The following is a 72,089-nucleotide window of genomic DNA, read 5'->3' on the forward strand; positions in this document are numbered from 1 at the left end:
AAATTTAATTTACAAATAACTAATGTTAGGAATAAATAATACCACTTAAAAACATTTCTATTTCACTTACTTTTACTATTATATCTACTAAAGAAAACAAATATTAGAACATTTCGCTGAAAGAAAGCGAGAAGATATCTATCGTTATCTTCTAAGTGCTTTAAAGATTATATATATTTCCAAACCAGCTAAGATTTCACATGTGCCTACTGCAATTACTGTTTCCAATTACTTTCTATTCCAATTACACTCACTAACTCTACATATCGTAATTTACAAGCGCAGTATTCTGTAGTTGGTTGCTTCTATGAAATTCATATTTTTACGTCGTAACAAATTAAGACGTGAAATTTTAATGCATTCAATATTAAAAGTTTCATTGGTACTTGATTAGATATTCAAGGCGAATAAGCGAGTCACCAAAAGCGTCTAGTAGTATATACAAGTAAAATGCGCTGAATTTAAATATGTATGCAAAGCTATACAGAATATTTGATTGTATATCTGTGTTATGAAGGATAATTAAAATATTTTCAGACTTAACTTTAAAAATACGTCAAAGACATAATTTTAAAAAATGTGTTAAAATGCAAAAGAGGGAGAAAGAGAGACTCTGAAAACGAATTATGTGAAAGAACAGACAATAAATTAAGTAACACAGTGTTTAGCACATGAACAACAATTCACAATGCCAGAAAGCAATTACTTGAATAACAACTATATAAATTGTAGTACGTACATGACGTATACGAAATCTTAAATTAAGGATTCGAAAATAGCTTGTAATCTAAAGCAATACACATTTCGCATTTTATTATTTATTCAGCAATGTATATTGTACTAATCGTAATATTGTTACAAAATTTTTCTACTACAAATACCGTCAATCAATCGTAATAACGCAGCGCATTTAATCGCTAGTTCAGCAGTTTGCTTGCTGTCTAATTTTCTAATTCCTTTTACTTGTGGGCTACTCCAACTATTTTCACATACCACTTCCTACACACTTGAGAGTGCCTGTTTTTATAGTTATGGGAGGCGGGGCTAGAATCTTCCAGACCAATCAGAGTGTATCTCGGTTCCTACTGGATGGTTAGTGAAAATTCTCGAACTTTCCAGTTTTATCCGTCCATTTAGTCGCCAAACTCGCCAAATTCGTCGCCAAGTCACCAAATGGTCGCCAAGCTCTGAGGTCAATGACGCGGCACCCGCTCAGCATGCACATGATAGATCTTACAACGGCCAAACTCGCCAAATCCGTCGCCAAGTCGCCAAATGGTTGCCAAGCTCTGAGGTCATTGACGCGGCACCCGCTCAGCACGCACAGGACAGATCTTACAACGGTTTTATCCACAATGACACTATTCGTGCCGGGTAGCAAAATTACAGATTTGTAACAATATACAGGTTATTAAAGTTAAAGCTGTCCTATTCAGAAAGCTCTAGAGCCAATTCTATGACTACCAACAAAATATTATTTCATCAGCAGGTAATATAGGTAATTTAATCTGTGAAGAAATAAAAGAAAATAGTTAGAATTATTGGTTATTTATTAGCCCCTAAACAAAGTCAATTTTTCCAGATCGTTTTTATTACTGAATAATTCATTTTATCTTTTTAATTATATTAAAAATACTGAAATATTTCATCTATTCACATTATTGTAGAGCTGCGTGAAGTTAATGATGTCACAGCTTCGAAATCTTTAAATGCATTTCATGTCAGCGTGTCTGTGATTCGTTTGATATCGAACAAGTTTATTTTTACCGAAAAACATTAAGATTCGTAGTTGTGTAAAAAAGATTAATATTGGAAGAAAAGATTCTGCTCGTAAAAACTGAAAATGACACCAACACAGCTACAATTCTTCAAGAATTTTGGAGACAAAAAGATTTTAAACATTGACCAACGTCTGATAGTGGCATTCACAAAATGTTTAAAATGAACTAGTGAATTTTGTTTCAGTAATAAAAACAATTTGGAAAATAACACTTTAGATATAGCGCAACGCCATCTGTTGATAAAAATACTAGTGATTTTTTTCATTTAACACATAGTATGTCACTTGTATTACATGTTCTTGAAATTATGTTTATTGGTAACCATAGAACCGACTCTAGAGCCTACTGAAAAAGTTGAACTTTACTAATAAAACTCTGCATATTCAATTAAATATGTATTACATACTTTATATGTTGTTTAAATTTTAAACAGAATCTACGCCATGTTGATGTTACTAGTTGTGAATACATTAAAAGAATAATTCGTCTCATGATTATTACAGAATTCTACACTATCTTTTGTTTAAATCTGTAGCTAATTTTAAAAATTGCTAAGGGAAAATTATCCCTCTTCTATAGCACAATGTAAGAAACATTGTAATTACATCATTTCTCTTTCTTTTTTAATCATTTTAAAAAATAGAATAATCTTTTGTAAAAAATTCTTACGCAAAAAAAAAAAAAACCTTATTCAATTTTAAAAAGAATTATTCGTTCATATTCGGATAGTGAATTTATATTTTAGCTTCATATTTGTAATGATGTTATTTTGTAGTAAATTTTTCCTTCGGTTATTGATGCTTTAGAATTAAAAAATTTCTATTATTATGTAGGCCCGATTGCAAAGCAATATTTTGATATTTTAAAAACTTAATAAAGAGTTAATCGATTAGTTTGTAAATTTTGATTCCATATGAATAATTCATTGCTAATGAATTTGCTAATGATTTAACCACTTAACTGTTTTATTTTCTTTACTATCTAATAAGATGACACCTTCTATTTTGGGAATATTTTCTTGTTCTGATTCAAATAGAAATCCATTGAATACTTGACTTATCTATGCATTCAAAGTAATTTTAATATTGAATTATAATCGTTATGAATGGTTTATTTTTTGCTTACAACTATCAAAATTCAATAAATCGATGCATGTATGGCAAACGGACAAAACAGTTAGGCGGTTAGCTTTATTCTAAATTTCATTGTATTCAAAATAAAGAATTTTGAAATCTACTAAAAATTAAGTATTAGAAAATTTTTTGATCGAAAGTCAAAATGTCAAAACAAAACCTTAACAAATGGCACTTTAAAGAAATAAAACTGCATTGACTAAAAAGAAAAAAAAATTCGCAATATTCATTAAAAATATAAAAGCATTATAAATGATTTTATAATTCCATTTTGATTAGAATATTTTTATCAGCATGACACATTTTTTCGACTTTGTTGAGAATATATTTAATGCAAAAAAAAAACTCTACTTTTTAATACACTAACAATGTATTGTTTTATTTTTTAAATGTTACTTCTTTTTTTATTATTTAAAAGTAAAGAAGATATGCGCTTTTCAATTTTTTTATTATTATTATTATTCAAAACTAAAGCAGACAGTATAAATATTTTTTTTTTTTTTTTGTAAAATATGAAACTGTAATCAAGCAAATTGTTATTTTTCCAGACTAAACCGAACTTTAACATTAAACAAATCTAACACAAAAATATGAAACCATGTTTTTTTCCTTCTAAATCATCGTGTACGTGAGCATAAATACATAATTTTACAGATCATGATATTTCTAACGCAACTTTTCATTGCACTTTGACAAAAACAAATATTTTTGAATGCTTTAAAAGCAATATCCAAAAATACTTCTAGCGAATATTAGAGCCAAATCTCCAATATTTTATGCTCTGCGTGGGATGTGAAATAAAAATCAGTCGCTATGCTCCTTTGAGCATAAGAGTTTAGATAGGTTTCTCTATAATTTGCACAATCCACAGTATGGAAATTTAGAACCATCCGCTTCCTACAATTTCCCTCTGAAAAACATATCAAGAAATTGCAAATGTCTTCTTTATGCATATATAGTTTCCTTTATTTAGGATAAAGAGAGTCTTCCAAGAATACATTTTAAAATCAACCTCTTTCGTATCCATTCGTTGCATTTTTTTCAGGCTTGTAAATCGAAGGCGGAAATTTTATGATTTTGCACAAATTTTGTTTTCTAACACAGCATGGAAACAGTTCAACTTCAAAATGGAAAAATCCTTTGAAAATCTATCTTTTTTTTTTTTTTTTTTTTTTTTTTTTATTGTTATGTAATTTGTTTTTGAAAGCTATTGCAGAGATATATTTTATTCTGTTCCGATTTTTGAACAACAAAGCTTTGCATTTGAAGAGGTAGATACTAAATTGCATAATAGATAAATATTCCAGTTGTTGTTCATATTAAAGAAAAACGTAAATAAATTTTTCCGTACAATATTTTTTTTTCAGTTACAGATTACAAGCGAAAAAGAGATTGATATTTTTCTAATGCAGTTGAATATTTCAAGTATATGTAATTATTATTTACAATAAAACCTCCTAAATGTAATTATTGAACTTATTTATAAGGGTCGCCCATTGAAAATTAAACAAATTGAATGAAAAGAATATCTTTATTGGAAATCTAAAGAAATTGCTATGGGCGTTGTATCGCAGGTCCATCTTTGCTGTTGAAAGATGGTGTTTGATTTTTGTGGAAGTACTGCACAATTTCTTTCACTTCGTCGTCAGAATGGAAACGTATCACCTGTAATGGCCCAAAGATGTGGAAGTCACAGGGTGATAAATACGGATTGGAGGATGGATGTTCCAACACTGCCTAACGGAATTATTTTTAAGATCGTCTGAGTTTCACAGGGGAATTGTGGGCGGGATTGCTATGAATAAGGATAACTTGTGTGAGGAGGTCTGGCCGTTTGCTTTTGATTGTTCTCCGTAGTTTCGTCAGAGTACTGCAGAATTTAAAGTGTTCCTTCGGGACAGGAAATCATTCAAGAGTAGTTAGTCCATGGCAATCGAAGAATCAGAAACCGTATTACCGCACGTTGTTCCGATCTGGACGCATCCATGTATAGTACGACTTTACTTTCGATCAATTTCCTCTATTATGAACAGCTTTCACTGCTGAACGCTGTATGCAGTGCACACTTCCTACCACCCTTTATATCCCTGCTTGTTGACGCTGTTATAGCTGCAGTTATTCTGATGCAATCTCAAGAATACACTTTTCATTTGAGCAACCCTTATACAATAAAAGAGGTTCCAATGTGGATATTGGTTATATCCAATTCCATTTAAATCGGTGAGATATATTTTCATGTCCCTGAATCCTCCAAATTACCAGGCATTAAAACGATGTTATTTTAATTATATGACATATGTTTTCTTAACTATACGCATGAACTTTTCTAATGGAAACATTTCCTTAAAATTATAACGTTATTAAAAGCGTAAATATGCGATTCATCTATCTTTTAAACTCCGGGACATTGTAATTTCCTTTTCTTATTCGTCTCGTAAACTGTACAGATATTAAACAGAATTTGTCACGCCAGAAGAAAGCCTTACATGGCATTGGCGTACAATAGATAAGAAATATTAACTATTGGCCTAAAATGAGCATTTTTACCGAATCTATCCTTCTTGGCGAGTTATTTGGCGATTAATCCCTGGCGCGCGGTTAATACTACCCAAAAGTCGAATTTGTGTTTCAGACAAATTTTTCTCAACCGATTGAAACAAAAATTACACTAGTAGTCACAAAATCCTATACCTAATTTGGCATATTAATTAATTGCGTATTATTAAGTTTGCGTATTTCTGAAAGTAAAGACCAACATATATTCAACCCATAGTTGGATTTGGCTCAAAATTTGACGTCTACATTATAGATGTTAAATCTGTGTACTGAATTTTAATCTATTTAGGTTTCTTCGTTTTATAATTATCATGTTAACTTATATTCGAATAGCTGGACAGACGGACTTCCTCCAAGCAAAATTTTAATTGAAATTTGATAGTGATCTACATGCCAAATTTCAATCGTCTAGTTCCGAGAGTTTCGAGCTATCTTTGTCACAGACAGACAGAGGGGCATTTTGTAAAAATGTATTTTTCGAACTCAAAGAGATCTAAACTTGGAGATACGTCAAAATCTCGAGTACGAATTTTTTATGATTCTTACACTTTCTCTATACTACGTATTCGTGAAAGTAAAAATGTCTCTTTTTGGTGGCGATTGAGAAACCTTAAAGTATTGAAAAATATATTCATAGGTAATTGAGACAAAATAATAACTGTAAATTTAATTTTCGCCACTTTTATTTAAAAATCTACCATTTCTGATATTATAACCTTCTTGCCGACTTATTAACTGCATTTAATGACAATTATCTCTCAATTATCTCTACGTGTAACATGATGGAGCCGCGGTGGCCTGGTGGTAAGGTCCCGGCTTCGGAACTGGAGGGTTTCAGGTTTGAGACCCGATTCCACCGAAGAATCGTCGTGTAAGGGGGTCTGTTGCACGTTAAATCCGTCATGACCAAACGTCCTCCCGCTGGTGTGGTGCGGAGAGGGGGTACCAGTTCAGGTGTCGTCCTCGTCGTCTGACCGTGGTTCAATATTATGAGGTCAGTCCCAAAATAGCCCTAGTGTTGCTTTAAAATGGACCTTAGTATAACTGAACTGATATTTATAATTTCTCCAAAAATTTATCTTTAACCAACAAATTTTGGTTGATATTAAAACCGTGCCATTTTAATAGCTTTACACCTGGTTTATTTATCCTAACGCATATTTCTGTAATAGAATAAAACCAATTAACATAAAGTCTTTTAACTGTAACTTCACGCAATCGTCTTTTTGGATTCACCATAACTGTACGGTGAATCCATCTTCCACATGAGCATATTCCTTCGCAATGTATTAATTTTGCCTTCTTATCCTTCAAGTGAACTTCGCAGATAGAAATAGAGTCTTCCTTCCTTCGCCTTCAACAAAGAAAGTAAATCACACAATTAAATATTCGATGAAACAATAAAAAAAGGTTTGAATTTCTTTGCAACAATAAACGGTATAATCAAAAATTATACAAAAAAATTAAAAATTACCAGATATTTAAGACGAAATGGAAAAATCTTACAAATCAAGCGCAACGTGATGCATAAGCCTAAAATGCAACGCTCTATAGAGTGAACCGTCTGAAATAAAGATTCCAAATTTCGCCCGTAGTTACTTCTTAGGTTGTAGGTTCCCCCAAATAAAGATTATTGTATTTCCAACGCATATCTACTTCGATTAAAGGGCGAAAAGATTGAAATGAATAAAGAGTTTATAGAAATTTAATTTGAATTTAAATAATTAAAAATAAATAGAAATGTTAACAATATATTCAGTAATTTCGGAGCATATAATGACACAAACATCATATTTATTTATAATATTTTATTAAAAAATAGCTTTTTAGTAATAGCAGTTTTATTATCATGCAATTTTTTCTCTAAATTTATCAGATTTTTTAAAGTTAATTTTAAACACAATTTGTAGCATTGTTTTTTTTATCCCTATATAGGCTTTCAATTATTTTTTTTTTTTAATTTTCGCTCACCTGCTTGCTGCTTTTTCTTAAGTTAAAATTAAGATAATGAAAGGAATTATTTTCTTTAAATTTTAGTTCAAAGTAAAATTCCTAAAATTCAATTGAGCAGAATGCAGAAATTGGTGTAATCCAAGAAAACGAAGCCGAAACAGAAGAATCTATCTAAAATATTGAAACATGTTTTAGACAAGTGGGAGAAGGGGGGGGGGATAGTTAAAACTTTAAACTAAATTAATCAAACAGCAACATAATTACTTTGCAAGAATTTGACTTTCCAGTATCCATTTTAAAATAAAAAACATTAATTCAAAAAAATATTTCCAGTTCATTTCTTAATTAAATACGCTTTCGATTTTTTTTTCAGTGAATGGTAAATATTAATGAGGTTTTATTTAATTTTTAAATAATTTCATGTAACTTTCTATTTTATTATATTAAAACTTAGTTGTTTGTCAGTCAATTATTTTAATTAAATTTTATTCCATTAATCTGTTTAATTGCGATGAACTGTAGAAATATTTGATTTCAGAATTTCTTTTTATTCAATACAGCTCTTTCGATTCAATTTTTAAGATTTCTAGTAATTAATGATACATTAAAAACTGAAGAACACTATTAGAACAAAAGATCATCCAGATTAATAAAAGTGTATTTTTGAAAACAATTTTGTACTTAATTTAATAACGATTCAATTTATGTTGCCTTTTGATTCTAAGAAAAAATACAAGGTCTTTTATCCAGTTTCTTTGAAAAAAAATTTTGCACATCAAATGATAATTTGAAGCAGAGCAAATAATTACTGAAAAAAATATATAATTGTTTTAAAATGAACGATTTCTTCTATTTTTTGTTAGAAACGTTTGCAAAATGTCAGAATAACCTTCAATTATGGATAAATTAAATTTTTTTTATTCATTTCATACTTTTAATGGCGTCGATTTACATGACCTTGTAGTCACCTAGTAAACACAGATAAGTTTACCATATATATTTCAGCATTTGCATTAATTCTTTTACGTTTCTAGAAATTAGTTTATGTTTCCAGGTATCATTTGGCAATTTAATTATTTACGTCTTGGTTTCACCACATTCTTCAGAAAAAAAACTATATTTAGCTTACCTAGGGATTCAATTCCAGAAACTATTGCATTTATATTTTTCTTTGTTGTTATTAATGTTTAATATTGGTTGACATTTTTTTTTATTTATTATTGACGCCATGTTTATAAATATCAAATTCGCTCGGTATATTTGATCCGGTCAGCGCAAGCTTAAATTGATTTGATTTTATCGAAAAAACTGATTATGTGTATTAATATTTTATTCATGATAAAAATTCAAACATTTTTAGAGAAATAATAATGAATCGAAATAGAATGAATGAAATCTTTAAAAATTTGGTGTGAGATATAGAAGTGTATAGTAATTAATGAAAAGTCACAACATTTTAATAACTTTATCACTTTCGCGTATATACATGAAAAAGTATTATAATCAACAAAAATTCGGCCTCGAAATTTTCACAAATTTCGGCTTTTCAAATCTTCCTGAATCAGATGAAGACATTTTTGGAACTATATCTATCTTCCTGTGAACATGATATTTTAAAAATGCATTGAGCTAAAATGATGAAATTTGGAATTCGAATATCAAAGCAAATCTTTAGATTCCTATGAAAATGTGGACTAAATCTATGCGCATGTGGGCACGATAAAAACGAGCTATATAGACGAAGTTTGGTAAAAAATTTATCAACAGAATGGTAGTTCTTTATTTTGAAACAAATCTGTTTAAAGGGAAACCATTTTTTAGGTTGTATATTCACGTACAAGTGGCCGTGATAATTCAAAAACACACTGACTTAGAGGAATAAAGTGTGTTATAATCATTTTTAAACAAAAAAATTGTACATCTGTGTCAATTGTAGATATCCAAGATGCATACTAGGATTTCTTCATTATTTTGTGGAGCCCAAAATGCGCCAGGTTGCCTAACTATACTACAAGTTGAAATCTGTGAGGGCGCACTCAGGTTTGCGAAATGCTGTAACCTTCACGGATTTCCCAGCTTCTTCCCTGTATAATAAGTTCAGAGGCTGCAGTAAGATCGTGGGGAGACCCCCTACCCTGGGAGGGTTAAAGTTAATCTGGAAGAATAAAAGTTTTTAAATGTAATCATAGTAAAAAAGAAGTGTTATGTTGCATTTGTGATGCGGGTACTAAAAGGCCATTGATAAGGAATCTTGGTTGACATATTATCTGAGTGATAAGAATAATTGCGGTTATTGGAAAAATAGTTCTAAAGTTTAATTTCTACACTCTTTTGTGCCTTTTAATGATTTATTTCTAAAAGTAGCTGTTATAGTCTAACAGCTTAATTTACACACCTTAGTTTTGCTTTGAATCCTGTGTTTAATCATTATCTCAAGCTTTCTATAAATCTTTGTAGTGATTTGCTAAAGTGTTGTTCATGGATTCAATTCAAGGGATCTTCCATGTCACATGACTAGAATAATTGTGCATGTCATTTGTAACACAGTCTATAGCTATCTAATTCTAGGAAATAATAGTAATCTGTGTTGGTACATTATGTTGTAAGATACGTAGGTCCCACGGGGAAGGGGGGGGCACCTCGCAATTGAGGATGAGAAGCTTCCGGGATGATGGTTGCTTCTCGCCACCCCGTGGCTACAAAAAAAAGGTGGGGGTCTTGCTCCTCCCATCAATGACGGGACGTACTTCCTGAAGGAAGGGTTGTACCGCGGCCGGTGATACAGGCGCCTCAATCTCAGGAGACACCCGAGCACAAGTCGAATCTGATTGGTTCGTTTGATCACATGACTTCAAACTATACGTCTTGGGAAATCTTCTGTTGGCTATTTATCTTTCCTTTTGGCAATTAGATGCGTACTTTGGCGAAATTAATTTGGGAATAGATATCAGTACTGGAGTAGTTTGTTTTGTAATTCAGTTGATTAAAATTTTACACTCACATATGTTTTATAATGAAGCTTATATAGAAGAAATCAGGGACTGCTACATGTTTCTAAGTGTGCTCTTATTTCTATATTTGAAAAGAAAATATTATGAACTGTTATTATATAGGTTTATCAGGCTCATAAATGTTGTTTAGGTTTCTAAATGTCGTCTTTGAATAAAAATGAAATGAACAGATCTACAAAACTCGATCCATTTTAACATATGTGTTCGGAACTTAAGGCAATAACTTCATAGGGAGAAGCTGATTCAGGAAAAGAAAATATTATGAACAGTTTTTTTTTTATATAAAATGCATTTAAAATAACTGCGTTTTTTATAAAATTCAGGGCCGCATAACGCACATTTGAATTCCATGTTTACTGCTTATCCTTGCAATACGGAACAATGCTTACCGCTTCACAGATAATAATTGGCTACTATAAAATTGGCGGAGAACGAATTTGGCGGTTTTCAATTCACTGATCAAACGAACCAATCAGATTCGACTTGTGCTCGAGTGTCTCCTGAGATTGAGGCGCCTGTGCCGGTGATGGCCTTTAGATCTCAACCAAAGTTGCCGTCACGATAGTCCGGACATTCAAGTTTTTCTGTGTGCCTTCCGGCGGGACGGAGTAGTCAGTTTGTGACTAAGATACGTAGCATCAAAATTAAACCTGGTTGATGTATTTAATGTACAACATGAGGGATTCATACATTTCGTTTCTGAAATCACTTTTAAAATATTACATATAATCTGAAATCCAAACTTTTAATTTAAGAAATTATTTCTTTTTTACAATCATAAAAAGTAACAAAAAATAAAATAAATTATCCAGATATATTTTGCTGTTGTTTCTCTACTGTATTAGAAGGGAAAAAATAGCAAACCATAATGATTTTCAGAATGCTTCTATGGATTCTGTGCAAAGAAAAACGAGAACAGTATGCATTTCTTGGAGGATTCACATTAACGTAAAGATTTCCGATGGAATTTCTTTTCATCCAGGGAAAAAAAAATGAATAGCTTACATTTAGCTCTGTTAGGGACATAAAACACAATCAACCAGAGTAAAGAAACACAATAAGTTCCTTTCCTGATTTCGTTTTCTAAGATAATAAATAAATTCAGCTGTCTTGCATTGCCACTTTTTCCACCATTTGCAGCCCACTTCTCTGAAGAATTCATTTATCAGCTGCATTCTGCAGCTCAAATAAATAAACATTTTCCTTGTAACAAGAAATAAAGGAAAACTTATGGTCGAATGAGAGTTAAATGATGCAACGTCACGGAAGTAGGCGTGATCAGTGACTGACGTCACTGTATAATTCATCTAATTCATGTCATGTGACATATAAAACGTGGGCCGATGCTGAAATATGGCGATGCATTTTAGAATACTTTTTTTATTAAAGATGTTTTTTACAAACAGTGTTACGTCAGTGGTAAGTGGGCGAGGAAATGAAAATACAAATATTTAGAAGTCTTGGGGTGAATGCATATAATAAATGAAATTCCTTACTCTGAATATTTACTTTTTGTGTAAGACCAATTTTAAAGCCATTTGTGAAAGCTATATCAAGCTAAAAATAAAACTTCAGAATCCAGAAAGAATCTTCTAAATAAAGTGCTTTTTTAGATTCAAAGGAAATAAAAAGCCATTAAAGCGAAGATGAATCGTTTGAAGTGTCGATGAGTTACTGCGAAGCAATGGTTTTAAAGACAAAAATAATAATATTTTGCCAAAAATAGCTCCTAAAGGTTTTTTTTTAATTCCACTGCATTTTTCTAAAGGGAAAGAGGAGCACTATCATGAACTGTATGTGAAATGATGCTACTGTGCAATTAGGAACCAATAGCCATTTTATTTTTTCCGAATTCTGAATCGAAAACTATAGCTAAATCTGAAATATTTGCAGTTTAAAATAAAATCAACTGCAATCCAATGCACACTGAACTTCTGTGAAACAGTTATATCTAATACAACTAGATTTTCTGAATTTGAATAAGAAAATCTGGTTAATCGTCAGATAATTATTCAAAAAAAGTGCTCTGCAATCAAATTACGCAATGAATAAACTGGTATCATAAAAGAAATAATTTTTTGAGTTCGAAATAATGTTTAAAAAAATCAATTTTACGCATTAACACTTTCGAGAGTTAGCAATAGAAAATGCAAAATCTAGTTTAATTTTTAAATAATTATTTTTTTTTAATTCCTTCTAAGTGCACATATTTTATCCTTTGAAGTATGTTTGCACCACATTTGCAACTCTAAAACATACGAACAAAGTGATAACCGACATAATGCTACTTACACTTTCTCGTTCTAATGTCATTGTGATTCTTTATGATCGGTTATCCTAATCGACAGACAGACACACATGCGATTCTTTCATTACAAAAGATTTGTATTAGACGGAATATCAAAACGGCAATAAAAAAAATTCCATTTTTAACAAATCAAAGATATCGTAAATATTTAATAATTTAAAATATATTTTGTAAAACTATTTTAGGCGATACTTTTTAAGCAAGAATATTGAAAATTCTTTTATTGCAAATATACTTTTACTTAGATATACAGAATATTCTTTTATAATAAACTCTCTTTTATAAAACAGAAAATACTCTTATTGTCGACAATTCTATCTTAAAATTTAGTATTCTTAATTTTTAATAATAATAAAATAAAATTTAATAATAAAAATAAAATAATAATAATAAAAATAATAATAATAATTTTAATAATAATAAAATAAAATTTAATAATAAAATTTAGTATTCTATCTTAAAGTTTAGTATTGTCGACAATTTTATCTTTGGACAATTCTATCAAAATTTTTGGTTTTGGCCTCCTTAACTAGATAAAAAGATGTGTCCCTCTTTTTTATTATCTTATAATTTTAATCTTTTTGAAATTACACAATGAATTAAGCCTTAATTAGTTATATTAAATTCAATAAAACTTTCATGAAAACAAAAAAAAATTATTTTCGAAAAATGTATTGTGCTAAAAGTAATTATATAAAATGAGATTTATAAGAATACGTATTAATAATTTTATTAGATTTTAATTTTTTTTAAATATTTTTTTTTATTTTGATGTGTTGAGCTCTGGAAAAATTTAAATAATTATATACTCCTTTTTCACCAAAAAAATCACAATAATGACAGTAAGTTTAGTGTAATTTAAAAGTATACGAAAACCAATACGAAAATAAATTGACGATAAATATTAACATCAAAACAAGCTTTACATTTTTTTCTTGTAGAAGCAATACTGGATGCAAGAAATGGATAGTGAAAAAAGCCATTTGAAAAAAGAGTGGTAAAGAAAGTTGTATTTACACCCCTTGTCATTACACTCCAGTCTCTTGTTTGATTATTGTGATATTTTGTTGCTGTTGTTATTGTTCTTATGTTGCTTATACGTGACCTAATAAAGATTTTAAGCTCACAATACACTTTTGCAAATTATGGAAAGAATCATATGCATTGAAATTTTTTTGCAATGGCGGCTCAACAAAAATTGACTCTTAAACTTCTGCTCTGAATCAATGCCAATCCCTTGATGTGGAACTAATTGATATATGTCAATGACACGACATTTTCCACAAAAAGAAGCAGCAAACAAGAAAGATTTACATTCAGTGACTTCCAATCCATTCAGTAAGTCCATACAAACGCAGAAACTGCACATTAACAAGTAATTGTCCAGTCCGAGACAAGAAATTGCTATCATCAGCTGTCTCAGCGCATGCGCAATCTTCTTTTTGAACATGCATGATCTTACTGGAATTTTATGATTGACTGAAAGTAATCCCACCTTTAGTACTGATTCTGATACTGAAACTTCTCTTCATTTTATTCAGCAGGAATGCTTCGTAAGAGATAAAATTAACTGTCTTCAAGGGAAAATATAAAGTAGATCAAAATGATAGCTAAATGAATTAAAAACATAAAAAGACCCTAAAACAATCTGAAATTGAAACTATGCTTGATTTTAATCTAAATAACTACGATTTCATTCTTTATAGCTCTCTTTTGGGTGGGGGACCATTTTGGGAGCAATTAGCTCAGTCGGCTAAAAGTCTGTTTGCATTTTTATCATAATGATTGTTAGTTGACACTATTTACAGAAAAAAAAAAAAAAAAAAAAGCCTAAAAACATTTCCATGCTGAATTTTATTGTTTGCATTTTTCATGAAACTTTTTTTTTACATCTTTCTAAATAAAGTTTACAAATTCTTAAAATTATATCAAAATAATACAAAATACTGGATACTTCTATTACATGTGCAATAGAAGTATGCAAGTAAGACATGAAAGTTAAATATTTTAAACATATAAACTTCTTTATTTTATGAATTAAAAGCTACGCTGTGACAGCCGCCTTCATATTTAAATAGAATATCCGGCATTTTTAAAAGTGAATGAATTCAACATTTTAATGAATGATTAAAATATAATGCATAAACCTTTATACATCAAATTGGGAAAAATTAATTAAAATAATAAAATAAAGAAATAAATTTGATATAACCGAAAAGTTTTTATTTCTTTTGTTCTGCTTTGCTTTAAGTGGTGTTAAAATTGAGTAAATACTATAAAATTTCGATTAGTTTAAAATTAATTAAAAACGTAATAAAATTTGTGAAAAATTGTATGTGCGAATCTACTACTAGAAAAATAATTAGTAAGTAATCTAATAAATTATTAGATTGCTTGGATCAAATGATCTGCTTTAAAGAGCGTTTTGATACATTTTTATACTAAACACCTCAAATTAACAGTTTAGAAGCATTATCATTGATACATGTAACTGTCGAATGTCATTTGTAATGCTGGACGGAATTTTAAAATACCTTCGCCAATGATAAATTCTCTCTTTTTTATTTTTACATCCAGCAACTCATACTTTTTTTTTTTTGTATGTGTGTGCAAATAAAACTAAGCATGAATAAAAATTAGTTCTGAGATGGCAGATTTCAAGTTTTGTTTATATTTTCTTATATTGAATTGTAGCGAAGGTCAACTAGCTAAGTTCTGTAATTTTTATTATTTTATATTATGCTGATTCGTTGGATTCTCACTTCACTAGATAAACGGAAATTATTTCAATTATTAAAATGTTACAAAAAATTGCAACAAGGGCTAATGAACTGAGATCTGATGATTTATAATATTTTCAATGCTTTCTTTCGTCATTTTTTAATTTATATGCATTGCCATTTTTTTTTTTCTATTAGTGGTTCACTATTTGTTTCAAATCGATTTTAGTGATTAGTTTTGATTAGAATGTTCGTAAGCATTCTAGATAGAGAAAACATCACTGCAATAAAGCAAAACATTCAATGTTTCTATATATATATATATATATATATATATATATATATATATATATATATATATATATATATATATATATATATATATATGTGTGTGTGTGTGTGTGTGTATGTATGTATGTATGTATATTATTTACATTTAAAGTATAATATACATATAATAATTTCTTTTTATTTCTTAAACACGCTGTAAATGTGCATGCATTTTCTACTATAACTTTCATTAGTAATATATGGCAATCATATCAGATATTGATTAAAAGAATAACAACCTGTTTAGAGGGCATATATTCTAGTATTAAAAGAAGCATAAAGGATGATATACATATATATATATAGAGAGAGAGAGAAAGAAAGATCAAATATGTACAGCAAAATTGAATTTTATATAATCATGATAAAGTTTTTTAAAACTGATAAAGAGACTAAAATTGTAAAATTTAATCAATCCAGGCAATGCCCTATCAGATTAATTTAAAACAAACGGCTGTTGTACCATGTCCTTGTACATTTGATGCTTCTAGATATTTTAAGAGTGAATGAATAAAACAGATATGAAAAATTTCATATCGTTAAACTGTTCCTGAAAGACAACTGATTTGCTATATAATGGCGGATTTTGAACTAGACAGATTAGGCAGCTACCTAATCTGTATGCTAGTTGAGAGGGGGCCGCAAACAGGCCGATTAAAAGAAGAAAAAAAAGCTTTATTTTTCAAGTTACCAAACAAATAAGTTTGTAAAAAATAAAAATTCTGCAAATGATAAAATAATGTAACATTAAAACTTAATTATGCATAAAATTTCATCAGTTGATTATGATCATTATGACTGATCTATCATCAGTCATAATGATCATGATCAATATCCCGATAATCAGTCAACTATATGATCAATCATATGGATCTTCATTCAATTGATTGGTCATCATGATATGTTTCATTGTGCTTACTTAGCTATCAGATTATTTATAAAATCGAAGAACATCCCGAACAGGGATGCTGAGCAGTTTAGAAACTTTACAGATAATCAAAAACAAATACATATATGAATAGTTAATAAAATAAAAAAATAATCTTTAACTTAGAATAAATTATAACTATATTAAAAATATGCGGAAATGTGAAATTGATTTTACCCTCTTATTAAAAGAAAAGGCCTCATATTGCAACTTGCCTAGGGCTATTAAGTATTTAAATCTGCCACTAGCTAGACTTACGAGTGGATTAGTTACAAATTTCGAACCTGTAATACAAAGGGAGTTGTAAATGGAAAGAGTGCCCTGCCTACCCATCGACAATCCTCACCACAGGACCCAGAAGAACTTATGCTGAAGCCCTAGAAAATCGACGCGATAGAACTGTACCTGCCGTAACTCCGAGCTCACCTGAAAAACTACAGCAAAGACCCAGGTATCAAAACTGGCCTTATGATAACATCTCAAATCTATAATCAATTACCTCCCTCCATAGCACCTCCAAATTAAAAGAAATCGTCGAAGCTTTTAAAGAAATTAAGAAGCTAATAGAAAAATTATCTGGATTTCTTAAAGTAGCTGCTCAATTAAAAGAAACAAGATCCAAAGAAGAGAGGAAACTCATTCTTCTCAATGCTCTTCTTCACTAAGTCCCATCTTACCCGACCACCTCTTAAACGTAAGCTCCTGATTCCACCCAGCAAGAACAATAATTTACCCTTCACTAGACCCCGCAAACTTGGAAAATCCAGATAACCTCACCCTCACCTACTCCACTGAGAAGCAACCTTCTTATTGGTCCAAAAAATTCTCCCCTTCTCTATCTCCGGTATCAACTCAGGCTAGAAACGAAAACAAGAAATGCCTTCCTTCGTTTTCAGGACGCAAACAGTCAGGTTCATCTTAGAAGCCAGGCCTCATTATGCCAAGAAGGAGATAACCTCGGAATCGAGGCGGATACTCCTGCAATCGACAAAGGGTGTTGTAGATATTCTGTAAGAGACTTCTAATCACCATGTAAATCGTTTTACTCTTCTATCCTAGCACAACTCCACATTTCGATGACTTGGTAGACTGCTAAGAAGCAAAGTACAATAGGTAAATCACCAGATGTTGGAAAATGAGAACTTTAAAATACGGAAATCCATTCTTGTTTGTCCGTCAAAATCCCCGTTTTCAAGCTACCTGTAATCCCCCCTCCTTTAGTGAAATTAAAGTGAATAATAAATGCTTATTACAAAGATGAGCAGTAGGAATTCGCCAAACAAATCAGTTCTAATAAATTTCACATATTGGTTTATAATACACTAGCTAGTGTTGGTGCAACTAGATAAGAAAACGAGCCAGCCCGTGTTGGAAATTTGGGTATTTCTAATTTCATATCTAGATTGATAAAAGATTCACAGACACTTTTCAGACAGTATAGTAACTATTTTATTTAACAAAACACAAAAAAATTTTGAAAGAAAATAATGTAAAATGATCAATATATATATATAGTGAGAACATTTTAAAAATATACAGGGCGAGTGTAAAATCTTTCTGTGATAACAAAACGTTATCGTAGAATAGCGTTGGAAATAATGTTTAAAAAAATTTAATATTCCATATCTATATATTTAAAATTTTCGAAAAAATATTAAACATATTTCATTAAATTCAGCAATAACATTAAAATTTTTTTTAATGAAATTGCACTGATGAGAAGGAAATTTAGATATTGTTGTAGATGCAAACATCTCATTATCATGATGCCCCCCCCCCCATATATTACAGTTCTTCAACTTCTGGACGAAGAATTTGTTTCCAAGTGTATTGGAAGAGATTAGCTAAACCAAAGATCTACATTTTCCTAATTTTTATCTTATATCAAGAGAAAATTTTCAGCCACAACAGTTCGTAATATTGAATGTTAAAATGACAGATGATACATCTAGGTTACCTGATCTAATATTAGAAAACATGTGGTGATAAACAGTGTATTGCATTAAGATCTTCTGATTATAAAATTTAAATACATACAACTTTTATTTCAGTAAATGGTTTTTTAACATATACTAATACAGTTCCTGCTTCGATGACCAGATGGTTTAACAAGATTACATTTATTTACATTTCAATTAAATCTCTTATGCAACCTTGATGTTCATGCTCCTATCAACAAAGTATTTTTAAGCATCAAATTGTGGTAAATATTAACCCTTTCAATACCAGTTTTTTTCTTTTCCAAAATTAAGATAATTTAGGGCTCTAATGGGTCAAAGTATAAATAGCTATATTCTGCTAAAATAAAAACAAAAATTAACTATACATGTAATTTTGGAGGTGGGACATATGTGTCGCATTGTAGTTGAGGTGACCGTATAAAATACAGTGGATAAAAAATTGCACTAACATATGAATGTAATTACAAAAACCCCTTAGGACATGCACTTCAATAAATTCCCCACTTAATTATCCTTTTGGATAATTTAAAAATATCAGCAGGACATACATATCCTGGTAGGGCCCATAGATTTAAAGATGCACTATTTTAATAATTTCACACCTGTACTGCTCATAATGTACATGAATATTCTTAATGGAGCTTAGTTCCATGATGTCATTGTACCATTATAAATGTAAATTCTAATTGCATTTTGTTTTTCAAGGTAACGAAGTTTCTTAAATTTTGTGAACCGAGTTGGCAGTAAAAAGAATCTTACTACCATAACTTTCAATACTTGAAGAATATCGTCAACTTATTTCATGAAACACCAAAAACGGTTTGAAGTTCATTGCAACATTATAGATGAAAATTACATTAAAAAATTAAATAAATAAAAAATTGTCAAAATTCAAGAAAAAAAATAAACAGAAATCAAATTGGTACCATTAAAATTTTTTTAAATTGTCTTCCCTTTATCGTAATATATTCGACAGTTACTACTAAAAAACTACTTCACTTAAAACATCTGAAAATTCAATAAAATATATGATGCACATTTCCACACCCAAAATATATTTATGAGAAATTTGGTAGCTCTAATTACTTGTTCTATAGAATATTCAGACATTTCTTTATTATTTATAGAAATTTATAAAGTTAACAAAAATAAGCATTTGCTTAAACATTTGTGCATTTAATTTGTATAATCAGAGAAAAGTTTTGTATCTGTATTATACACTAATTGCAAACAATAGTTCATCAACAATTTATATCCTCTACAATATTTCATTTTCAGCCATCAGTGTGATAATAAGTTTTGTATAGCTTGTATGAAAACAGACAAATGTTAGAAAATAATTAAGGAGAAATTATGAAAATAACCTTTTAGAAACAATACTTGATTCCTATTGCAACTTCTTATTTTCAATTTAAAGGCACTAAATCCAGATCTATGACACTTAAAATTAGCCTTTATTTATAAAGAAACCTGTACAAGTAGTTCCATGATTTTGTGAGAACTGCCATTCGATTTGTTTTATAGTCTTTTAGCACTTGTTACTTAGGAATGATGGGAGTAAATTTGGCCACTTTAAAATTGATTTGATCACACTAAAAACTCAATTTATTTCGAGATTTGAACAAAGAAAAACTGAATTTAAAAATTAGTATGAAAGAAACTGACAAATTTGAAACTAATAATAGAAATTTATTTGCAAGTTTAAAATTTTCAAAGCGTACATATTTAATAAACAATCTTAATAATTAACGGCTAAATTATCACAAAATTTTATTATTTCAAAGCAGTCAATTATGATAAATAATTTTAATAATTAAACACTATACAGATTTTTTAATACAATGCACAGTAAAATTTCTAAACAAGTAGTTTAAATCATATCTAATACATAAGATTTTTTTTTAAAATCAATGAATAAAAATTGTTTTTTTTTTTTTTTTTTTTATTATTCAATGCATTGCATAACTGTTAAATAAGGGCCTTGAATGAATTAAGGGTCTTGGAAATCATTTATTTGCAATCACCAAGATACTTATGTAATCTCTAATAAAACAAAAATAAGTCTTTAGTATTAATCTCAAATAAATGCATTGTTTTATTACATAAATTAGATGTTTTAATACTATATTGAAGATAAATTTAAAAGGGACACAAGAAAAAATTCAAATAAAGGAAGTAAAAGTCTCCCTATATTAAGCAAGTGATGAAGGTGCTTTATACTGTTGATTCCATAGTGGACCATTTAACAATACTAAAATTTAAAACATTTTTTTTTCTAGTATCACAATCATTTCTTATATAATTAACATTTCACTTTTTCTTAGAAATCTAAACCATTTCATTTAATTTGATAAATTGCCTTAAAATACTGAAATGCGAAATGAATGTTTGGAAAATAGTTGATGCAATTACTTCCAATTTTATTTATACAAATGTAATTTAAGTATTTCTTATGCAAGTTATATGTTTATGCATTATTTTTGCAATATAAAAAGTGCAGCTTCTAATCTAGTTTTCTATTCTTATTTTTTTAAAAAGTAGAAAAAAATCATACAAAAGACATAATCAAAGCTGTGAAATTCCTTCAATCTGCACAAAATTTTTCTTCTAAGTTTTAAATCATTTTACTGTACTTAACATATTTTAACATTACCCAATTTTTACTTAATAAAAATTACTTAAAAGCAAGTTTATGTTCCCAGTAAAACTTGTGTATTTCATGAGAAAAAAAATTTTTTTTTGTTAAGAATTAGCATCACTATTTTTGATAAATTTGAAATAATTTAACAAATTGTTAGTTATTTCAAAGTACACAAGACAGCAATTATTTTAAATGTATTTTTCAGCAATACAATTTAAAAGAAATGATACAACAAAATCAGATTCTAATTACAAACAATAAAGAGATTTAAAAGTACATTCTACAATTAAAATTAAATCTAGATTTCTCCCCTTTTTATATACTCAATACCCAAAATTTTCAATAACATGCAAAATATTTAATGGCAATATTTGCTTAAAATAATTTCCACTTATATAAATCAGAGGTAAAGGTATTTTGGTTATTAAAATAATTTATCGATTGTAAATGACACAAAAGCCATTTATGTAAGTGAATTATTGAAAATTTCAAAAGAACAAAACAATTATTTGTGTGTTGTTTATAGTTTTATTGAAATAAACACAAAGTCACAAACATAAAAGTATCAAGATAATACATAAAAAGCACACTTTTTTGTTTATGTACAGTTGATCTAAAAGTGTAGAATAAATGTCCATTTTAATTGGTTGGAATGATTTTAATACCATGATTTGAAAATTTTCTATATTTTATTAAAAATTTACTTTTACCCTAAAATACTTCTGTATATTTAATTACATTAGTTTAATCTTTCTAAGAATTTCATAAAATCTCAACATTCTGATATTTTAAAACAGAAAATATAAATTTACAATTTAATACAATTACACTATACAAAATGTTACATAATATGTAAATTTTCTTTAGAAACTTAATTACATAAGTATAAATCAAATGAGAAAAAACTCTAATCATAATGTGAAATGATTTTATGGGCAAATAATACTTTTGACATTCAGCAAAACACAAATATTGAGTAAAATAGTACTGAAGAGAGAATTTTGATTTATTTCGATACTGGAATATAAAAAATAGAATAAAAAAGGAACAAAGTACAGGAGCCAATTTTTTTTCTCAAAGAAACATTTCCCCTTTAAAATAGTAAAAAATATAAGGTATTAAAAAAAAAAGAAATCTTGATAATAGCTGATGACTTGTATTAAAAATGCAACTTGCTTCAGTTTTTAAATCTGAAAAATAAAAATCCAAATTTAAAAAAAAAAAAAAAAAATTGCAGAAATTAATATAGTATCAATATAAATTACATTTGATGACATATCAACATTACGTTCAAAAATATAAAAAAGCATATCACTTCACCTACAAGTAAATATTTGTATTACCATGCACAAAAAGATTGCTTCAACTTCAACAGATCAAAATATAAATTTTCATTATAAAACAATGATTAGTATACAAAACTATTAATTATTTAAAAAGAAAGTATTAAAATCAAATTCTATTTCTTTAAAAAATAAACACAACTATCCAGGTTTGATTTTCTTTTATTATCAACTAAAAAAGCTTAGTATACTATATTGAAAAATTATACACATAATGGATACATTGTGGTTTGTAATTGCAGAATTTTTTCATAAAAGTTAAAACTACTCATCTTAAAAATGATAAAATTCGATTATAAAATCTGTGGATATGTGTTATATCTGGTTTAAGTGTGGCTGACATTCGAGTATTTAGGAAATAATTATCTTTAGAACACAGATAAGTTAATATCATCATTATTTAAAACACTTTATACTTTTATTCACATTCTTCTCCCCCCCCCTTTTTTTTTAAATGCAGCCTGAAAACAGATTATAATTTTTAAAGTTATAAACAATACGACTTTAATAACTAGTAGAAAGCCAGTTATAGAAAAAATTTTACACTAAAAGCTTGCATTATCATGATATGGTATGAATACATTCCATCATATTAGCATATTAGTAACAATTTCTACAATTGTTTTCAGCTGCAGCAGCAAGAAAGAGTAGTTGCTTATTAAAATTGAAAAATGGATTTAAAAATAAAAAATTACTCCATCACATTTTATGGGGGAAAAACATTTTCTATAACAATTTTTTTTTTTTTTACATATATATATAACAGAATAATATTTAATAACTTGTCTTCAGCACAAGTTCAATTTTTAAAAAAATAGAAGTTTGAATAAAAGTATAAGGATTCTTAGATAAAAATATTCTAGCTATTAAATAGTTTTATTATTGCATATTTACACGAATAACATATTTACAATAAAAATACATGAAGAATATGTTTTAATAAATGAGCAGAAAAGACAATGTGAAATCTACATTGTTTCTAACAGATAACCTACTTTTCTAATAATTTATAAAATTATACACAAGTAAAATAAATTATGTCAAATTATAAATTAATATTAATTTTTTTTTATAAATTGAAAACTAATGTGAATGTGCTGCTTTAAGATAACCTGTTCTAGTACAAAGATACACAAATATAATTACAACACAATTTTAAAGTAATTCACACTTTATCGTGGATGTTTCCTTCTAATAATATATAGACCATTTGAAAAAATAATTAAGAATACAATTAAAATCAAGCAAGTTAAAAAAGTTATTTTAAATGTAAAAGTATTCAAAATAAATAACTGATAAAAAGTTAACAAACCATACATTTTCAATATCTTCATCCCCACTAACTTCATCAAACTCAATGATGTTATCATCTTCCTCTTCTTCACCAAAGTTAACAGTATCATTGATTTTAGCTATGAATGAGAAATAAGCATTTTAATACATTTATCCTTATACCATTCATTAGAAGAAAAAAATTCCAAGGAAATAAATCACGATAACCTTACCATATTCAGGAAGTTCACCGTAAGTTTTAAGATTTCTCGCCTCATCAGGGTTGTATTTGAGGATAACATCTGCTTTAGCATCCTGATAATCTCTCAATCCAACAAGAATAATATCTCCTTGGTTAATCCAAACCTGTCATAACAAATCATTCAATTATATATATATAAAAAAAATCAATTTTGGAATTTGTATACTAACATACAATCAAGTTTCTAATGAAATCTCAACATTCCATTTAAAAACTTCATTTGAAAGCAAATTCATTAAATGAATTTTGTAAATTAAATTAAAAATGAGGGAAATAAAATTTTATTGACTTTAACATATATTCTGAATTCTAAAAATAAAACCCCTACAAGTACATACACTTTAATAAAGATTTATCAAACATATTTTTGAACTTTTGTTACAATAGTAGCATGCCGAAGAGATGCTAATGGTTCAATATAAGTGATCACATTTGATTCATGAAGTTATTTTTCTAAAAACCTCTTCATAGCAATCTTCAACATTATAATGTCCTGAAAACACTATTTTGAAGGTAAAGGCAATATAAAATACTATACTCTACAAGATATGAAGCAGTTACAAATTCATAATGGAGAAATTATCTATTTTACAACTTCTATATCATTTAAATGTTCCATCTCACAGCAGCAAAAATTTAAACATATGAGCAGTTGTAAAATGTTAAAAAAAGAAAAATTAATTTTACAAAAATTATGTTTTATAGTAAGGAGTTGCAGGTTTACTGAATGGCTAGTAATGTCAGTCAATATTAAGATTCTATAGAAAATTTCATTAAAAAAAATTTTAATGGAAATTTACTGAAGTAATATTATAATTATTATTTGTAGTAAGTAATATGCAAAACATTTCAGCACATAATGGATTTGTTTAATCATATGAATGTTTATATTTTATATCATACTATTTAATCATATTATATAGTTTTTAATCATGTATATGCTTTAGATAAATAATTAGAAAGATGTCAAATTTAATGATTAAAAAATATATTTGTCTTTAAACCATAAGTCTGGTAAGAAATGGATAACAATTTTTGACAATTGATTTTACAACATGAATAAAATTTTAAAATGAATAATAAGGAAAGCATTAAGATTTATTAATGCAATGTCTTTACAATTTACCTTTTTCCTCAGCTTTCCTCGGATGTGGCACAATCTCTTCACACCATCAAAGCACATTGCCTCTAGCCTGCCATTACCCAGCATTTTCACAACTTGTGCATATTCTGTAAATGTACAACAACAATCAGAATGAAATAAAAATAAATCATAGACAGCATCTCTATGTAATATCTAATATAAACAGAAGAAATCACTAATTTTACACAAAACATTACAAAAAGGAATTGAGAAATTTAAAAAAGTAGTTGAATTTGAATAAGTGCATTGTGAAATAACTACAATTTTAAATGCTTCATTCACATCTTCTTAACTGTGAAATAATGAATTGGAAAACATTAATAAACCCCACTGCTTTTCAGGAGAAATTTCTATTTTGCTCAAATAATTTGATTACATTTACTTCTCTACAATAATAAAGCATTTTACTGACAAAACTATTTCTCAATTGAAAGTATCTTATGCAAACCCTTGCCAAAAACATATCTAATTTCGCTATAGCTATTTATGAAAATAGTTTAAAATTTCTAAATAAATTTTAACTATTTCAACCTTCCATGTTGCCAAACTAACAATATCCATTCTAACAATATCAAGTTCAGCTCAACCTCGGATCATTCAATTTTATAATTTGTCATTTTTAAAACTCAACATTCAAATACAAAATATCGTAATAAATGGAACTTTTAGGTTAATCTTTGGTTAAAATAATAAAACTTGCTAAGAAATACTGAATTCTAGAAAGGTATAGTTACATTTTCATAAGCATTAAAATATCCATCCCAATTTTTACTCACAAGTATTAAAATTTGCAAGACTAAACAATAAAGCTTATACATTTAAAACTTACATTTATGATCAAAATATATATAACAATTTGCTATAAATACATTCACGCTGTACAGTCATAAAAAGTTGCTTTACATTCAATCAGTATTATCATTCCAGTAAAATTACATGTATATAGAAAAAGTAAAAAAATATTTAACCAGATTAGAAAACTACATGCTGTTGTGTTTTTTCTATTAATTTACAATCTTATCAGATTGACAGTATTTTGATGTGAACATTACTTCAAAAATGAATAATTTAGAAAAAGTTTTATTGCCATGAGTTTATGAAACCATTTCAAAACAATTGAAAAACGATCAATATATAATAAAAATCAATAGTGTACAATTTAAGCATAAAATAATTACATGTGTAGTGAAAAGATTAATCATTAAAAATTTATATGAAACGTTAAATTTAAAAATTCTAAAATATTTTTAGTTTTAAATAATAATAAGGTTACATAATAGATGAAAAAAAAAGTCAAAAATTAACCTGTTACTAGTAAATTTATTAGCAGATATAAATTGCAATATATATAAAAAAATAACCAGGAAGTTATAAATATACCTTGACCATCTTCTTTAAAAACCAATTCTCTTTTTTCTGCTTCATTTTCATTCTTACCTCTCCTCCTGTTTTTACCTCCCTTTCCTTTAAGAAAAGGTGAAAAGTAAATATAAATAACTAATTATAAAACTCATAACTAACAATTTTATATTAGACATGCAATTCCTATGCATGCCTTTCACTTAATTTCAAAAACTTTGAAAACAAAAGCATATGCATCTGTTAAGCCTGATGTTTGAATCATTTCAACATAGTTCCATGCTACTCCACAAGCAAATTTTTGGTGTGACTTAATTCAGCATTTTAACATAACATAAAGAATCATAAATTAAAAACTATTCAACTTTTAATCTTTTCTAAAAACATTCTTTGTATAGTAAATGTTAGCAAACTGAAATTATAAATTCTTACAAGTGAAACATTACATGAAAAAATATACTATGCGATCTCAAACTAAATAACAATAAAATAAAGGAGTCATTAAAACTAACAAGATTCCTTTATTGAAATATAAATTTATTCAAAAGCTATAGAAAATGAAGGGAATAAAAATATCCAAAACTCCACAAAAAAGTTAATTAGTAAAAATGAAAGAAGAATAAAAAGAAAATTTCAATCATTTACATAACTTTTGAAATATTAATGCATACGAAATGTTGTAAAAAATTCTGCCACTTTTTTTTAATCATAATTTAACATATCCTAGTTAAATTAATATAATTGAAATAATTTTTCAATAGAAATAGTATTAAATAGATTACTTGCAAGAAGAAACTTACAAAACATTTGCATTCATTTGATTTATTTCATTCAAACAAATATTCTCATCTTGACAGATTAAGCCTAATAATTCGGTATGTAACTAAGATACATTATGCATTTCAAATACATTAAGCATTCACACTGAATATGGTAATTTATTTGTAATGTTTTACACGATTCCGAAACATTTCTAGACACAATTCCGATTCGTTAAAAACAAGCAAAGTAATTACAAAGAGCAAAAATATAAAATATTTAAGCCCTGGGTATTTTATGTTGATAATATTCAAAACTGAAATATAATCAATACTTTTTTGAAAAATTCAAAATTCCCTAATTACCACCTTTAGAAGTAAATGTCAATCATTCCGTAAAAGCATTCCTACAAAAATTCAGTGAAAGATATTTATGCGCAGTCATTACCTTTTTTTTTTATTATTATTAATATAATTTTCAAAGTGAGATAGAAAATATGTAGCATAATATTTAAGCAAATAAAATCTAAAAATGGAAAAAACGAGTAAAAGCAATCGTCAACATGCCTTAAATATGTCATTCAATTACGCACTACATGAATGAATTATAATAGATGTAATCAGAAAAATTCTTAGGTGAATTACAAAAGGCGCATAACTCAACATGTCCGACTGGCTGAAAAGAGAGAAATTAATAGACATCCTAATCCTTATTAAAAATATATTTATAAATAATTAGATAAAGAGAAAATTTAAATTAAAGTGACGAGAAAATGTAAAATTCTACTAGTAAGTCTACAACACATACGGCATACTTTTCAAAAGATATTACAGAATTGTAAATAAACATGTTCTATAACGTTCCCGAGTAAACACAGCTTACAAAGAATATTTGAAGATTCTTTCATAAATAAGAGTAATTATTAGTTTGTAAACGAATTAAATTAATCATTACCTTTATTTTTCGGCATGCCTGATGAAGTTAGTTAATTATTAAACAGATTTTGCAAATACCAAAATGGAAAATTCCGTATGCTTCCAAGACTGACACGGATTTAAAAGAAAGAAATAGAAAAATATCTTTTTATATTGGTTCCTTACCCGAAGCTGCTGAATCTTGTAATTGTCGTCGTCAGATGTCGCCTCATATTCTTAAAAAAAAAATTCAATTTTCACATAGAACGAAAATATATATATATATATAATTTGAAAAAGGAAATTTGATTAATACAGCATTTTTGAATAGCTATATTTTATTACTCCAAAAATTTATTTGAAATTCCACAGATTCTAATATATCGATTATAACTTTTGAATAGGAATCGAACGACTGTTCCCGAAATTCCATCAAGTGGAAATCTGTTGTTGATATTTGCAAAATTGTCCAGTGTTTCATTGGGAATGCCTTATTATTTACTCTTTTGAATGACGACATGGGATAACCTGTATGACACAAATGTAAATATATTAACGCTTGAATTCCCTATTTCAAAGAAAGATCTTTTAGATTAAGTAATCTATAAGTATTTTTAGAACAGCTGTTTCTCAAGATAGTGTGTAAATTTAACATCATTACTCTTAAAATATGTTTTGTAATCATTAAAATTTAAATACTTCTCTAAAGGTATTATTATTTTTTTCTTTATTTCTTTTTTTCTCTGAAAAGAAGGGTAGTTAAAAATTATCATCTTTAAAACTTGTATGAATAAGATATTTTATATAAATTTTTGATACTGAAGTAATTTTGATTCAGTTTCATGACGTTTAGCTCGTATGTAGTATTAAATATATCTTAATATTTTTGCATTAATTAAGTATAATAATATTATTTTTATTTTTTTAGCACTATGGGTAATGTATGTCTGACATTTAAGTTTCTGAATTACTGATTTTATCTAATTGCACATCATTAACCGTATTATTATTTAAAAGTTGGATTTCACTGCGAAATTTAGAATTTATCGAAAAATGTTTTGAAAATGTAGAAGATCTTCGCAAGGGCAGCTTATGAATTTAAGCAGTTCCAAAAGGATTTTAGTTTTTGTGTTGTATTCATAAAGTACAAATGATTTATTCAAAAAGTTTTTAATTTGTTAGAAATTTATATATTTCTATAAACAGTATGCAGAAAGTAACTTTGAAGGAAGCATAAATTTATCTCTATGAAAAATATTTATCTTTAAACTGTCTTATATATAACTTGACTTAATATTGTAGATTTACTTCTTACATTTTGTTTATTGTTTGTGTTAATGAATGAAAATGGTGAAATGAACTGTATAGTTATCATTGTAAATAGAAGCACTTGCATGTTCTTGAAACTTCATCAAAAGATAAAACTGTTTTTCCTCTGATAACACTAATTCCAAGATACTGAGATTTTATTTTGTGAGAATGTCTTTTGTTTATGTCATAGAACTTTATAAATATCATAATTTTGTACTGATTATAAGAAGTTAATTATCTTAGACAGTGTTTTTAAGTTTTTGTTATAATTCTGTCAGTCATGTACTGAAAATTTTATATTAATTTATTATATAAAATTAAAAATCTTTATTGTTATCATTATTTAAGAAATAAAACTGAAATTTACTGCTAAAATTTATGCGAGTTGAATATTGATATCAACCTAAATTTATTTACATATTTTGCTTTAAATTATAAACTTTTTTCATGTAATTATATTACTTTTAAAATCATAAAGAGAAAAGGAAGTTTGCTTATTTATGTTGAGAATTTCTTTTTAATTCATTCAACTCATAATGTAAAGAATATTCATTTTTCTCCATCTGACATGAACTTTATTGATGTATATAAATAGATTTCTTCTAATAATTCACTTTCATTAAAAACGGATCTCTCTGTACATTTCTTTTTTATTTAACTGCAAATATTTTAAGATAGCAAGTAATAAAAAAAAAAAAAAAAAAAATTAAAATGTATATTCAGGGATTATTTAAAATGTTTCATTATTTATTTGAGTTTATGTGATTAATTAGCCTGATATATAATAATTATTTTAGTAAATTTTGCTCATTATATGTATATATATTATAATCTAATTTAAATCCTTATTATTTCCTTTTTTTTTTTTATCTTATGTTAGTTTGTTACTTTATTCTAAAATTTGTGACAAAGGTTAAAAAAAAATATTTTCCTTGTTATTTATTGCATGAGATTTATTATTGTTATATAAAGTTTATAGTTAATTTTAGTTTTCTTTTTTAGATATATATTGTTTTCTTCCTTATAGGCAAGTATAAGAAAGTGTCAGAATGCCAGCACATGATGAAACCTCAGAATCTGCCCAGCCAACAAAAGTATATCTTCTGGACATGAAAGATATTTTAACACTAAACTCTAAGAGAGAAGAAAAAAGACATTTATCAGACATTGTGGATACTCTTAGCATACCCCAAGCTTTAAATGGAGTTTCTAATTACAAATCTTGTGATATAGACAGAAATACTGAGACTGGAACTCAAGTCTTCAAAAATAGTAATAGTGATGTTTCACTTGCAAAATTTTCCAATTATGATGAATGCTGTAAAGACAGTTCTGTTGTTTCTAGCAAATTTGTGAATTTAAAAATAACAGATTCTTTTACAAGTGAATCTTCAAAATGCAATCAGTCTGCTCAGTTTAGAAAATATTCCAAGAAAAGCATTTCAGAATGTAAGTGATTTTTTTTTTAATAATAATAGTGTAAATAGTATAAATTTTAATTTTTGAATATTTGTGGATATTAATGAACTCCCAGTTTTTATTGCCAAGCTATCAAGATATACCATTGAGATGGTTGCATTATGAATAATGGAGCTTGGCATAATCTGAGAACACCACATAAACTGGGGATCGTCCATAGTACCCATTTTTTCATTCATATTCTTAACTATTGTTGCTGTTGCATTTTTAACTATATTTAAATCATTAAACAATAGTAAAAATTTATTTACTAAACATATTTAGTTTTCTGGAAATAATGAAAAAAAAATTATATTTGACTGTGTTTGTTGTTCTATAATTTTTAAATTCAATTTCGATTTATCCTGTAGAAAACATTAATAAATTTTGTTATTTAAAAAAAATAGTATCTGTTTATCAACTGCATGCCATTGGTGAATTTTTGCCTTAACAGCATTTCTTAATAAACATAATAGATTAATTAACTTGACATCTTTGATGATTAATTGCTGGCATGCAGTTGATATGCAAATATCAAAAAAAATTTCTTTTATATAGCTGTTGTTAATTCACAGAAATGAATTTTGATTTTCTCTATGCCTTTATATATATAATTCGAATTTTATAGATTTCTTTCAAGTGTTTGAATTACACAATCAATTTGCATTGATTTACATCGTATATAATATTTAATGCACTTAAAATCTTCTTCAAAGATTTGTCTATTTTTTCTATGAATGCTTGTAAAAATGGAAAAGAGTAAAATGTAATTGCTTGTTTTTCTTTTACAGTAAATTCGTATTCATTGAAAGAATTACAAATTCTGTTTGAAGATTTAACACGCACTGTTGAAGGTTAGTTATTCTTTGTAATATTTTACTTTAACTGTTATTTTATTTAAAATGCTTATATTATGAATGTCTTATATAAATATGTTGGGAAAAAAATGCATTTCAATATTCTATGCTTTATTTAAATGAGTTAGTCAACAACTAAATTATCAGGAAACATCTTCAAAGTTTTTTTGTTATTATAAAAATTTAAATAAAAAATGGTACACATTGTACTTTTAATAATTTCTAAATAAATAAATATTTTTGAAATAAATGTTATTATATAAATATTATATAATAATAAATATATAATTTCTAAATAAATAAATATTACTTTTATAAAATTTAATTTTAATGAGATAATCCGCTAATGTAATACAGTTTTATAATAAAATTTAAAATACTACTAATCTACTAAAAATCAAGATGTATAGCAGCATTAAAAGTCTTTACAAATTACTTATTAACCTTATATAAGAGCCTTAAAAAAGTTTATTTATTATTCATACTCATAATTTTTTTCTGAAGATTTTTTAAAAAATGAACTTTAAAAAGTTTTCCTTCTGTTTTGAAAATATTGAATGGTATAGTGAAAGATATATTCCTTTCATTTACTTGATTTTTCTTTTGCTTGCCTAGGTATAGAAAAAAAAAATGTTGTAAGTTTGTATTTAAAATACTCAAACAGTTGCTTTTCTGCTTATGGTTATTGATTTATAGAACATTTGTTTTATTATATTTCAACATTATTGTTAATGAATTATTTAAAATTTATGATTGCAATTTTTGTGTAAAAGTTTTAAAGATTTGTTATAATATATCAGAAAAATTATTATTTAATTTGTTGTGTATTTTCAAAAGGGAGTACACTAAATGCTTGAACACTTACAAAAATAAAAGTACAGCAGTGAACATTTTTAAAGAATTGAGAATATCAAACTGGAACAGTCTATTCCAACTATTATCTGTTTTTGCAGTAATAGAAGGCTAAAAAAAACTGCTGTCAAAAACAAAAAGAAGAAACTTTGAATTTGGTTTCTTAAATAGATATCTTTTAAAAAAGTACATTAATGAAATTGAAGATAATACATTTACTAACTAAGCCAGAGTTATTTCTTAGTTGTTGTTAATCTAATGTTGTTGGGAAAAGGGGCAAAAAAATCAGAAAACTGAATTGGAAGAATTAGATATCAAAATTTCAATAAAAATGCAAAACACTTTCTTTGATTAGGTAATAAAAATTGTCCTAGAATTGTTTACTTACATTCTTAACATTTTTTTTTTTTCTATAATTTTTCTATAATTGGTGTGTTAATGAAAATTATTCTTCAGTTGTTAATGACATTCATATATAAAAGTTCATACATTAAATTGGATAGATTCTTGCCTATCTTTGTAAATTTTATCATAACATATGATAATCAAATTAACTACTACATTTATTTTGATTCTTATTTTGTATCTGAAATTGCTTATTTTTTTAAGATAAAATTTTGCTACTCACTCTGAAAATTGTTCTTGCATCATCCATTCCTTGTTTACAATAGATAAAAAAAATTTTAAACTATGACATGATGTGTTTAGATAACTTAATATTTTTTTTTCTCTTATATTTGTAAAGGAAATATTTTATTTCTTTTAAGCAGAAAATATACTTTTTAAATATTTTGTTTGACTATGAAATTAGTGAAAGTAAAATATTTATTTGAAAGATGTATATGTTAGCAGGAAACACATTAAAATTATGAAATTTTTATTGCCTCTTTTTGATATTATTGCTCAATATCTAAAATTTGAAATAAGAAGTTCTCTCGCAGAAGTATATATAAATTTTTATGTTTTTAGAAATAGTAGTGAAACTTGTAATGCTCAAAAACGAGTTTACATTCGTTGAACTATTCATGTAAAAGCTTTTTTTTAAATTTATTTTGATAAAGTATAGTTTTCTTATTTCACATAAAATTCTTGTAACACGATAGATTACATAAATAATTATGTAAATTAAATAATTAAGTAAAACAATTATGAAATTTGTAAAATGTTTAACAGATTTCTAATTTATAAAGCATTTTTAGCTTCTTGAACTTTGTATTTGTTGATGATTGTATCACCTAACTTATTGTGCTGACATCAGTAATTTGTTATTAATCTGCATTGTCAGTGTTCAGTTTGGATAGTGTGTTATTACAATAATTGTTTTGATACTTTGAGTTCTTATTTATTCTTTTTTCCTCTCTTGAATGGTTTGAACACTGTAAGATAATATGGAGTGCAATAAATTCAGCTCTTCTTCTCTAAAAGAATTATATCATGGGGAATCTAAAATATCTTAACTTTTTAATCTCACTCTTCAGAAAATAAATTAATGAATTTGATTTTGTGAGAAAAATGTGTTCGCAAATATTTTTTATGGAACTTACTGATTATATTTTCCTTATTATTAATGAAGATTTCACTATTTTTCACACTCTATTTTCTGTATTTTGCAGCAGTGTCAGGAGAGCTTGTGCAGTTGCTGTTGGAAAATGATGCACTTCAGCAAGAGAGTGATGCTCGAAATATTGCTATCGAACAACTTCTACAGCTGGCTGTCAGAAATACTGAAAATGAACTTAGACCTATTCAGATGTCAGTAATTTTACCTGCAGATGAAAGCGATGCCATTTAGAATTTTCGCTTTTCTATACATACAAGAGCTTTAATTAATTTTGAAAAGAATTTTAAAGCATATTTTAATATGCTTCATATTTTCTGGCAGCTGGTAGGGGAAATATGTGTTCATAAAAATGCACTAGCACTATTTTATAATACTTAATTTTAATGTTTTTAAAGTGTTTTGATCTCTTAATGTAGCATTTGCTTTTCTCTTTTCTACTTTATATCTGCACTCATAATATCTGAACAATTATTTTCAACGTTCAAGTTACTTTAATATTTGTAGAATTGGCAGTACAGTAGCTTTTGACTGTAGTATAAAAATTTTTAGTGTGTCTGAAACATTTTGGAATATTGAACAATTATTTTTTATTTTATTCTATTTGTGTGAAAACTGATGGAGAGTTGTGTGAAAGCTGATTTTAAATATTTAAAAAGCTTTCTCATTTTAAAAATTTGATTTTAGGTTTTTTTTTAATGGATTTTTTTTTTTTAATATTATTGATATTTACTGTGAATATAGGATAAAGTTATTGCACAATTTGTGAAAAACATTTTTTTTTTTAAGTCTGAAAATTAATATTTTTTTTCCTAATGTATTTGAAAGTTAGAATCCAAATTAATAAATGATCACTCTAAGTAACCTGAATAATTTTCTTAAATTATTGCTATGATATCCCACATTAGCAAAAATTTAGGCATAAAAAATATCAGGAACTGAATTTTTTAAAGATCATTACAATTAATAATGATAATTAATATTCGGAATCTTTAAATATTTGTTGTAAATTTTTTAATATCTATTTAATCAAGTAGCATTATTTAAACTTACTTTTATTTATATATATATATATTTTTTATTTTCTAAGATGTGCAAAATAAAAAAAATTAGCTAAAGCTAATGAATTAAAAGATCTGAAAATCTCTGGTTTATATAATAATTAAGTAAATCATTAATTCAACTTATAAATTAATGTTTAATTTACCGATAATTTTTTAATTGTGTAATTTGACATATTACTGTTTCTTTTTCACTGATATGCATTTATATTATGTTTTATAAAAGTGATATGTCTACTTAAAGAAAAATTCATTTGAATGAATAACAAAGGTTTCATATTAAGTAACACTATTTTCATACCAAATATTGGACACTGGCCTTTTCATTTTTTATTTGAATTGGGCATTACAGAAATTGTCAGTTTCTTTTTCCCCTAGTCAGTTAATTTTTTTTAAGAAAAGTTATAACATGTGTTGAATCATTGACCCATAAGTTATAAGAATCATCTATTTTTTTTATATCAAAAGTAGTTTTCCATCCCTCTATGATAGTATTAATATACTCATATGATTGCATTATATGGCAATTTGATTTTTCATACTCACCTCTACCTTCTCTCAATATGATCAGTCTGAGCTGAAATAAATTTATTTTGTTAGCAGTATGCATCTTAATAATTGATGCAAACTGAAATAAATTGTCCTCTGAGATTGATATGCCATTTAAGGTTGTAATTTTATTGTTCAAAATATTTAGCATATAATTCATTGTAAGAATTTTATGTGAGTTACTTAATACTATTCCAAGACCAAAGAGCATAGTTTATAAATGTGATCTTTCTGCATTACTGATCAAAGCAAACCTTTAAATCTGTATTATTTTATCCTAGAACTGTAAATTAAATTTTTAAAAAATGTTTTAAATCGGAGTAACTAATAATTAAAAAAGAACCTTAGATTTTTACCAAAGAAAACTAATTAATAATGGCAGTTAATAAAATTACTGCAAAAACGTTTTTCAACTTTATTTTTTAAATCTGTGTTATGTGTATCTGTGAATAAATTAACACAATGGGAAAATGATCATATTAATAATATGATGTAAAAGTGTGTTAAAGAATGTAATTTCATTTCCTGTCATAATTACTATTTAATGCTTTTATTTGAAAAATTCATTAATATGTAAAATTGTAATTTAATTTGAAATGTGTATATGTGTTTTTTTTTTTTTTTTTTCTCTTATTTGCTCAATTTTTTTAAATTCTGATTTTATTCTGTATATTTTTACAATGCACTGTTCCTATCTGTCTAAGTGTAAATGCACATGTGTGATTTACTGGCTATTTTTAGAACATCACAAATACTGAATGTTTATCAAAAAAAAAAAAAAAGGTATGTGTATTATCTTGCCTACGAATGTTAAAAGATAATTCTAATAAACAAAGAGCATTTACATTTAAAGTTGTCTTTTTTCATTAAAATGATTTGTTAAATTATTTTTGACAGATTTCCTTGTGTGTCAATAGTATTAAAGGAAGATAATTGAATTATTTTTTTGTATTTTTAGAATTTTGTTATTGGGCAAAATGACGCAAAATATTTCTCATAAAGAATAAGTGTTAATATCTATCATGAATTTCGGAATCAGTTTCTATAACAAATTTTTATATTTTATAAAGTTCTTCCTTTTTACTCTTAGCTCAAAATTTAAATATAAGTTAATATGAATTGATAGAAGTTATGAAGTAACTAAGTAAGTTATGAAGTTACAAAAAATTTTATGTGATGGAAACAAAATGTGTGTATTATAGGCAACATAAGCTGAAAAGATTTGTTTATATTCATTTTTTTTCACAAATGAATATAGCTGTGTACAAAAAAATAAGCAACCTTAATATTTTAATTTCTTTCTTCTTCCTTTTTTTTATTATTATTATTAAGTGAAGGTACATTTTATTCTTTAAACATGTACCTGAAGGATTATTATTATTTTTTTTAACTTTTGACAAAAATACAATGCAGGTAATTAATAAACTTTATTTAGCTTATCATGTTAGAATTGGCTGAATATTGTTAAAGAATTTCTTTTTTATTATTATTATTATTACCATTGTAGCATAGTTTTGAAAAATTGGATTCAGTTTAAAAACTCATTTTACACCATATTTGAAATAACTTTGTATTGTCCAGGTACTGTTTTTCTTTTTTTTTCCCCCTCTGTTTTCAGGATTTTTTTTTATTTTTTGAATTCTTATGTAAAATAAAATTATAATTTTCATCACTAATTATAAAATATTGAGATAAATTGAATCCTAGATACAAATATAAGTATTGATTTCAATTTTAATACTATATCTAATTTTATAGTACATTTGAATAATATATTTTTTGTTTCATGTGTTTGCACTCATTTATTATTCACTCAAACATGACATTTCTTTGTTATTGATGAGCATGAACTACAACTGCAATTGTTCTTGGTCTTTTAATCAAATCCTTGAATGTAATAGTTGCCACTGTCTATTAAAAATGTATTTCTACCCTCCCCCCCTTCATCTTTTTTGAAATTGATTGAATGATTTGAAAATGTTAAAAAAAAAATAAGTCTATTAATTAGTTAATTCAATAATGCTGTTACTGGAAAATTTTTGTCACAGCCTTCCCTCCATTGTTAATTCACCCTTGAAAGAGTAAAATTTCAATAAAATTGGCATAATATGTAACGAAGTCAGATATTATTTTGAAAATATATTGTAGGGGAAAAATTCAATTACTACATATGCTATTATGAATCCAAAGACAACTTGAATAATGATAATAAAAATTGTAAAATGTGGAAATTTAGTATTCTCAAATATAAGTTCAGAAGAAAAAAAAAAAGAATTTGTAGTAAGTTAAAAAATAAATGCAGGTATTATTTATATCTAACACAAAAGAGACAGATAAAAGACGTGTATTAAATACAAATCATGTTAAACAACATGTAAGCAAATCTAAAATTTTGTTTTACCATTAAATCTAATTTCAGTATTAATAAAACCATTAAATAATAATTTCAGTATTTTCTGCCAAAATTATTTACCAATGTTATTTTATATTAGTAAAAGAGTGATTATATTTTAAAATATGAAAGGACAAAAATACTGCAATTACTATGAGGGCCATTTTTATAGTTTTAGTTTATTAATCTCCTTGGAAATAATCTTGAGGGTGTCATTGAAAGTAAATTTAGTCAAATTTGACAAAAGTCAAAACTGATTATAAATCTGAAGTATATGTCCAAAATTATTAATTTAAGTGCCATTTTCTTTTAAAGAATTTTCCGTTATGTAATTCATAAGTGTATTAAATACAAAATATATTTCAAAGGTGGATTTGATGGTTTGTACATTTTGCAAATTTGTTTTAACTGCATGTCATGTAAAGTATTTGTACTGTAATTATGTTTTAAATATATGCTTTGTTTTATTTCCCGTCCAAAAAAATTGCAGTTTTCAAACTCTTTAATGCACAATAGATATATTTAACATGTGTATCATAACAGTGTATTTTTCTTCCTATGTTCCTTTAAAAATATTTACTTTATATAAAAATTGTACAAAATACTTTAAAGGTTAGTGTGCAGTCTTATCAGGATACATATATATAAATGTATGATTATGGTGCAAATTTTATTTAGATATCTTTGATTTTTATATAATCTTATGGAACAGATAAATGCCAATAAATTTTTTTTTTTTGTCTTTGATAGTTACCTTTATTCATTTTTTTAAAAAAATAATTTAACTGAAAGTTCTGTTGTCTGATTTCAAATCAAAGCTTCAACTATGCTTCAAAAATTAAAATTTGCATTAATTTTGTATTTATGACTGTGGACTTCTATCATGTATAAAAATAAAAGGAAAATGCAGAAATTGTTCACATATACTTTGATGCAAAGTTTGAATGTGAATTTTTAAAAAGAAAGTTTTATGATAATTAAACTAATACTCAATTCATTTCCATCTTTTGATACATGTTTAGTACAAGTTGTCATGCTGATGCACATGCAGAGGATATTACTATTGATATTTAACTCTTTTAGATATAAAACTTCATTTCAAAGAAAATAACTGGTTTGCTCTATACCTCATACATTCAAAAGCACACATCTAATTCATGCATTCACATTTAATTTGATATATCTTGAAATATACTGGTATTTCAAATGTGGAATATTATGATTTTGTCTTTTTGGACTATTTTATATTCAAACGTTCATCAAATCTGAAAAAAGATTCTCTATCCTCATATAGAATGATTTTCAATGTTAATTCTTTTATAAAAAAAATATTTTAAATTAATCACATCTGAATTCTGCTCTTAGTGTTCAGTTAATAGTTTTAAATAAAGATAAACAAGCTTTCATCAATTTTTGAAAATCATTTGGTATAATTGATACACATTTTAATTGTAAATATTTTCATTTCAAGTATAATAAGCCTTTGTCATTTTTTTTTTACATATAAAAATTTTATATTCATTGTATATGTCCTGTTTACACTTTGTAGAGAACAGTCAATTTGATTTGTTATAATTACATGTTTTATTGTAAATACCACCCATTTTTCTCTGAATTACCAGAGCACAAGAAGGATTTCATGAAAATTAATATGTTGAGTATATCTGATAATATCCCAATTTTTATGAATACCACGTGGGCTTGAAACATTATTAATAATAAAGATAATAATTTTTAAAAAAGAAACTAGTTAGCTAGCATTTAATTCTTTTACCTTTATTAGGTAAATATACAAGATTAAAAAATTATCATGATTGGATGAGGTTGCGATGCAAATCTGGTACCAGAATAAAAATTTAAACTTTGACATTTATAATCACATTACTATATTATCTTAATTCATTTTCATCATTTACCTATAAACCAAGTAAATTATAAAAAGCACTTATGGAATATTTTTTTAACTTAATAAAATAAGTACAAATTTAATTTGTATGATATTTGTTTCTTAGATGAATTTATACTTTTATCATCTCAAAGAAAGATTGAGTCTCTAAAAAAAAAAATCAGTATTCATTTATTAATTCTCCCCAATTCTAAAAATTGAAAAATGCATATTTATTATTAAGATAATGAATACTGGACTCTAAAAGTAAGTATTCTTAATTAATATCTGCATGAAAGGTTGATCAGTACATAATACTTTTTCATTAATTAAACCTAGATTTTTAAAAAAACTAAATATTAGGATTCCCTTTCTGAATGACAAATTTTGACTAAAATGCAATAATGCTAACAACTGAATTTTTGTTAGCATGGTTTTGTTGTTAATATATGTACACTTTATTAAATAAGTAGATGGCACATATTGTTGCATTACTCCTTATTCTCAGCTTGAGAAATTTTTATTACATTTTCGGAATGAGCATAATGTGTAAAAAAATTCAATAACTGATTTTATAATTATCAATTATTGCAATACAAAATTATATTAGTTAAAAATGAACTGTATTGTGAAAAATTATGAAACATATCACATTAACGTAGCTCTGGCTAGCTCTATATATAAGCTTTCTTACAAAAGAGAATTCATAAATTTAAAAATGCCTCTTAAGTAATATTTGTAATTATTCGTTTACTATTGGCTACTGACTTTTGAAAAGAATATTTTTTATTATAATCAAACAAAATCCAAAGAGATCTCTGTAATTTTATTTCTTGGAAGGGAAAAAAAAAGTAAACAAATGTATATAACATGAACTGGGAAATAATTGGCATGCAAAATACTTTGTAATGTACATTTAAAACAAAAACAGAAATAAGTGTACTAACATAAGATTAAAACATGCATGGTGGGGAAAAGATTTATCACAATTTATGCTTTGTATGAGAGCATTAACTAAAAAAAATACAATAAATAACATATTTAAATAGTAGAAGGGCTGTTGTATTAATAATTAATAGTAGGGGCTTATCACAGTTAAAAACAAAAAAGAAAAAGCATAATACCATAATAGATTCATGTCAATCTCACCATTCAAACAGAAATGCTCAAGAGTAATACTGGTGTAACATTTATAAAAAGAAAATAACTACTTCAACTGTGAAGACCATTAAAATATAAACAACTTGAACATTTAACACAGTTACATCAGATCCAAAAAGATTGTAAATGCAATAGTATACTACATGAATTCAATTTTTACATGTAAGAATATAATCATCCTTTTTAAGTGATTACAAATATTTAACAAATATGTTTCAAAGTTTATATTTGGGATTAAAAAAACATACACTATTCCTCTGAAATAATTTTGATTTTTAGATAGAACATAATTTATACCATCATAAGAAGAATAAAATATCTTCAATGTAATGACCTAATTTTTTTTTCAAATGAAGAAAAGCATGCAGATAATTTTATAAAAGTAAAGAAAGTATATAAAATTAAAAGAACATCAATATGAAGGCATTCCAGAAAATAAATTTGAAAATTAACAGTCAATTCCGAAAAAATAAAAGTTTCCACCATTTACTAATATTTGAAAATAAGACTATAAATATTAAATAAAATAATTTAGTGAAAATTAGTTTTAATAACAAATATACTACAAAAAATGTTATTTTAATACAAGGTAGGACAATTGATACTTAAATGAGTTAATTGAGAATACATTTTTTTATATGTATTGAAAAATAATACACAATAGCATATAATTCTATAGTAAAAGAGAAGAGGTTCATTTTTTTTTCAATATTGAATATTTCTGTTGCACTACAAAGATACAGAGCACCAAGAAATATTTCATTACATAGAGATATTCAAGTTCATAAAAAGCTGATGCTGATTTACAATGGACTGAAAGAGTTCTTGGAACTTGGATTCTTTACATTCAGATATTGCTATTGTTCAGACAAAATAGTGTTACAAATAAAGTTGCTTTATTAACTTATAAATGCTATATTAATCTAATTAAATCAAATAATTTACCAAGTTTTGATTGAGGATTTAAAAGCATGTGGATCAGTTTAAACTGCATTAGTATATTGACATTTTAGCTTCATTTGCATATTATTCATGTCACATTTTGTTTGAGGCTAAAAGCTTTTAAACTAACAAATTTATTTTATATCAAACAGAATGGTTCATAAATAAATTATTTTTATCTACAAGGACTGCTTTTTTCTGCTTGAAATATAATAAATTTGAGGAATATATTGGTTTTCTTAAAAGTTTTCCCATTTGAGCACTTCCAAGATATGAATGAAAAAAGTTTTTAAGTATGTTTCTTTAAATAAAGAAAACACTGAATACTATGAAGTAGAAAAACTACCAATTAGTATAAATGTCCATTGTTGGAAAGTATATATTACCAAAAATCATCAACTTTCCCCAAAAAGAAAACCTTGCAAATAAATAAATAATAATGATCACTAATATATACTTCTGCCCTTTATATATTAAAGATAGAAATTTTTGCTTTTAGCCCACTCATCTTCAATATAAAATTTTAAAAAAATACCAATATATCACATTCTCAGAAACTGCAGAATTTTCTGGTCACTAAGTGATTGGTTCAATATACAGATGAGTTCAATATACATATAATGAGCTTATTATATGTATATAACTCAGAATAATATTGCTTTTAAATAAAATAAGAAATTATTTCAATTTAGAAAAAAAGTGAAAGCAGAATCTTATAAAAGAAGATTTTAATATAAACATTAAAATCTTGATTTCTGATCCAAAACAAAATCCTCCACATTGCTTAAAGATCTCCATATTAGTATAAGCTCATAAACAAAATACAACGATTAATTCAAAGTAATTTCTTAAGCAAAAAAGTATTTGAAATAAAGTACCGTTTTGAGATAAATTTACATTTTCTTGAAAAATGAGAATAAGATTTGGTTTTAATGCCCAAATAAACAAATTAAATGTAATCATATAATGCATAAAATAAGAAAGACATCAGTACATAAAACAAAAACAAAATAAAGAGATTCAGCAAAAATAAAATACAAAATAAATGTGTATTCTTTAAAAATACCTAAGATTTTCATAATAGCTGAAAAGTACCCACATTGAATGAATTTAAATGTATAATGTGCTTAAAAACTTGCTTTCAATAATAAAAAAAAACAAGTTTTAAAAATATACATAAATTTAGTATCATTCTTATAAAACTATATTTTAGATACATAAAAAAAAAATCAGTTAATTTTTCATAAGCTTTAATTTAAATTGTTTCAATTTAGTTATTTCAAAAGGGTTCAAAAGCTATTTTATCAGATAACATCAAACTTTCTAAATGGATTATTAGAATGCACATCTCATCATTATTATTATTTTAAATACTTACATATTTCTACTTAAACATCTTATTGCTAAAGTTATTGCAAAAATGAAACTAGATATTGAATCTTCATAATATTCATTAAGATGTCAACTTCTAAGCAAGCTTTACAATTTTCATATTTAATTTAAAAGCATTAAATTCTCCTTTATATATATTTTTTTTTTAAATTTCCACAGATAAAATAATCTTAGTTTGAATAAATACAAAAATTAATTTTAAAGCAAATTTATTCATTTTAAAAAGCAAATTTTTCAGATTTTAAAGTTAAAATAATTGGGTACCTATATGTTTAAAGACTTCTGTATCTCATAGCAAATGTTATGCTATAAACTAAATTGATAAACTTTTTTTTTTTAGTATACAATATATAAATATATATGTACTGAAAATTTATTTACGATTATGCAAAATAAACTATATATGATTATGGAACAACTTTTGCAATATATTGCATTTTCTTATCAGTACATATAATTTCAACAAACGCTAGCTTAATTTAGTGGAGCACTGGTACATACCAATGAATAATAAAACTAAATAAAACAATTATATCAATCTAGCAGAGTTCTCCAGTCAAAGCTAGCATTGTTTGTGTGCATTAATGGAGGAAAGGGTGGATCTGCCAAATGCCACATTCCATCAGCTTGTTGTTCTACAAGTGCAACACTTGCATAAGTTGCTTTAGGTACTATAGTTAATAAATCTTGTTCTTTCCTAGGTGGTTTTCCAGTCAATTGACGACTACATGTATCTAATGAAGCAGCATGTGCAACAAAGAAGAGGTTACCTAAAAAATGTAAAACAATTTTTTTAAAAATGCACAACAGATATACGTACAATGTGTTTTAAAATCAATCTCTTTAGAGTTACATTAAATCTCAAAATTTAACCTTCTATCGTGCACGCCTATTATATACCTTATTAAGTACAGACATCTCTTGTGTATGACTACAAATTTTTTTATCACATTTAAAGGCCAATATGAAACTAGGGAAAAGTACTTGCATTAGTTACACCAATTTTAGAATCAAGAAAAACAGCCACCATTTTGAATTAAACAATATAAAAGGCATTATGTTCTGGTGATTCATCTGAAAGCCAGGTGGAAAAACACATCAATTAAGAAAAAAGAATGTGGTAAAAGATGAAATGAGTTCAGGGAGTGAAAGAACTATAAGACAAGAGAAAAAAAATATCTGGAATTGTTTGTACTTTTATTCATATATTGTGTTTGTCCCATTCATTAAATATAAAAATAAATAATCCTGAAACCAAAATTGCCTTTCCATTTGTCTGATTACAATTTAAACATTTATTTTTAAAAATCTAAGTAAAAGAATCATCTTACAAACATCATAGCAATATACAACTGACAAAAAAATAAAAAAATTGAAATAAAAATTGAAAAAATAAGGAAGGAAATTTAGTGATTTTAGATGAAGTAATTTGAAAATTGTGGTTTCTAGCCTTTGGAGAAACATCATTAATCTCCACTCATTGAAGGTCTACAAACATAACCAAATGGGCACAAAACATTGCCAGTTTGTTCCAAAGTAGGGCATAAAATAAATTTAAGTGTGAGATCATTTATGCTTATGAAGTATTGAAATAAGAACTCTAAGAAAAAAAATAGGAAAGTATTTATTAATTCATAATAATTCAGATTCAAAAATGCTTTATTATAAATCTTTATTATGTATATATCTAAAAAAATCAATGTTTTTGCATGGCGTTTTTTTTTTTTTTGATTAAAATTGCATTGAATACATTCATATACTTTGAGTCATCCATTTTCATTACCGTGTAGTTGAAAATGTGATTTGATATTCATATTCCCTACTGGTAAAAAACAAATTTCTATTTTTAAAATAAAAATAAGAGAAAAATATTACCAGGATATTTCTCCAACAACTTTGTAGTTACAAGATAATTTCGATTGTAATATTCTTCGCTACTTTCCTTTGTATTCATCAGATCCATTGGTGTAAGGATTGGTTGGTAATCCATTGAAACATTAAAACCATAGCTCTTTAGTTCTTCTAAGCTCATCCATTTAGGCATGCCATCTCTATACCATGACAACCATTCAAAAAGTCCAGGTTCAATGTTGATTGGAAGATGCATTTGTTCTGAAGCTGTTAAAAAGAATAAATTTAATATGCATATTTGGACAATTTTTTATAAGTTAATAATTTTTAAAAAAATACTTTTTTAAATATATTACAATAGTTTGAATAATTATCTGTTTATGTACTACACAAACATTATAACAGTTGAAAGTAAAAATCCAGTACTTTTGAAATCTTATGATAGTAAAAATCTGAAATAATATAAATGCATAATACTTATACTTTAGTGTTTTGAAGTGTTTTAAATGTAAATAAGAATTTTCATATAAGTGTTTGCAAAATTACAATAAATTATTTACATGTACCATCAAGTAATTATTTGCTTGCATATGTTAGGCCAATATAATCATTTATCTTTTTCAACAAATTTTGTCATTTCCTTCATGCTTGCTAGTTAGAAACTGATGTCTAAATCATTTTAATTTAGTAATATAGAATGAATTTATATCTAAGAACAAATTTCCTTAACATCAAAACCAGATGCAATATTTTGTTTCCTTTTCTTTCTTTCTTTTTTTTTTTTAACTAAGTTGTTAAAAGCAATAAATTAAGTCTTTTTCAATTTTAATAATCAAAGGTATTCCGTCAGATCAGACATCAATCAATCCCTTAAAAATATTGAAACAAACTAGGGTCTCAATATTATATTCCATCTAAGTGAGACCTTCCTTTATTATGTTACATTCTTGCTTCTAGCAAATATGAGCATTTTCCCTCTATTTTTACTCTGTTTATTGGTGAAACTTGAAAGTAAAATTAGTCAAAATGATCCATCTTAAAAATTTCCCAATTTAAGACACTACATCATTGAAATAAAACAATTTAGAATACAGTAATTAGAATTTTTTTTAAACATCTACAATAATTTCTGTACATAAAAGAACATATTAAGAACAAATGTAAAAAGATTACATAGTATTACTATTTAAAAAAAAAAAAAACATTTTAAATAATTCTAACATGAAAACAGATTACAATAGATAAACATTAAGACATATGCACAAATTTTAAAACTATCATATAAATATGTTAATTAACAATTCAGTTAGCATCATCATACAACATCCTTCAAATGTTTTTTTTCTAATCATTTATGCAATAAATTACTAGTCAACGACAATTTCTAAAAATATCATAAAGTCAATAACGTGTTAGCAACACTGATTTATAAATATAAAAGAAAGAATTCTCTGCCAATTAAGTTTTACCAAAATTACACAATATTAAAAATATAATTATCCAATTTTCACAAAAAGCACAATTAAATTTCAAAATGGATTTTTTAAAAACCATCTTACTTAAAATAAGAGCAAATCAGATCTACACCTAAAAATATACTAATTATTTTATTCTGATGCATTTAATAGAAGGTCATCATTTTTATGCAATTTTACCTTTTAAGGCATTGGTACAGGTTTCTACACACCTCAAAGAAGGAGAACAAAAAACATGAGAGAACTTAACTCCAGATAATTTCATTGCTTCACCTAAAAGCAAAAACAAAACAAATCTGTTAATTAATTTTTAAAGATTGTGGATTTGATTTGGACACCTTTATATCATCTCAATCATAAAAAAACTGTATATGCTTCCTTCCTTCAAGCAGTCATAAAATCCTACATATCATCACTTCATAATTATTTTCTTAAATTGAAAAATTTACATACATATACTTTGTACAAACAAAAACATTTAAAGGGAAAAATATTGCCACTTTTTACAATACTTATTAGAGAAGATTTGATATGATTGCTATGGCTAATTCAATAAATAATAATAGTGATACTATTAATCTTTCAGTTAAAAAATTCAGATGTAATGATACATGTATTCACATACACCAAAGGTGCTGTAAAAGCAATCATTTCCCCTCTCTAAAGAGGAAGTATAATTACTGTATCACTGCAGCATTATTTTTACATCTTTTGCCCTCATTTGTGGTTATATCATAGATCACATAATCACCCAGCAGAAAATCTTGTTTCAAGTCATTTCATAACAATCATGCATGATAGCCATATTAATTGTTGATGAGCACAGACAAAAATGGTATGCTTACGGGTAATTGAAAAAAAAAAAAAAAAAAAAAAAAGACAGCTTTTATTTTTAAATGTGCTGAAAAAGAAACATTCCTATTTTTTCAAAGGAATATATATTAAAAATTTTTAAATTGTAATAATTTTGAAGCACTATTAAAGTTTAATGTTCAGCTGTAAAATTTATTAAAAGTTTATCACATTTAATAAAGACTGGGTTTAGAGAATGATTGATTCTATAAATGCAGTTCCTGATCATAGGACATTATTTCATTACAGCAAATAATAAGTGGCAATTAGAGTTACAGGTTACTGTATTAACCTGATACTTTATATCAGGTATTGTAAATACATTAGGTGCACAAAACTTATCTGTTTACAGACTCAATTGATACTGAATTGGAAATTTTGTTAAAAATTTGATATAATATCATGCAAAAAAAAATCTGATACAAAGTATTAGGTAAATATAATCTATTTTGACATCTCACCTCATCAATGCTATGAGCTTGCCTGTTTCTTTTAACTATATATCTTAATATTTCATCCTAAGTCATATTTGCTTTCAACCCATATGATTGTGAACATATCAATGAAGACTCTTCTGCTTTTTCCTATACTAACAATATCAGAAAAGCCTTTCTTTCCTCGGCCATTCAACAACTATTGTCAAAACAAAAGCCATCAACTGATCTGATAAAGCAAAATCCCAGTTTTGAATCTTATCTGTATTAGTATCAGCTATAGGTCTTGGCTGGAGTCAGAAAATAGTGTATCAACACGATACAAAATCAGATTGAAATAAAGCATTGAATCATTACAATATCACCAATCTTAATTCTCTGCACTACTTCATTTTGTCCCGGCAACATTATATACATGCATTATGTTTTCCCAACTGCCTTTATATAATATTTCTTATAACTTGAGAAAAAAGAAGTATTTGTGATGGATTTGTTCACCTATTTTTGCAATGTATCTTAAACATACAAGATTAATGAGTTTTTGTATGAATAAATAAGAGCATTTTACTTTAAATATGTTTTTTTTATTTGAAGCAAACCTAATTCAAATGGCAAAATTGTTAGTAATTTAATTGAATGCTAATAAAAATTAAATATTGAACATGGATAGAATTGCCAGAATATAATGATCTAAAAGCATATTTAAAAGGATATTATGACGATACTTTAATAATTATGATGAGATATTTAAAAATAAAAATTAAATTCTTGTCATCAAGCTTAACATTTTATTAAAGGTTTTATTGTTTAAGAATGCTTCAAAAATAAATAAAAATTAACAACCAAAGTTAAAGACAATAAAGAATTTAAGTAAAGGATAACAATTTTTAAAGCTGATATCTATAAACAGATCTGTTTTAATACCTATTGATGAGGGGGGGAGGGGAATTAGTATCTGTAACAAGTACAAACAAGTATTAATATCAAGCTGTACTAAATACAGTAAAACTGGATATCAACTTCAATATAGTGGCAAAAAAATTAAATAATTACACTATAATACAAAAACAGAAGTTATTTCATTATGTTATAGCTATTTAATCATGAAACAAATCACTGTATGTAACTTTAAAAAAAAAAGCATTTCTTGACACTTATTGTTTTCAGTAAAATTTAAACACTATAAATTTTGAAAAATATGTTTTTAACATCAAGGATGCAAATAGTTGAAAAGAAGGATAAAGAAAAGATCAATGTGCAAAGATAAGAAAATAAATGGACACAATCTTTTTTTATGAAATCTCATATCAAAATATTTGATTAAATAGCATTTGATTAATATAGATTATATAGTTAATATAATGTCATATAGTAATATAATTGAATAATGATTTTATTTGGCTCAGACAGATTTCAAGTACTTGTAGTTTATAATAAGCAAATATTTCCTTCTCAAATTATAATTATTTGCATGTGTTTCCAATACTACTTACAAAAATCTTTTTAGATTGTTAATTGCAATTCAATCCTCTGATACTCAGCAATTTTTATTTTTTATTTAAAAACATCTTATTTCTGATTAGAGTTCCAAATAACCTCAATATATAATAATGTAATCTATAAAATTGTTTCGAATAACTGAAGTATAATTTCTTGCGAGTCTAATCAAGTGCTTTAATTACATTACTTAGCATAATAAACAGAAACTGCAAAAATAAGAAAAATACGAGAATTTAATAGTATTGTTTAGTGATATAAACAGTTTCAATTTATTGATGATAATGAATAATTTAAGTATATAATTGTGCATTTCAAATAATACAAATAAATAATACCTGTAAGAGTAGCTTGAAGTAGTCCAACTCTAGTCAGGGGACAATCTTTGAAAAAATCTAAAGGTCCGCCTTTGCGCTTTGGGACAGACAATGGCATATTCAAATTTTTTCTAATAAAATTACCTGAAATAGAAAATTCTTTAACTGTTTTGCAAATTATATTTTATTAATATCAGTTATTAAAAAATTAAACTAAAGTTAGACATATACTTTTTAAAAAAGTTCAAATATTGAAGATTTAAAATTTGATTTTGGGATGCTAAACATCTGGTTGATTTTTTTTTTGGAATAAAATAAACAATTATGCACTGTATAACATGGAAATTATAGTTCTCATTTAAATAAAGACGGGAAGTAATAGACAATGTTACAACAAATATATTAATAAGCTGATTCGATATTGATTAGAAATCAAATTATATTACATATGATAGTTGTTCAGTTAATAATCTTAGAATTTTGTAACAAAATACAAATCCTGATTTTCACTGTCATGGCCATCAATACTAATCATCTCTCATTTTCAACAAATTGTAAGTACTACTAAATAATTTTTTTTTTATATATCTGGATTGATATTTTGAGCATAAAAATTTTAATTACAAAGTTCTTGAAAACATGTGTATGTGGGGAAATACTCACATACCAGCTAATATCAGTTTAAATTATATGACTGCCATATAAAATTTGAATATTAAATCAATGCTTCTAGAGAATTATAGTTAAAAAAAATCTGAAGTAAGTGATTTTCTGACAATCGAAACAAATGCTTTTGCACGTTCGAAAAGTAAATTTCCATATATGACTAGAATATGTGTCATTTCTTATAATCAAATCATTGTAAGAAATATTTTATTTTATAACAATAATATGACATCATACAATAATTTATATTATATAATATTATTCAAGTTATAAAATATAATTTTATAACTATAAAATCTGTAAATTACACAATTAATTCAGTGTAAACAATAAAAAAACAGTAAATTTTTAATCCAAATTATTTTTAAATTTTAGAGCGGTTCTGAAATTAATTTTTTGTGACATTTAATAAAGAAAACTCATTCATAAAATTAAAAAAATATACAATGCGGCAAAATTAAACAAATGTCTTTTTGTCTACCTTCTTTATCAAAACAAGAAGGTATCCAGGCTCCAAAAGTGAAATCTACTCTTTCAGCATGACGCATAATAAATAATTTTCTTAAGCACGTCATGTCTCCCATATTTTAGTATCGCTTAAACACAGCTTTCATTAGACGCTAAATAAAAGACTATAAAAAAATTCGATTGACCTATACAGAGCGGTCTGCTATAAATAAAAATATAAATTGTTGGTTACAGTGAAATTGTCAATCCAGAACTATACGAAATTGGTTTATTTTGCCGCCAATTCAGTAATGTAGTGAAAGTGAGCAAGTAGTGAAAAATTCATCAGGTATTATTTTAATTTAAGCAGCTCCATTGAAATACTTCGGTTTTAATTTAGTTTTATGGGAGAAAATAGAGGTTATTAATAAATTATTTTGCATTCGCTTGGATAGTTGCAAAATAGCTGTCTGCCAATTTAAAAGCCAAAAAATTCAGCCAAATTTTAATGAACAGTTTTATTAGTTACTCTTATTTTCACTACACAATCGTGCTAGCATAAAAATGGATTTTTCCGCTCTTGTTTCGTGGCTGAATTGCTGACACATGCTCAAAGGTAAGCTTGCTTTTGGTGAGATCGGTTCACCAAATTTTAGTAATATGGACGTTTCCGTTTCAAAAGAAATACTAGGATTATTTTGGGACTGACCTCATAATTTTGGGTTCTGTTAAAACAACGAATTGAAAAGGGAGTATTAGCTCAAGATTACACCTAAACTAGCACTCCTCTTCCCATATTTTCTTGTAGCAATAGGGCATTTGCCCAACTACATGTGATTTTATGTACACCAAACACGTATATATGACAAATCTACAGTGGATTCGGGTTTTGAACTACTTAGAGCCATCTACATACAAAGCCGAATCCAGTCAGACTTTGTGACGAGGCAGGAAATGATTCGGAGTAAATTGAAGGCGTGGCATATATATGGATCTTCCTCCAATCAGTGAACCTAGAAAACCCGAATGGAATTGAGGTTCAACAGAAATGAGAGAATTTCTATGCAGTTCTAGGTCTCAAGAATCTTCGACGGCGACTTAAAGCACTTTCCTCATTTATTAAATGCATAACTAAATCCCAGAATTATAAGAAAGAATTGAAAAAAAATCGTATTAACAAGAATTAATTCAATTGAAAGTACAACGATTATTCTTGATACCGAGAGGCCCGATATCTAACTTCATTTTCATCAATCACTCTATGTCAAATCTTTCTGACGTACAATTGTTCGGCAGCCATTGAACTTAACAATTACCAAATAGGACTCACGCATACTGCGATGTAAACCTAATCTGTATGCATGGAATATACAGGTTTTAACAATTTTAAAACGATTTTAATTATAAATTATGCCTAATTTTGTCGTTTTTACATTTGGACTTCCAAAAATATTATAATTAAAAAAAAAGACTTTTACATCTTTTTAAAATATATAAATCAACTTTTTAATGATCCCGAATTCTCTAAATGCAATACTTCTCTGATTTTATTAATTAAACAAGCTTTTATCTTCGTATTCTTCCATCAAAATAAAATTCCACTTATTAATGTGTATTTTGAGTATTATTGGTTTTAAAACAGGCATTTAATGAATTTTTTTCATTGTTGCTTTAAGTCGTGTGGTAATTATGATTAATTATTATCTCAGAAATAAGCAAAAAAAAAAAAAAAAAAAAATGGTAACCTCTTGCAATTTCTTTCTTGCATACGATGTATAGAGAAAACCATTTAATCATCAAGAAATTCGAACTCGCTATTTTGAAGAACCACCATTTTTCAGATCTCCCTGAGTCTAAAAAACATATTTTTGACTTTACATTTCTCTGTGTATGAATATGATAACCCCAAAACGCTTTCAGTCAGGCTTTTGGAAATACAACAAAATTTTCAGATATTTTTAAAAAATTAAATTTTGAAAGAAACCCATTCACAGGAAGTCTGTTCATCAATTCAAGCAAAGTAAACTCGATAATAACAAAACTTAAACAAAATTAGCATATAAAAGATGGATAATCATTACATTTTCAACCAAATCCGTTAAATGATTGAGCATCTGTTGGTCCGTTTTTTTATGCGTATAACAGCATGCATGTAAAACACAATGGCTTAAGTCAATGAAATTCGGTATGTTATTTCGAAAATAAATTTGTAGTTTCGTGCAAAATTTTAATGTCAATTGCCTGTCAAAAGGCTTTCAAAATACATATTCGAACGATAGAGTGAGTAAAAATGCTATATTCATGCCAATGATCTATATTTCTTAATCATCGTTCACTAACATCGTGCAAGATATTCACTGTCTTACCCGAGATCCTAAATTTTGTAGAAGGGGGATAAGATCTCTATTGGTGAATTTGCGAAAGAGTTTCAGGGAGATCATTTCGGCTGGTTAATTTATTTTTCTGTAATGTAAATGGAATAAAGCAAAAATATAATATTTATGAGATATCGACATCAAAAAATCTAAATGATAATTTCTTATTTCAGAATAAAAGTGCAGATGAATTGAAATTTCAGAGAATGAAGGAGTTATATTGCATAATGAAGAAACGGTGTTAGTTTGTTAAATAGTACAAATTCCATGGGAGTTAAAAATTAAAATATAAAAATTCTGTCTTTAGTAAAGCATTAAGTTTCATATAAAATATTTAATTAAAATTTTTATTAACCATTAATCTCGAGGATCGTTAAAAGCTTTGAAAAAAGTGTCGTTGGCCGTTGCGGTGCACCTTCTCACAATCGATAGATTTTTTTTTTTTTTTTGCTTTTGAGTAATGCGAAGTGTGAAATGAGCTGAATTAATGCTGTGCTAATTGGTAAAAAGGCAACCCTTTCTTAAAGAAAATGACCGAATGGTACCAGTATGTTTTAAAGAAATTTGAGAAAGGCAGCAAATTTTTACTATTTAAGAAAATCGATATTTCTGCATCTAAACTAATTTTAAACAATTTATGTAGACTCTTTTTTAGCTAGGTGATTGCTGAATATCACTATTTTTTTTTATTTGATAACAGAAAATTGGTGATTAACCTAATTCAATGCAGAAACTAAAGCTTTAGATATGAAATTCATGCTATTGAATTCTTTTAGAATATACTAAACTAGCTGCGTCTCATTGCTAAATTAACATTTAATGTGTTTCAATTATTGACAAATGAATATTCATAACTAAACAAGATTCTAAAAATTGAAAAAGTAAAAAGGCGCCAGTACCATATGAAAAAAAAAAAAAAAAAAAAAAAAAAATGTTATTTTTACTTTCCCAGTTTGAAAAATAATCTTCAATTAGATTATAGAAAAATTACAAACTGAGACATTTTTGCAAATGTATTATTACATCATGCTCATCGATTCAAATTTTGAATTGACTGAGTATCGTATAATTAGATTTCAGTTAACATTGTTATGACGATGTAACATTAATCAGTAAAGAATTAAGAAAAAAAGATTCGCTGGCTTTCTCTTAATAATATAAGACGCATTTTAATGTTCTAGATCATTTTTTTTTTTTTTCGAATTCACTTAGGTGCTTAACACAATAGAAAAATTTCTTTGTTGTTTCAGACTGTTAAACCTTACATACGTACTATATAGTATTTTGTACATTTTCTATTTATGATGCTTTTCTTAAACTGGAAATTAATTTAAAATTTTTGTTACTTTTTTACCTTCTCTTATACGTTTTATAGAGAAAAAAAATATTGTAAACGTCAAAAAATTCTAACTGGAGATTGTGGCAAATCTCTTCATTTTAGACCTCTCTGAGTTTGAAAAGAACATTTAAAAAAAATGTCTGTATCTGTCTATCTGTGACAAAGATAACTCAAAAACACTTTACAAAAACACAAACAAGTTAGAGGAATGAAATTTGATACATGATCTTTACACCAAGTTTGTAGTTTTTATCAAATTTTGATCCAAATTCAGTGAGGGATTGACCGTCTGTTAATCTGTATATTCAGAAACTTATAAATGCAATAACTCAAGAACGTTATAATTTAAATATATTAAATTTTATAAGGGATTTTGTGACTACAATTGTAACTGTTTAACAGATTTTTTGTTTCAATCTATTGGGAAAAATGAATTTAAAATACAGACTCACTTAGCGGATGTTATTAAACGAATGCTAGGTTTTAATTGCTAAATAACTCGCTAAGGATTTCACTATAGATTCAGTAAAAATGCTAAATACACACCAGCAAGAGTGGAGATGCCACACTTGCTGGTTATTCTATTTACTGTACATTATTAAATAAATATGAAAATTCTCGTGTAAATTTTTTCATTGGTGCAAAATTTTTCAGTGATTGTTTAAAACTGAATACATTTAAAAATTTTCATTTGAAAACTTATTATAGAAATTTAACAGAAAGATTCTAAAACATTTTAATTAATCCTTAGTGATTATTGATATTCAAAACGTTCTTCTAATAATTTTATCTCATACTTTCGCATTAAAAACATCCATCTATAACATAAAGTTGAAATTATTGTACTACAAACTACGCATTGGAGCCTCCTGAACTGATATTAATAAAATAATAATAATAATCTTTTTTTTTATTTGATTTGAAATGAATCTTAAGCAATAACTATTTTTTATGATTGGATTTTGATTCTGCAATTTTGAGACTTTATGGCGATAATCCGCAAAATATTATTAGATAAATATGAAGATTAAGGCATCTTGAAACTAAATAAAAAAGAACATCAAAGAGATAGTTGCCACTATGTTCTAAAATTTTAATTGATTATTCATTTAGTTTAATCAACACAACCTGCATTTAAAAAATTTGATGCATATTAAATCTTAGAGAAATAAACAAAATAACTAAAAATGTGTAATGTTTTCCTAGCAAGTAAGTAGCAATGTGCTGCTAAATATTATTTATTTAATAAACTTAATGGTTAAAGTTATAGATATTTTTAATTCAAGATCAGCTGCAACGTACATAATCAAAAAGTCGATCTAAATATTGAGTTTTTGTGTGCGTGTGTGTGCAATTTTACAGCATAGTAAAAGAAGTCGAATATTTTCCAAAGCAGGGGGAATAGTTCTTATCACATATTTGGTTCATAATTTAATATAATTCTGCAGTTTGGTCTCAAATGGATTATACAGCAAATTTAATATGTTTAGTTCATTATGTTTTTGAAATATTGTGTCCAAATACATACTGACAGACAATCGGATTAAAAATGTGAAATTCCCCACAATTCTCATGACGAATTTGGCATCGATTGCAGTTTTCTTTTAGTAAGCTTCGTATATCAGAAATTGAAAATAATTATAATCATTAAGACACTTTGTAGTAACTTAATCAGAATAATATTTTTTTCGGAATTTTGCTTTTATATTTGATATGTTTGTGGATTTATTTGTTATAAAAAATATTAAACCTTTTGATAAAAAGATGAACTGCCATTTTTCTTTAAAAAACAATGATGCAAATCCTTTATATATCAACATATTTTATGCAAATACTTTAATTATTTCTTGATGAAACAAAAGTCATTAACAGGTGTTATATTTTTTCAAACTTTGATTCGCTTTGGTATTTTTCGTTTTTGTAAACGAATTCTGGTAATCAAATTTCACCTTTTTTACTGTTTCTCTAATTTTTTTGAAATTTCTTACCTTTTCTAAATTTTGAGAATATTAATATATAGTTGTTTCAGTTAATTTTCCCTTAATTAATTTTTGATACCATACACTTGGAATTGCATTTAAGAAAAACTGAATTAATATATCTTAATATTTGTAAAGACTGAAAAGAAGAAGATAATTGAAACTAAATGATTTCTTTTTGGTGTACTGATATGCTATATTTGTAAAATATCTTTAGCCAATATTATATTTTTTGTTTTAAAATAATTAAATAATGATCTTGTATAATACATTCACAATTCATTCAAATTTTTATAGCACTTTAATTATTAAAAAATGAAATCTACAATCTAAGGAACAATGTCTTAAAAGTTTTTTTTTCTAACCATAAGGATGTTCCCCTGTATATGCATATATTTACTGTATTTTCTATTTATTTTTCTGTGAGTCAAAAGTGACTTTATAATAAATAATTGAGGCAATTTTCAGCAACAATGAGTGTTTTCAGAAAATTTTAATTGAGCTCAAAATTATTAAATGAATTATATACTTGTAGTTTTAATTTCTAGAAATCACAAAAAATTAAAAAAAATAATAATAATAACTTGAAATATAATACATTCTGAACGGAAGCACAAAACTCAATATCTGTAAATTTTTACATCACGGAATTGTTTGTGAAAAGCATTAAACTTTCCTCAGGATTTAAATTCAGAATAAAATTACTTAATATTAATATAGGTTAATAACCAACTTAAATACAAAATTAATATTTCAAAAGCATTAACTAATATCATGTAAACAAAATGTTATAAAAATAGTTAGATTGATAGTATAGAGTAATATGATAACAGCAAGGATGTTAATATGCATTAATAAAATTTAAACTCATTTTAAGAACTATTTTGTTCTCATTACGATTAAAAAAGCTCGAAGAATTATAAAACCATTAATTTCTTTGCTTTGGATTGTTTAATACAAATATTTTTTTAAAAAAATTCCTAATTTTTTAAACTAATTCATTTTTTTTTATCTCAGATTGTTTTATGATTCTGAAATCAGAGTAAAACAATAGAGTATGTATTGAAAGTCACACAGAAGAATTGCAAAAAAATCGAATACTTTATTGCTTACACTTTGGCATCTTCATCATGGGAAAAGAGAATACAATTTATAATGCATTTGCTACGGCCTCTGCTGGTAAGTTTTGCTGAAGAACTGCACCAGGTGGTGGAGGCTCTACCAAGAAAGTTACATCTGCAGCATTCTGGTTACTCAATCCAGGTTCATTGCTTTTAACGACAGCTCTATAACCATTAGCATCGGCTTGGTACTCAACATTTCTGTAGACGCCGTAAGGATCGGTGTAACTGTAACTGCCTTTGACATTACCAGCTCCATCTGAAGATTCTCGTCGATGTTGGTTCATGCCTTGTCCATCGCCGAATTCATAGCCAAATTCGTAAGGTCTAGGGGAATTATCAATATTTTGATCTACCTCAGAGTTTGCTAGAAGAGTAATTGGAGCAGACATGGCCATGGCAACTAAGGTAAGTCCGAAGACAGCAGACAGAGCTTTCAATGCCATGGCCGTTTTGATTTTTGACTAGTTGTAGAGTGAATTATTTCGGTGAAGTCGGAGTCTTATATACCCATATTTTGATCTTTGTTATGAATTCCATAAATGATCAGAATGAAAGGGTTTAAGTTATGTAGGTGTGGCTGTCTCGTTTTTTCTGCAAGAAAACTGAATCAGTCTCAATTTCTTTGTCCTTTAAGATAATTCGATTCTAGCATCCTTTTCATGTCTTCCGCTTCTCGGTGAATGACTGGCCAAGCATAAAGGTTAGACGTTTTCCCAGACCGGAACGTTTTTGGAAATCTTTTTTTAAAAATTCATTTTATATTGCTGACATTATTGAAAAGACTACTGGGTCAGGGTGTTCAAAGGATATATTCTTTTATAAGTAAAAATGTTGATCGAGCATTCAAAGCATGATATATTTTGCAAAAGTTCTGCATGTGTGAGTATGAAATTCATCAGAAAATTTAATGTCATCAGGATTTAAAGCTCAGTCTATTTGTAGGGCAAAAAATTTTTGAATTGTTGATGAAATTTCTTTTTATAAAAATACCGCACAAGTTTGTATATGTTTTTATGGTGGATCAAAATTAAGCGTAGTAATATAATTTCCTTTACTATTTTAATAAAATTGTAATCCTTAGTTTGCAATTTATTTTACAAAAATAAATTGCAAACAAGTTTTTGTTCTATATAATTACACTTTAAAAATATTTTCTATGAGTAATATTATAAAATGGTTCTCAAAGTCCAAAATATTTGAATTGCAGGGAATTTGTACTGATCTGACTTAATGCTTCATTTAATGGGTGTATATTTGAATAGATAAACTAATTTTATTAAAATTTTATTTTAAAAAGCAAATTAATTTTAAGCAATTTATTTTAGTTTCCGTAATTTATAACTTTTTCCTTTGTTCACAAGCAATAATTTAAGAAAATAATGATCATAAATACTTATTGAATTTTCTTTGAATATATTTTATTATGAATCCAGATTATATCAATATCAGAATGTTATTAATTTTATCAAATCTATTAATATAAATATTCGTTTATATTTTATAAGAGAATTTAGTCTTAGCAGTACAATTAATACTATAAACACTAGTTGCATTCAAACTTGTAATAATAATTTTCTTCAAAAGAACAAAACTGTTTAAATTATTAATTTATTGAATTAATTCTCTAGAAATTCTCTAGTGGCATCTAGAATTCTCTAGTGGCATCAAAGAAATAATTAATAATTTTAGAAGTTTTTCTGGTAAAAAAATCAATAATATTCGTTTCATTATAGATATTAATTTCTTCATATTTGCATGCTGATATCATTTTAAATATTTTTTTTTATTTCTAGATACTTTATGTACAACATGTCACAAAAAACCTTTCGCAATCTTTAGTTGGATGTAGTTATGCAAAGATAATTACTCTCTTTCCAATAGGCTGTTAGAAATTCTCCAGTACCGCATTTTTCAAAAACTGATTATTATACTTGAAATAATGCAAAGAAGTTAATTTCATCTTGTTTAATAAATTGCATAATACTTAGAAAAATTTTGCGATTACGAGTGCAAAAATATATCATGTTTTGTTTATTGATTATATATCTGCTTCTAGTCAGCATTAAAAAATCTTTTTATGCATAATAAGCTTTCCCTTTTCACTCTAGGAGTATTTTCAGTTATTTAAGTTCCATTTATCCCATTAAAAGTTAAATTAATGTTCTTATAATATTCATATATTATTCATAAAGTACTATAGCTGATACATCAAACGTTAATGGAGAGGAAATTATTTTCATGTTTTTACAAAGGGATATTATAAAAAAAATTGTCAAAAAACTTTCATTAAAAATCTGCTTATACTTAAATATTTTGAGCACAAATTCAAGTATTTACAGCTTAACAAATATTTATAGTTAAGATTAACGTTATCGTTAACAAATAAACTATTGAAATATATGTAACATAAATGTTGCATTTTAAAAAGTAAAACTCTGTTTTACTCGGATTAGTGTTCGATGAAATCCAAATAATGTACAAATACACATATACTCTTTAAATATATAAAATGCTTTCTAATATAAAATATTATAATACAAACTATGCACAAAATCCTCGTATTTGAATTTTATTTTTAATATAAAAGATTCTTTTAAATATTATAAAAAGCAAATCGTCTGCTTTTTTATTTTAAGTTAAAATAAAAAAAAAAAACAATCTGCTGTATCAGAGAATTCTAATATTTCTCAGTTCCCGAAAGCAAACGATTATTAAAACCTTATGAAAGATAATTTTTCTATAAGTTATTAATAAATTTTAAAGAAGAATTAAAATATTTATATTACGAGTGTCAATTAAATATGTATTTGTAATACGAAATATAAAGGAACAATTTTTAGCAGTGAATTTCAATCTAGATCAATTATTAAAAGCAATAAATCAAATTTTGAGTGTTTTTTTTTCAATAAAAGAAAACCTCAAAATAGTTTTTAACCCTATGAGCCCAGACCGTCCAATATCGTCCCATTCAACAGGGACCTGATTCAGGTGCTTTGGGGCTATTAAATGAGTTTAAGGGGTGAAAGGTATTTCTCGACGAGCGCTCATTTAAACTCATTTAACCGCTCCAAAGCGCTTGAGTCAGGCCCCTTTGGAATGGAGCGATATCGGGTGGTCAGGGCTCATAGGACAAAAGTATTTTTCAATATCGAAAAGATAAAATAAATCGTGTTTAAATATTTTTTCCCGTTTTCAGCTGTCTAAATTATTTATTAAACAAATCATGAGCATCGCCATGTTTTTTGTTTGCGCAATATTATACATGTGTAATAGAACATAACTTTTAATTAATGAAAACTAATTATTAATTGTTATGATATCTTAATTAAGGCTTTCTTTATGCTTCATAACAGTTGTGAACAACATTTGAAGAATATCAACTGAGTAATTTGCATTTCTGAGCAATTAGAAGAATTGACTTTTGCATTTTATTTATATGGATAGGGTCTTATAGTGTCATATCATATTGGTATTATATATATTATATTGGTATTAGTGTCATAATATTGTTGCTACATCATAACACGATAATAGGAATTTAATCCATTTTGTTTGCATTGAATTTTTTATAAGTGATGAAAGAGAGAGAACTGAAATCGTCAAAAACTTCGAATGTGAAATTTTAGTTTTAGAAATCTCCACGTTTTAGACCCCCCCCCCCTCCTTGAGTTCGAAAAGCATGTATATGATTGTATATGAACACGATAAACATAAAAATAATAACAAAAAAAAAAAAAACTTGCGCTATCTAGATAAATGCCATTTTTCCATGTTCTCATTAAATAAAAATCGCAAGTATTTAACATATTTTAGTGAAAATCATTAAAGTTTAGACAATTTGGTTATTTGTCCTCCGTATGTTTGTATGTAAGCCCAATTCTAAAACGCAAACCCAAAGGAGCTAAACGAATGAAATTCGGTATATTGTCTTGACAGTTACAAAAACAGTATTGTATTCTAAGATATAATAACTATCATTAATAGTAATTGCATAATATGTTCTTGATAGGTGTTTAGAGAATACCATCAGAAATAGTTTGTCTGGTGTGATTATGTAATGAATACCAAAACCCGAAGAAAAAAAAAATTGAATTCTTAAAAATTTTTGAAAAGAAAAATGTTTTGCAAAATTAAAAAAAATGGGACAAAGTTTAATATAATGAAATTAACAAAGATATATTCCTGCTTTTGCGAATTTTATAAGAGGCAGAATATCAGAAAGAAATGTATGTAAAGCTCTTGTGAAATGACAATCCGAAACATTGCGAAGAACTTTCGGTACAGAAATCTGAATAACAATTTGTTTACGACAGAAAACTTTAAAAACCCATGCATTTTTCCCATAATAGTTAATGGTATTCAAAACATTTATCTGAAAATCATGTTGAAGTTATTGCGATATGACAAGAACTTTTCAGTTTCAAAATCCGAGAATTTCCATGTATACATCAATAAACTTTAAGAAAAGCCATAATAATTTATTTGAAGCCTTAGGCTTCATATTCCATTTAAGCTTGCTATCAAATAAAATATATCTCATTATGATATAGATTCTGTGTTTTACAAGAAAAAAAAATGATTGCATACCATTAATCGTAAGGGAAATTTCTTTGAATCAAGAAGACCCATTTCTTTTAGAAAAAAAAAAAATTGCGAAGAAAACTTGATTTTGTAAAATTTTATTTGTTCTTCACTAACTATTTCAATTCAAAATCAAATTTTCTCCCGAAATTATTTTAGTTTGCATTTCTGACATACCTAGTAATCACTTCATACTTTAAAATGGAGTTAAATTGCTGACATAAAACTTGATGTTAGTCAATCGGTGTATTTCGTCAATACGCTTTACTTTGATGATTCTTTTATTGTTTTATTAAGTTTTGTAAATTGAAATGTCTAGACACTATATTTTAAACAGTATATGAAAAGTTGAATTCTTCAGATAAAAGAAAAAGATCATTTCTTGAATTTTCCTTTCATTGTCAATCTATTAATTTGTAAATATTAACCTTGAATACTTTAATTAATTAAAATATCAAAAACTATTACCTAGTTTAATAAGGAAAAACTGTGTTTCTTTTTGTTTTTTAAAAGAATAATAAAAGTTTTTTTTTAAACTTAAAGTTTCAATGCACTTAGCTTTAAATTCATAAACTTATTTTTTTGAGATGCCATTTTTTATTTGCAATAATTAATACTCATATCTTATGATTTAAAAAAGAAATAAACATTATCGAAATTATTTGCAATAGTAAAAAAGATAATTAAAGAATTAAATTAACTACATCACAGTATATTATACTTAAAAATTAATTTACTAATTCGTAAAATTTCGTAATGATACATGCTATCCATTTTCACATTTGTGAATGGTAACCACAGTATGTAAATATTTAATATTTAAATGCTGTCCTAAATGAAATGTGAAAAAAAATCGTTTGCCATGTAAGTGGATTTTTTTAATATAATTCCAACTATTCGTTGAGAATTCATACGTATTCTTTTGTATTCTTGATCGTGCTGCATTTAATGCCCGTGTTTGCTCGTTGATTTAACCTGCAAATAAATTGTTCTATTTATAAAACTTTGCAAGCTTTAGTATAGAACCTGGCCGACATATGAGAGAATTTATGAAAAAGAGAAAGAATATGTTTAATGAAAGTTATTTAAATGCAATTAATTAAAATACTTTTAAAAGTTGCTAAATAAATAAATTTTCTACCTCTTGTTTCTTTTGTGGTTATTTAGAAATTATTCAAGAATTTCAATTAAATGTCTTTTAAATAACAAAAGTGATGAGGATCATTAAAAAATAAACTTAATACTAAACGCGCGAATAAATTTCACCATTAAAAGCCTTTTTTGATGCTTGAAAATGTCACTACTGGATATTTATTTATCTTCAGACTTACTTTTTCTTTCATTTTCAAAGTTTTAGTTTTGCCCGACTGTCTGACAAGCAAAGATTTTATTTTATTGACACTTATGCTATTACTTCCGTCAGTTAGCTGGTTCATTAAACGCATAGTTAATTATTATATTAAGTTTTTATTGCTGATTTAAACGATTTTAAAAGTCACTATTAATTTTTTATCCAAAATATCAGAATCAAGGAGCATCCTAGTTCTAATAATGGGTTCTAATTTATCAAATCAGTCATTGAAATTTGATCACTTATGTCTAATTTATAACCTGATATTCTTGTTACTTAGTTGCGAAGTGGCCACACACGATACATACACAGATAGTTGTTGTTAAGAGGAACTGTTCTTCTTTGTATGAGTGCCAGTCTATCATATTTGTCAGACAGATTCTTCGAGAATACTTCTTTCAGTTATGGAATTTTTAAGACTCCTTTTATTACTCGGCGAAACATCTTCCGCTTAATTCTTTATTTCAACTTCTTGTGTTTTATAAGGTTCAGATTTTTAATTACCTATCAACTTTGAATGCTAACAAAAAAGCTTACTTTGCTGTGTTTAATTTTAAAATTAGTACCTTGTGTCCAGATCTAATAACTTTTACGAACTTTTTTTAATGCATTTCAGCACTAATACTTTTTTAAAACCAAAATTTGGCATAGTTTGACTTCTTTTCAAACATTTTCAATCATCATTATATAAGGCGTTGGGAATAAGAGCGAAATCTAGTTACCCTTAGCAACCAGCTGATTCCTCAAGAATATTGCTTGCATTATTTCCAGTATCGGCAAAACCAATCTCCGCTTGACAGTTTTATTATTATTTTTAAATCGATACGAATCACATACTGATTACATATGAATATTTTTCAATCTTATCTACATATGAACTGCTCATTTAAATAAATAAAAAAAACATAAATGCACTTGGTTTAACATGTGATTTGAAACAATTTGTTCCATTACGGTATTCGTTTCACATATTATCTATCATTATTTATATTTTTGAAATTACACTCAGTTTTACCATGGTGAAATCGGATCCGAAATGGTACTATATGACATTGTCAGCATGAGAGCAGATAGAGAAAGTTCTAATAGTTAGTTATAAAAAATGTTTTTTGGGGGGGTAAAATGGTGTTTTTTCCAGAAAGACACTTATATAGAAAAAAATCAAAAATATTAGATATAAATACATAAATAAGAAAAAATAAAGCAAAAAGCGCAACTCGAGCCGAGGACCCACAATGCACACGTATTTTATGTTGTTCTGTTCTCTATACTGTGCTGCCCACACTTCAGAGTAGAAGGTGAATATACTTATTGTAATAGTTAGGTATAAAAAAACATTTTTGTGTAAAATAGCGTTTTTTCAAAAAATACACCTATAAAAAGCAAAACCTTATCTAATTATAAAATTTGATCCAAATTGTTAGAGCCGTTTCCGAGATACACGAAATAAATTTTATATATACAAGAATTGCTCGTTTAAAGTTATGATTTAAATCTCTTATACATAACTTAATATTCCCTATTTCTCCAAGAAAATATTTTGAAGCACCAAATTGTGGTAGATATCAAAGCCATGTTATTTTATTAACCTATATTGGCTTTGTTCATTTTGTCTGTGAACCATCCGAATAGAATCAAGCTCCATGACATCTTAAGGTAACTTTCGGATAAATCCATTGGATATCTTACTTTCAGATATCTAAGCTAATTTTCAAGGTAATCTGTCTTCTAACTTTCCTGAAATTTTCATTTCATTTTCTTAATTCCCATGTAAGGTACAAGATATTAAATTTAATCCTTCTTCCTTAGCTTCCAACAATGGAAAAAATCGCGCTATTAAGTATTTGACTAAAGTTTAGGAAAAATTTGCATGTTGATTATATTAGTATCATGAAAAAACAATTTTTTTGAATTTTAGTTGGTGTAAGAACGAATTTATCAATGATATTTTCGGGAGTTATCGTAAAATTAGTAAAATCTTTCCTTGGTTCTCAGTTTTCCTTTCAAAATGCATCTGTGCTGAATTCAGAAGTTCTAGGTCAAGCAATCTGTCCTGTATAACTTCAATACTCAAAGACATACTCCTCTTTATTATCAGTAGGTATGGGAAGTAAGTTTCATCTTCATACAGGAGGTTTAATTGGAACATATTAAACAATAGTACTGATACGAAGGTATAATTTTAGCTCAGATCAGAGAAAATAGTGGGCCTTTTGACTCTAATTCTCAACATTTAATATATATATTGCTAACCCAGTTAATATGATTAAAGTGTTTTAGTAATTCATGTTTCAAGAAAACCCACAGAGCAAATAATTTTATAATGATTTTCTCCATTTCCTAAAAAGATTATCTAAAATGTTCTTATACATTTCTTATAAATTTTTCTATAATGACTGAATAAAGTGCTGAGATGAAATAAATTGAAAAAACTGCAACTCTTAAACCTCCATGAAATCTTTTTTTTTTCTTTTTTCCCGAAGATAAATAATGATGTAAAAAATTAACATTTCCGTTTTATTTAAAAATATTTCTTTCTTGGAATGAAAATTCTTTTTATTCTTATTGCAGCAGATTAAAAGTACAAATAATATAAAATTTGTATAATTCAATAAATTTTATAAAATATTATCGTTTGTTTTAACAACAACGACAACAAAAAAAAAAAACAACACTTTTTTGACTAAAAATGAGGCAAAATAACATATAATTTTTTATATATTGACCAAACGATTTTTTTCAACACATATTTGGAAATTTTGGAGATTTATTTATCTGAATCAAAAAAAAATAAACTCATTTGGAAATTCATGAATTTTTTAGTTTATATAACATACACTTTTCTCGAAAAATAAAAAAGTAATTTATAAAGAAACTTGATGATTTTTTAATTAAAATAGTATTTCTTTTAAATATGCATCCAGAAAATATTAAAACAAATAAATAAAAGAAATAATATTAAAAATTATTATTACTGGGGAATTAAAAGCACTTTATAAGCAGTTTTCATAATGTTTTTCCTTTACTAATATGAGATAAAACAAAAGTAGTTCTTTCATTTTCCTATTTTATTTTGTTTTTATATAATCAATGCTATAGCAATGGAAAATATAAGAGTTTTTTTTTTTTTTTTTTTTTTTTTACACAAATACTTAATTAAAATAAAAGAATAATCTCTTAGCTAAATAAATTTTGCATGCAGAAATATATTTCCTATTTATGATAAGAATAGCATAAGATAAAAATGAATAAATATTCGAAAAAGAGTTGCAAAATTTGACACAAGTTTCAGAAATGAAAATTATCATTAAACATTTTTTAGTAATATTTGACATTGGTATATTGTTTCGTTTTTTACAAATTGTTGTCAAAACCCAAACGCAATTCAAACATGCAATTTTACAAAAAAAAAAAAAAAAAAAAAAAAAAAAAAAGAAGAAGAAGAAGAAAGATATTCAGAAGAAATAGTATATAATTAAATACAAGGGGTGTTCAAATGAAAAAGTACGAAACGTCGTAACAAATTAACCGTTAACATATTTTCCTACGCCGCTATGGGAGAACATAGCGAGCTAGGGATGCGATTGGAGTCTCCACCGTAGATCGGATCGTGCGTGGGCACCCGCATGCGCAGAAGAGAACAGCGGCTCTTATAAAGAGCACCGTCCAATTGATGTGACGTGTTAAGTTCCTTAATCACAGAAGAACCATTAACTCCGATGTGTACTGTGTGACACTCCGAAGACTACGCAGGTCCATCAAAAACAAAAAAAGGGGGCTACTCAGGGAGGGTGTGGATCTGCTGAATGATAACACGCGTCCTCACGTCTCCAGGTTCACACACGCGGAACTGGCCAAGTTTAAGTGGGGGAACATGCGCCTTACACCCCGGATATGTCACCCTACGATTTTCCTGTGCTCGGTCCCCTGAAAAAACATCTGAAAGAGAAGCACTTCAACTGGGACGGCGAACTCAAGGACTCTATGAAAGACTGGGTCTCGTAACGGTCACAGGAATTCTGGGAACAAGGAATCCTTCAGCTCGTTAATCAATGCGATCGTTGTGCTCAGGCCTATAATTTATACTTTGAATAAAGTCTTCATTTACATCCACAGGGCCGTTTCGTACTTTTAATTTGAACATCCCTTGTATTTTGTCTCAAGTACTGCTTTTTTTGTGTGCTATAAAACTGATATTTCTATTCTTTTTTTTAAATCTTAAAATCAAAGAAAATGTGTCAGAATTCGCTTTCCAGGAAAGCAATACATTGATTTTTTTTATTTGTAACATTCTCGGCAATATTCTAGCCTAGAAGACCGCATTATAAGAAAAACAATAAGAAAGTGAACTATTAGTTAATAAGTAACATTCAATTACAGTTGTTAATTTGAAATTCTAATGAAAATAATATTGTTCATCAAAATTTTGTTGTTATTCAGTAAATATGTGTATGAAAACACTATTTTTTAAATGATTATTTTGTTGATTTGTCGAATCAATCAACGATGCAGCTCATTTTATATTTATTTTTAGAGATTGTAAACATCGCAGTAATTTTTACATCAGCCATTTGATCTAAATTGTCTTCTTATTAGTTATTCTCAGGTAGTTAAATGTAACCAAAAATTTATTCACAACCATTTAATCATCTTCTGCTTTTATAAACAAGAAGCACCGACTTATTTTGAATGTTGGTTGCCAATTTATTTTCCTTTGTACAGGAAGAAAAAAGTGCTGTACTATAATCCCCAAAAAATTGAACAAGAATAAACATGAATTTCCAAATTTTGTACTTCCTATAGAGCATAATTCTCCCTAGCCCCCCCCCCCCCCCCGAACACAAATTTTTGGAACTATGGCTAGCATTTGTTCTTGAATCATTACTTAAAATCGCTATAACTTCCGACATGTAATTGTTTATTACACCTAAAATGCAGAATTCTTTGAAATTCTGAATTAAATCCGTTTATGGAAATGTTGTCTGTCCACTTTCAGTATAATTGTGAACGACAAACTCAAAAATATAGCTTGCTAAATGAAGAAATTCAGCGTTTGGTACTATCATCAATCGCAAAGATCTGTGTCAAATTTTGGATCTAATATGCCAAAGGCTTAACTGACCATCTATCCGTCTGCATATGATAATGTAGCGAAAGTAAGAAGCGTACGAGGCTTGATTTGATTTTTTTTCTGTCGTATTTATATGTGGCTCAGCAAATGCTAACGAATCTAGGATTTTGATAACATGTTTGGCTTTATAAATAGAATAATTTTACCTCTATGGCCACACTAATATTTGTAAACGAAGTATTTGTATACTCCTGTGCAGGTTGAGGTTCGAACTCGCAATGTTAGGGTTCATAGCCGAGTAACATAACCACTAGACAAAAGAATACTCTCTTCTCCGGAAGTTGTTATCTGGCTTATAATGTTACCACCACACTCCTAACCCCCATCCAATGTTCTATCACTACGCTACTGCTGACCATTTATAAATTTACAAGTCTGACAGCACACACACACACACACACACACACACACACACACACACACACACACACACATACACACACACACACACACATACACACACAAATATGAAATTCGGCATACTGTCTAAATATCAAAAGTGAAGATTTTTTGGATTTATTTGGTCAAAGGAAACATATCTAAAATGCATACTAGATTCTCCTACTCTATATGTCATAAGATAAGATTTCGAAAGTCATAAGATAATTCTTTTCCCAGTTATGAAAATAACTAGAATAAATAGTAGGTTGAGAATTGAAGATTTTGGAAGGTATTTTTAAAAAAACGCACATTTTAAATCTGTGAGAATTATTTGCAACAAGAAATAGAAAATAAAAATGAATACTACCGAATAATGAAATTGTGAGCATATATATGAAAGCTATTAAAGCTCATTATTGTGTAAAATCAATATTTTTTGTAACAAAGCCAGGAAATGGGATTTGTTTCGATACAAACAAATTATAAAGTAAAGAAACTCCTTTAAGAACATAAATAACATATTTATTACCAAAATTAATATTTGTAAAAAAAGAAGACATAGTAGGAGAGAAAAATTCAAGCAAGTAATAGAATATTAACACAACATGGGAAGTTTAGTCTTTGACCGACAATTATTTTCATCAACATAAACCTTTAGTTTCGTCAGTTATATATTTCATGTAAGGATTACAATTTTTTGCTTTAATAAAACATGTGTTTTATAAGTCCCTTTTATTTAAAAAGTGATATATTTTTATTTACAAGTAATTAAAAAAGTAATGTGAATTTATTTTTGAATGAAATAAATTCTCATTTCCACAACATTTTTTTTTTTTCCAAAAAGCACCATTTTATAACATTTTTCGTGTTTTGAAATACATAATTTCAACCTCCGCACTACTTTGCAAGTTTAAAAAAATTTATCTTCCAGTATGAAACAAATCAGGATTTCAACTGAATAATCAATTTGGAATAGTGAATACGCACCAGCAAATAGAAATGTACACAAGTACATAAAATGTGCATTATCACATAGATTCTGTTTGTCAGCTTCAGAAACCACTGACTATATCAGTTATAAAAAGAATTTGGTATAAAAGTGTGACTTTAAAACAACAAATATGAAAAACATGAAATTTCTTTTTAATTTACAGTAAAAACAATTTTTAAACTCGTTTTTTTCGCCGAGCTAACGACTCAATTATGAATCAACCACAACAGTATTTTTTTACCAGCGACCTTTTTTTAAAAGAATCGAAACATCTTGGAATTTTGAATTCTGGTGCATAGATATTTCTCAAATGAAGATTAAATATATGAATAAAAGGAAAAAAAATATGGATAATCTAAAAATTAAGAACAACTTTTTATATATACAGACACCATCTTCAGCTAAACGAAACAATTTATGTCCAAGCCTTTAGAAGCACCATTAATTTTTCTTTCTTCATCTTCCTGATAAAATAGGTGGCGATTTTTTTAAGAGGATATTTTTTTTCTACCCAATAATTTAGAAACGCAAAGATTTGAAAACGATAAGCAGAATATTCGGAACCGTAGTGTCGGTCACTCCCCCCTTCCCCTATCTCCAAATTGAGGCATCTGCGGACGAACGGTCTTGCGGTGCGGAACGAATTTATAGCTTGTTTACGCAACAAATTTCTAAGCTGAGATAAAAATCTTCAGCGCGTTCCGAAACCCCCTAAATTTATGTGTTTTTCGAGAAAACGGTAGCTTTTCGACAACATGCAGATTAAAAGCAACTGAAAACGATAGAAGCCAAAGCTTGTTTTACAGCCAATCTTTTTTTTTATTATTATTATTCATTTTACATTATTTATTTGTATTTTCGAACGTTATGGAGTTGTTTATCACACCGGCGAAGTTGTCAGACGATTTTAAATGACACAGCGGAAGTGGAACATAATTTATTTCCACATGTTGTCAATAGATGGCGACTGGAGTTTGCTTCACCGCAGAGGATGTTTTTGCTGATGTTTTCAGATAAAGGATGAATTGGCAGCGAGAGGTGGAATGTTGGTTATCAGTAAAAAAAAAAAAAAAGATAAGCAGGCTGCCTTAGAAAGAAAGCTCTGATTTTATGATGCTTTTATAGTTACTGTGATATGAGTAGACTAATTTCTATGCGATAGCAAAAGATATTTATTCATGATTTTATAAGCAACTGCTAATAAGAGAAATAGCATATTTTTGTGTATGATTTACGCAATATTCCATGATAAAAATGTGCTTTGGCTATCTTTCAGCAATTAAAAAAAAGAAAAAAATATTTATCGTAAAATTTTTTTTTACTTCTGAGGAGCTATTAAAGGAAAAAAAAAAAAGTACAAATATAAACATATAAAACTATGCGTACAGTTATCAGAAATATCTTTTCTTTTCTTTTCTTTTTCTTTCTTTCTTTCTTTCTTTCTTTTTTTTTTTTTTTTGATTTACTTGAATACAGAGCGATATTTATACTGGCGTGATTAAATG

At 26.8% G+C, this 72,089-nt stretch overlaps 4 protein-coding genes across 7 annotated transcripts; 1 reads left to right on the forward strand and 3 right to left on the reverse strand.

The window, feature by feature from the left end:
• Nucleotides 1-22,310: 22,310 nt before the first annotated feature.
• LOC129984274 (eukaryotic translation initiation factor 1A, X-chromosomal-like) lies at nt 22,311-28,556 on the reverse strand. Its single transcript, XM_056094117.1, has 6 exons — nt 28,416-28,556; nt 26,724-26,807; nt 25,326-25,429; nt 24,171-24,303; nt 23,983-24,077; nt 22,311-22,512 (listed from the first exon to the last, which is right to left on the reverse strand). The coding sequence occupies exons 1-6, from the start codon at nt 28,429-28,431 to the stop codon at nt 22,507-22,509; spliced, it is 438 nt and encodes a 145-aa protein (XP_055950092.1). The 5' UTR covers nt 28,432-28,556; the 3' UTR covers nt 22,311-22,506.
• A 227-nt stretch (nt 28,557-28,783) lies between these two features.
• On the forward strand, nt 28,784-35,431 carry LOC129985352 (uncharacterized). Of its 4 annotated transcripts, none has more exons than XM_056095348.1 (4): nt 28,784-28,918; nt 30,714-31,135; nt 31,936-31,998; nt 34,467-35,426. In XM_056095348.1, exons 2-4 carry the CDS (start codon nt 30,736-30,738, stop codon nt 34,643-34,645), a joined length of 642 nt encoding a protein of 213 aa, XP_055951323.1. In that variant the 5' UTR covers nt 28,784-28,918; nt 30,714-30,735; the 3' UTR covers nt 34,646-35,426. The 4 variants fall into 4 exon arrangements, with proteins under 4 accessions (XP_055951323.1, XP_055951324.1, XP_055951325.1 ...); XM_056095349.1 differs by having other exon boundaries at nt 28,791-28,918; nt 30,689-31,135; nt 34,467-35,430; XM_056095350.1 differs by lacking the exon at nt 28,784-28,918 and adding an exon at nt 28,974-29,084 and having other exon boundaries at nt 34,467-35,431.
• Nucleotides 35,432-43,694: 8,263 nt separating this feature from the next.
• Nucleotides 43,695-51,549, reverse strand: LOC129984374 (ecdysteroid-phosphate phosphatase-like). The gene is made up of 5 exons (XM_056094245.1): nt 51,367-51,549; nt 50,241-50,363; nt 47,300-47,392; nt 45,669-45,911; nt 43,695-44,563 (listed from the first exon to the last, which is right to left on the reverse strand). The coding sequence occupies exons 1-5, from the start codon at nt 51,467-51,469 to the stop codon at nt 44,328-44,330; spliced, it is 798 nt and encodes a 265-aa protein (XP_055950220.1). The 5' UTR covers nt 51,470-51,549; the 3' UTR covers nt 43,695-44,327.
• Nucleotides 51,550-58,139: 6,590 nt separating this feature from the next.
• LOC129984754 (cuticle protein 10.9-like) lies at nt 58,140-58,605 on the reverse strand. Its single transcript, XM_056094706.1, has one exon. It carries the CDS (start codon nt 58,590-58,592, stop codon nt 58,176-58,178), a length of 417 nt encoding a protein of 138 aa, XP_055950681.1. The 5' UTR covers nt 58,593-58,605; the 3' UTR covers nt 58,140-58,175.
• Between the last annotated feature and the right edge of the window lie 13,484 nt (nt 58,606-72,089).

The sequence above is a fragment of the Argiope bruennichi genome, chromosome 9 (assembly GCF_947563725.1).
Source record: "Argiope bruennichi chromosome 9, qqArgBrue1.1, whole genome shotgun sequence".
Classification (NCBI taxonomy): Eukaryota; Metazoa; Arthropoda; class Arachnida; order Araneae; family Araneidae; genus Argiope; species Argiope bruennichi.

Bases quoted from the DNA above. Each gene is read 5' to 3' on its own strand.
- LOC129984754 (XM_056094706.1), bottom strand. From the start codon at position 58,592: ATGGCATTGAAAGCTCTGTCTGCTGTCTTCGGACTTACCTTAGTTGCC.
- LOC129985352 (XM_056095348.1), top strand. From the start codon at position 30,736: ATGCCAGCACATGATGAAACCTCAGAATCTGCCCAGCCAACAAAAGTA. The intron at 31,136-31,935 runs GTAAGTGATTTT...TTTCTTTTACAG, and splicing joins CAAGAAAAGCATTTCAGAAT to TAAATTCGTATTCATTGAAA. The intron at 31,999-34,466 runs GTTAGTTATTCT...TGTATTTTGCAG, and splicing joins TTTAACACGCACTGTTGAAG to CAGTGTCAGGAGAGCTTGTG.
- LOC129984374 (XM_056094245.1), bottom strand. From the start codon at position 51,469: ATGGGAGACATGACGTGCTTAAGAAAATTATTTATTATGCGTCATGCT. The intron at 47,393-50,240 runs GTATTATTTATT...TTTTGCTTTTAG, and splicing joins ACTTCAAGCTACTCTTACAG to GTGAAGCAATGAAATTATCT. The intron at 44,564-45,668 runs GTAATATTTTTC...TACATTTTTTAG, and splicing joins GTTGTTGGAGAAATATCCTG to GTAACCTCTTCTTTGTTGCA.
- LOC129984274 (XM_056094117.1), bottom strand. The intron at 24,304-25,325 runs GTAAATTGTAAA...TTGTTATGACAG, and splicing joins GAGGAAAGCTGAGGAAAAAG to GTTTGGATTAACCAAGGAGA. The intron at 24,078-24,170 runs GTAAGGTTATCG...TCTCATTCATAG, and splicing joins CGGTGAACTTCCTGAATATG to CTAAAATCAATGATACTGTT.